Genomic DNA, 72,089 nt, shown 5'->3' on the forward strand with positions numbered 1-72,089 from the left:
AAGCACCATATACGAATGCTGGCCGAAGTGAAAAGAACTATCTGTGTTACAGAAGTCCCCAAGTCTTAAAACAAGAGACTGAATCCTGATACATCAAGTTTCAAGAAGTAGTGAACTAAATGAAAGGTTCAGAAGCTAGAGAGGGCTCTTTTGTTTTCCTAAAACCACAACACACAGGCGGCATCCCCAACACACACACACCCACACACACACACGACAGTATTCCAGACACTGATTTTCGAGCTCAGATTTCGGATTTTAACCTAGCTGTATTTTTTTTTTTTATCAAAACTTCAGTTTCCACAGAGATATTCAGTATATATATTTTTTATTTTGAATGTAACAAACCAATTAAAGAATATTTCACAGTAGGTCCCTTTTGGGCTCCCAACCAAAGACCGCCTATGATCTCAGAGACCTTTTAGTTTCTGTTATAGATACAACTTGTAACCATGAGGTGACCTAATTTTAAATTTTTCTCTGCCACCAGAACCTGAAACGTATCTTCTCCAGCAGGTAAACTCAGTCAACTCATACAATCTAACACGTTTTAGAATACTCTGCTCTACGGGTAAGGGGATAATGGATGAGGGAAATGCCTTCAAATAATAAAAAGCTCATGACTCCCAGACACTTTATTGTCAGATGTCTGGACACAGGGGGGAGACAGCAACTGTTGGGGTCTCTGGTGCCATGATTGTAGATTTCAGGGACACTTGGGAAACATGTCATCGTCCTCAGAGGCAGGTTACACTCTGCTGCAAGACTACAAGATTTGGGCAGTTTATTGGGGATTTAGCCCTACTCAGTGGATGAGACTTGTCTCCTGAAATGAAGTTGATGTGAATGTCAAAGTCATAGTGGAGGCACCTCAATGACCTTGTTCTCCTAATATCTAAATACTAACGTGTGGAAAACAAGAGACTGATCATTTGGAAGCGGAGAGCCCTTACTCAAAGAAATAATAATGAGAAAGATGGAAGGGGCAACAAAGATTGAGGACACATTTTAAGGCTCACTGTTATTAGAAATATGCCTTTTCTCAAATATTAAAAATAAATCTTTAATTCCCCTCATGCCATCCAGCGTCTTTTCCACAAACATCTGGATAAAGGGATCACATCAAATCCACGGCGTTTTGAGACATTCCTGGGGCATAGATGTTCTTGAGATTATGTTTTTGGATTACTTGACTAGAAATAATAAATACTTTCAGTACTTAAAGCCGTAATGCTTTGGGTTGGATTTGGATTTTTGTTTCATTTTAGTAAAAGGTGGAGATTCAAAGTCAGCTCCTTAACCGGAATGATATATGGGATGTGAATATAGTTTATTGCTTTCTGACCTACATTTCCCCCTTTTTTCATCAGTTGAAAAGTTACTTGACAAGTTGAACGCCTGCAGCTCAGCATTTCCAAACATCTGCCTTGAAGGAAGCACTTTGCTTCAGATTTTCACACGATGATCAAAAGTGGGTTTAACTTGCTCAGGTTAAATGGGAACAAGGGGGAGGGCCTGACGAGGATAGAAATATATTTGAGAGCAACATGAAAGGGGGAAAAAAACACTTGGAGCTGGCAGAAGCTTAACCCTAGAGTCAGCGTGGACTCATGAAGACAGATTTCAGCTGAGAGATGAGTCATCTGTGGTCTGGCGCTGGCGCTGGCCCAGTTTGTCCATCTGTACGATGGGGACTTCAGAGTCTACCCTTTGGAAGAATGTAAAGTCGGTGGATGGCAAACATGTGACCTAATGTCTGGACGCCGCTGTAAGCCAGCTGTGTGACAACGGGATGACTTGCTATCCTCTGAATGTCCTTTTCCTATAAAAAAGGTCCCTGACCCCCGCTAGCATTCTATAATTCAGAATTTGAAAAAGGAAAACTCAAACAGGCAGATGAGGGCTTAATACCAGCCTAAGGAAACCGGAAGTTAGAATAAATTAAAATTCACATTTTTAATTCAGGCCATGGAATAGTACATACTGAACTCCTGGTAAGAGCCAGGAAGAGGGCTACAACCATAAGCAAAATGAGACGGGGTCCCTGCCTTGTCTGAGTCATAGGAAGACCCACATCAATCAAATAATCATACAAACAAATATAAAATAATGTCAAGATAATGGCTGAAGAGCCTAAGAAAGAAGAGAATACAAAGGATAAAAAGTTAAAATGTCGGGGCGCCTGGGTGGCTCAGTCGGTTAAGCGTCCAACTTCGGCTCGGGTAATGATCTCACAGTTTGTGGGTTCAAGCCCTGTGTTCGGCTCTGTGCTGACACCTCAGAGCCTGAAATCTGCTTCGGATCCTGAGTCTCCAGTCCTCTCTGCTCCTTCCCTGCTCATGCACTGTCTCTGTCTCTCTCTCGAAAATAAATAAAAACATCAAACAAAATATTTTAATGTTAAAATGTCAACAGGTGGCTTTATAACTTACTCTGAAATTGGATCAATAAGGACCTGAAAGCAAGTACAGAAAATTAAGAGTGCCAATATTTTGAAATTATCATCTGTTCTGGGACTCCACAGTGCATCGCATGGAATGGATTCCATGATGTATCATATGACCAGCCACCATCTTCCAGGGGTCTCGCTGGTTCAATCCCACTTCTGTGTGTTCACTCAGTCAACACATTTTTACCATGAAAGCGCGATGTACCAGGCATCTCACCAGGCATGAGGCATGCGACATGAACAAGAAAGTTCTTGCCAAGTTAGCCTTTGCTGTGCGACAGAACTTCTCAAAACTTAGTGGCTGAGCACAGCCATGATTCATTAATTTTCATGACACTGTGGGCTGGCTGGCTGGTTCCCCTGCTGCCCGTGCCTGGCTCGGTCGTGTGCTTGCATTCAGCTGGAACTTGGCTGGGCCGCAAGGTCCGAGATGGCCTCCCTCTAGTGACAGGTCCGGCTGTGGGTGCAGGCTGTTGGCTGGAGTGTCTCTGTTTTCCTCCAGCTTCCTTAAGCAGTAGTCTCAGGGCAGCATTCTGAGAGATAGAGGGACAGAGAGAAAAGGGGGGAGAGGGAGAAGGAGGGAGAGCAGAGGCTGCCAAGTCAAGCCCTAGCCTTGGGAGTCATATAGCATCACTTTTATGGCATTTTGCTGGTCAAAGCAAATCACCTGAGTGTCCCAGGGTCAAGAGGTGGAGAAATAGAATCCACCTGTAAGGAGTGTACAGACCAAGATGGGAGGAATCTGTGGCCATCATCACGATTAAGAACATGGATTCATGGGCACCCAGGTGGCTCCGTTGGTTAAGCATCAAACTCTTCATTTCAGCTCATGTCATAATCTCACAGTGAGGTCATGGGATCAAGACCCTTGTGGGGGTTGTGGGGTTTGGTGTTGGCATGGAACCTGCTTAAGATTCTCTCTCTGTCTCTGTCTTTCTCTCCCCCCACCCCTGCCCCTTCCCTGCTTGTGTGCATGTATACAGGCTCTCTATCTAAAAACGAAAGAGAGAAAGCATGGATTCTGGAACCAAAGAATTCCTGAGTTCATATCCTGCTCTGTCTCACTCACGCACTAGCGAAGTAGCATTGGGCAAGCTCCTTTATGTCTGTATGTCTCATTTATCTGTAAAATGGGAACACTAACCTTACTACTTCACAGAGTTCTTGAGAGGATTAAATTAGTTAACATATGTAAAGCCCTTAAGATAGTGCCAGGCTTGTATTAAGCACGGAATAAGGGTTAGGTATTAGTATTAGTATTAATCCAGTCTATGTGGGAGACAGAGATTCATCAACAAGTTGCATGTGGAGATTAGTATCGGTGCAAGTGCTCTGAAGGAAGGGCTAGAAAATAACAAGAACAAATGGTGCAGGGCGAGCCGGAGAGCTGCCCTGGGAAGTGGCTGTCGGCTGAGGCCTGAATGGTATACACAGGAGTCCAGATGAAGGCAAGAAGGGATCCTCAATAGGCAGGAGCCCTGTCTACAGAAGTTAAGGTGGGAAGGAGCCCAGGACACAGGGATTCAAAATCCACTCTATTCCCTCAGCACTTAAAGGAGTTGAAGGGGTGCCTGCGTGGCTCTGTCAGTTTAGCATCCAACTTGAGGTCAGATCATGATCTCACAGTTCGTGAGTTCGAGCCCCGTGCTGACAGCTCAGAGCCTGAAGCCTGCTTCAGATTCTGTTTCTCCCTCTCTCTCTCTCTGCCCCTCTCCCACTTGTGCTCTGTCTCTCTGACTCTCTCAGAAATAAATAAACATTAAAACATTTTTTTATTTTAAAAAAAGGAGTTGAATATTTACTAATTCCATGTTTTGCTGACCCTCTCTTTAAAGTCAGAAAAGCCATGGTTTGTGAGTGTAATTCATTCCAGAAACATGCTCGTAATCCAAAGCACTTGTATATCGAAGTGCATTGTAAGAACCATCAGCTCTGTTGTGATCATATGACATTCAGCATCATGTACTACTCACATTGGAAGACATAGCTCGTTTATCAAGTTAAAATGTATTAGAAATGTTTGCTCGTCTTGTGGAACCCTCACAGAAGAAGTTACTCGCAATCCAAGGTTTGACTGTATTCTTAAAACAATTATTGAAGCAGTGGAAATGAGCCGAAAATGATTTGCCTTCAGAATCAGACAGGCCTAGTTCCCAGTTCTGCCCTTACCATTTACCAGCTGTGCAAACTTGAAGATGTTGCTTAACCTCTCTGAATCTCAGGTTCCTCGTTTATGAATGAAAACCAAAGTACTTTACTTGTAGGATTGTCGTGAGTAGACTATGAGATGCAAAATATTGAGCAGTCAGAACAGATGCCAGTGGGCACGTGTACCAGTGCTTACCATCACGTAGGCCTCGGCGTGAGAATGAATTGATGGGTACTGGGGAGCCTTCGAAGGTGCTTATAACTTAGCAACCAGTAAACAGTTGCTCTTATTATTATGATGGTCTGTGTTCCCTTTGTGCCCCAGCTCCCCCGTGGGGCTCTCTAAGCACCATATCCCCTCCCTTATTCCAAGCCCGCTCAGTGGGACCAGCCCAGCTGCTGACTCCCCGACTGGGTTTGCATGCAGGAGCCTAACCAGCCCCAGTGCCCTGGAGATGGCTAAAGACGAATCACACAGCCCAGTCCTGCAAGGAGAGGGAGGTTTAAACTTGAGAGGTTCTAAAGGGCTGGGACTCTCCATCCTGGGGGCTCCTCCGTGCTCCCTACCCTTCTCCTCACTCTGTGGCCCTCCTTCCCAGAAGCCCCCCCTCCCAGGACAGTTCAAGTTCAAAGATTCAGCCAGCCTTTTTCTTTACACCCTACCACTGTTTTTTTTTTTTTCCTCTCTCTCTCCCTCCCGCCTCCTTTTTTTTAACATGCAAGTTGCCATGAAAAATTTGTTAATGAAATATTTGCTCAGAAGTCTGCTCTGGACTAGACTGATAACCTATCTGTGTTTGAGTTTGGCTTCCCATAGTCTAAATACTCATCTTCTGTCTGTTTAGCTTATTGATTGGTTTGGCAGGAAAAGAAGCCTTGTCATCAGTGACCAAGGTCAAACTAAACAAAAAGGGAAGGGTGGGGAGGAGGACCGGAGCTGATGTGCTGGAGGAGGCAAGACACTTCTTCAAGTTTCCCTGAAGGGCTGGCCCCCTCCCGTCGCTCCGCCCCCAGCCCAGGGTTTCAGTTCTGCCGCTTAGGTGGGCAACTGGGAAGCCTCAGGACTTGGTGCAAACGCTTCAAGGTGGGAGGTCAGCACCCGGTGTCCCTGAAGCAGATTTCGGGGACCGTCCAGGCGGGTGTGTTAGGAGTGACGGAGGGCATGCGTGCCTTGGTGAACAACACTGAAAGGCTTCTCAGGCTGCCCTTGCTGACGGTTCTGGTAAAGTCTAATTTCTCAGTAAGGTGGACCTGTTAACTAAAGTAATGATAGTAGCTAAATTAACAAAACTAAAGCACAAATTCATGGCTTCAAATATTGATAACCCACAAGCCCTTATGACTCCCTTGGGGTCTGAATGGGCTACTTACCGCTTTTGCTTCTGCCCTGCCTTCTTAATATGTCTCTAAAGACTGACGGCTGAGATGGCACTCAACGAGCATACCCTGGCTGGGCCACGGAGGGGTGCCCGGGTGTATGGAAAGGTGAGGGGCTCGGCCGGAATCCCACCTCCACTGCAATCAGCTGTGTGACCAGGGCAAGCTTACTTCTACTCCTTGAGCCTCAGTTTCTCCATCTGTCAAACATAGGTCATACTATCTACCTGAGAGTTGCCATCAGGAAGAATGAGATAGCTTCTAAAAAGTGCCATGCATGCTCAGAGATCTAGAGGAAACTCTTGGGGATCATGTACCTGCTACAGGGACATCACAGGCAGACCCTCCACCCCACCACTGCGGTGTGGGGACGCTTAGTTATGCCGATGCAAACCTCATTCACTGGCTTACTGAACATGGGTCATGGAGATGCACCAGGTATTCTGGGCACTGGGAATGCAGGTACAATTAAGGCACAGTCCTAGCTCTCTGGGAGCTTATGATATTTGCTGGGGGTGGGGGGTGGGGTGGGGAGGAAGCACAGAAACATGGAAAGGAAATGGTCACAGACACTGTGACTCGAAGGACAGCTGAAAACACAACGGAGGAGTGACCATTTCTCCCTGGTGGGCGTAGGAGGGAGGGAGGGTCCAGAAAGACTTCTCAGAGGACGTTTTGAAATAAACGTTGCTTACCAGGTGCACCAGGGAGAAAGTGAGTGTGGGGAACAATGGCATCAAAGAGTGGCCTGCACAGCCTGTTCTGAGAGTGGCATGTGGCTCCTGCGGCTGGAGGGCTGGGTGGGGACAAGTGAAGTGACAGCCTGAGGCTACAGAGGGGAGTGAGGGACCGGGGCTGCCTGCAGGGAGTGCAAGAGTGTGTGAGGGTCAAGAAATAGAGGCAGTGAGTCTGGACTCTTTGCCCAAAATGTGTCTGCCAATGCGAGGAAGACGGTCAGGCGCCAATTACTGAAAGGATGTTGCCAGAGACTTTTTAAAGTATGAGACTTAAAACACACTCATAGGCTATATGGAAGGAACCAGTAAAGAAGGAGAAGTTGAAAGTACAAGAGGGAGAGGAATGACTCGGTGGGAGCCAGATGCAGGTCCAGGGGTCATGGGAAAGGAGGGGATCAAGAGCCCAGAGCAAGGGTGAGCCTCTAGCACGGGGGTGACACCTCTTCCTCCAGCCTGGAGGGACAGAGTGAGAAGGTGCGTGTGCAGGAGGGAGAGACCAGAGCTTTGGTGCTTGCTCTGTGCTAGAAGGTTATCTGCTGAGCAAGAGAGGCTGGGACGAGGGAGGAGAGTGGAGAAACTGGGCAGTGTTTTCCTGGGAGCTGCTGGGGGAGAGGCAGGGGCTTACTTGGCCCAGGAACCTAGGGGCGCAGCTGAGGCCACAGATCACCACCAGCAGTGGCCCCAAGGCATCCATTTGGGGGATTACTTCCTCTGAACTCAGTTGAGAGAAGGCATGAGGCAATGATTAGTTGGACAGAAGCAAGGATGAGCTTCTGCAGGACTGTGAGACACTGAGGGCGCTGGGGAGCAGAAGGCGGAAGTGATAGATCCTAGCACTGGCCAGAGAAGGGGGCCCCCTGGGGAGATGAACAAGAAAAAGTCAGGAGACTGCAGAGTCTCCATGACTTCAAACAGCAAGCAGGCTGGGAGCAGGGACCAGGGCCCAAGCCCAGGGGTGGGTAGGAGGACATCACAGCAGAGTCATATCCTGGGGTTTCAGAGGAAGGGGGTGAGTTCCAAGGGCTGGCAAAGCCCAGCGTGTGCCCCGGGAGCAGTGGCCAAGGTGAAGTAAGGATCAAACTTGCCCATCTCTGGACTATCAGTGCCCAGTGCTGGGCACTGGGAAGATCATCCTCTAGATGATTCATTATTTAACAGGGCAGGATTCAGAGAGAGTGCACTCACGTTTTGAAAAACATCTTGTTCTGTGCTTAGCCCACGGATTCCAAAAATGTCTGCCACAGCGAGGTGCACATGGTTCCATTAAAAATGAGAGGGAGGCCTTATACACGGATGAAGGTCATGGTTCCCAAACTGTGCACATAGGCACCCTGGGGCAATATAGCACACTCACAGAGCCTGGGGCTCTGGGAGATTTCTAATTGTAGAGGAAGCACAGCAACGTCTGCCAGATGCTACACAAACCATTAATTTCAGGTCGTTCAGTTTCATGATACATGGTGCTATACTCCTTTCGATGACATCATGGCCTTGAAAAACTAGGTTTCAGTGGTTGCTGCGATAAAAAGCAAATGCTGAGTAAAAAGCAATGCAGAATAGGAAATGAGTGCCATGGTCCAGTCTGCCTTGAAGATTTGAGAAGTTGGGTGGTAGTCCAAAGTCACAAACACCTACTAGTGAGTGTGGTTATGTAGGCATGAGCACTTTCAATCCATGTCACTTCGATTTATGTGTGTTATTTTTTCAAATGGCTCCTAAGTTATTAGGACATAAATACTTATTGTTTGGACCTAACCATTTAACAGATGGAAACTTGGGGTATTTATTTTGCCCTCTGGACACCATGAACAATATCACTAAGGCGCTAAGGATGCTATGAACCTTCGGGTTGATGGATTACCCAAACTTGGGTTTCCGGTGCAATCTTCATCAATGACCGAAAAGGTTAGAGCTGGAAGGAACCTGAGAGCTGATTTAGAAAAATCTCTCATTTTGCAGAGGACACAGCCAAGCAAGGATAAGTGTTGTCAAAGGTGATCAGTTTCAGGTGTGGGTAGGATAAGACCTTGAACTTGTGCCTCCTCCTTCCCTGCCTGATATGCCCTCTGCTGGAAACAAGTAGCTTACTTCCCTCATATCATTTGTGTTATAATAATCATTCATTCATTTTCTCTCGAAACCTATTAATATAAGTGAAAAATTCCACTGCAGGAAGCTGCAGGTTGTTCCTCGCTGGTGTGAGCTGTTACTGATGCCGGTTCGTATTAACCGGGACACATCTTCACTTACTGACACTCTTTAGGACCCTGTAAGTGAAAGCAACCTCCTTTGATGGAGTGAGACTGAATTCTGGAAATGAAATTAGTGGACTCTGGATTCTAGAGGGCTACTTTCCCAAAACTTTTCTAATCCTCCCAGTTTGGGATATTGTTAAAAATAAAACACTCCCAAGGCCATTGAGAACAGTGAAGTTGCTCGGGACACGGATGTGGGCAGTCAGCTGGGCTCACTCACTAGCTCCTGCATGGCAACTTTGATGGCTCTAGGATTCAAATGGTGATTCAGAAATATTATGAATGTGGGGGGCGCCTGGGTGGCTTAGTCGGTTAAGTGTCCGACTTTCGCTTAGGTCATGATCTCGCGGTTCGTGGGTTCGAGCCCCGCATCGGGCTCTGTNTACCCCAATGTTCATAGCAGCACTCTCAACAATAGCCAAAACATGGAAAGAGCCTAAGTGTCCATCAATGGACGAATGGATCAAGAAGATGTGGTTTATCTATACCATGGAATACTACATGGCAATGTGAAAAAATGAAATCTGGCCAGGGGCGCCTGGGTGGCTTAGTCGGTGGGTCATGATCTCACAGTTCGTGGGTTCGAGCCCCACATCGGGCTCTGTGCTGACTGCCAGCTCAGAGCCTGGAGGCTGTTTCAGTCTGTGACTCCCTCTCTCTCTGACCCTCCCCTGCTCACGCTGTTTCTCTCTCTCTCTTTCTCCTAGAAAAAAAAAATATTATGAATGTGGGGCTCCTGGGTGGCTCAGTTGGTTAAGCATCTGACTTTGGCTCAGGTCATGATCCTATGGTTCCTGGGTTCAACGCCTGCACTGAGCTCTGTGCTGTCAACACAGAGCCCGCTTTGGATTCTCTGTCCCCTTCTCTCTCTGACTCTCCCCTGCTCATGCTCTCTCTTTCAAAAATAAATAAACATTTTTTTTTAATGAAGGGTGCCTGGGTAGCTCAGTCAGTTAAGCATCTGACTCTTGGTTTCGTCTCAGGTCATGATCTCAAGTTCGGGGGTTCAAGCCCTCCGTCGGGCTCTGAACTGCCAGTGTGGAGCCTGCTTGAGATTCTCTTTCCCTATCTCTCTGCCCCTCTCCTTTTCATTCTCTCTCTTCCTCTCTCCCTCCATCTCTCTCTCTCTCAAAAATAAATAAACTTTTAAGAAATTTGAAAAGAAATATTATGAATATGAACATGTTATTCTGAGTCACATTTCATAAGCAGATGAACCAACTTAAGTCCATCTCCCATGAGTTGAGGCAGATTGAGTGCTTTCTCTGGGGTCCCTGATGGTTCCTGGGAGAGTTCAGGGAGGTGCAGGGGGTGGGCTCTGTTTCTGTCCCCTCCCGCCTTCCTCCTGCCCGGGGAAGGTTGTGTGTCCCCTGCACCCTGCCTCCCACAGCGCTTCTCTCTGTGCCAGGGCCTGGTACTCCCACGGGTGGAAGACAACTAACTCTTCTGATTAGCTCTGCAAGCAATGCCTGTATCACACCCAGAAATGATAGTCAGGGGCCGGGGGCACGCACAAAACAAGAGCTGACTGCAATGTGTATGTTTGGAATCACTGTCTGGAAAAGTCACCAGCCGTTCCTCCCCACAAGGCTTTCTCCCTGGTGTCGTCCCCAGCCTCCAGCTTTCTACCTTCCACATCTTCCCCTTGTCTGTAGGCCATTTCTTCTACCTTCTCGTTCCCAGTCCAGTCTCTAACCCCACGCAGAAAATTCCACATTGCTCTCACTTTGATAATTAGAGAATTTGTTCCTTTTGTCAGTGAAGTAGAGCTGGCGCCTGGTTCTCACAATCAAGTAGTTGTATCCAAACAATGTAAGGTACTGACACCCGCCTCGTGGAGCTGCTCTTCTTCTTCTTTTTTTTTATGTTTATTTATTTTTGAGAGGGAGAGCATGAGCAGGGGAGGGGCACAGAGAGAGGAAGACACAGAATCCAAAGCAGGCTCCAGCTCTGAGCTGTCAGCAGAGTCCCACATGGGACTCGAACCACAAGCCTCGAGATCATGACCTGAGCCGAAGTCGGATGCTCCACCGACTGAGCCACCCAGGCACCCCTGGAGCGGCTCTTTAGCATTTACCACAGTCATGAAACAGGTTCCTTTAAAATATCCAAAACTTCCCAGGTTAGAGGATACTGCTTTTTTGCAAGCTAAAAGCAGCTGGATGAGAAGGAAAGGGATTTTGAGAACCCGGGCTTCGGGTGCTGCTGCTTTTGTGTGTCCCTCAAGCTACCGAAGCCCCTGTTTCCAAAGATTGACTGAGATGTCTCTGACAGTCTCAGACTCAGCAATGACGCCCAGAAGCGTGGGCTCATTTCTTTCCAGTTCCAGAGCATGGGAGGCGTGAAGCAGAGGCTGCAGCGCAGGCCAGGCATCGAGAGCTTTATTTCGATAAGTCGGTGCTGCTGTTGACACACGAAGCTTCAGCGGCCCGGCCAAACTGATCAAATATAAACCCAATTTCCGAGTTGCAGGGTTGGGTGGGCTAACAAATTGTATCAGAGGCTTTGCACCGAAGCCTTTAAGAAAACGGAGCTATTGCCACGAACCCATGACTCCCTACCCCTCCCTCTGCCTCTACTACTTCATTGCCGCTATTAATACATAATCTGGGCGAGCAACAACCTTACTCCATGCGAGTGGATGACACAGAGGCGGGGCTGCTACTCCAGGGACAATAGCTAATGACAGTAATGCTGGATACATTTTGAGGATGCTCCCTTTGCTCCAGGCACCTTTATGCACAATGCTCCGTGAATTCTCACAACAGGCCTAAAAGGTAACTACTGTTATTATCCCTGTGTGTCAAGATAATTTTGTGAAATACCATTTACGAGTGGATTTTTCACCCCTAATGGCTTTTGTTTAGCTAGTCACCCTCCACTTGCTTCTAAAGTACACGTTGCCGGGGCGCCTGGGTGGCTCAGTCAGTTAAGCATCCTACTTCAGCTCAGGTTATGATTTCGAGGTTCGTGAATTCAAGCCCTGTGTCGGACTCTGTGCTGACAGCTCAGGGCCTGGAGCCTGCTTCAGATTCCGTGTCTCCCTCTCTCTCTGCCCCTCCCATGCTCATGCTTTCTCTCTCTCTCCCAAAAATAAAATAAGCATTAAAGAAATGCTTTAATACACTTTGCCAAGCAGAGCACTTGGAATAGGATTGCTAGAGCAAAACAAAAACAAAAGAAAAAACAAACAAAAAAATGTTCTTAGCATCTGAACTTTACAACTTATGTCTATTCTGAACATAAGATTTGGAATTGAGATCTAAATTCTTTCCCTTATAGTTGAGAGGAATTCAGGACAGAGGGGTAGAGGTGGGGGGGCCTAAGGGACCAGAAGTGGCCTCACAGCTGGGATATGAAGGATGGAAAATGACAGGTGTAGACTGTCAACCAGAGACCAGTGAAGACTGTGGGTGTCTCTACAGCTACCAGTAGGATGGATGCTAATGTGTTGGGACCATGTATCTTCCTGGTTTACTACTCACCATGTAAAAGTGCAGTTTGTTTTATTTATGCTAAGATTTCCTTCATGAGCAAGCCCCTCTCTACCCTTGCGGCTCAAGGCATGGTCTGGGAATCAGCCTGGGCATCACCTTGTATTTCATTCAAAATGCCAAGTCTGTGGCCCAACCCCAGACCTACAGGATCAGAGTCTGCTATTTAACAGGCTCCTCGGGTAATTTCAAGTGCACATTCAAGTCGATGAGGCACCTCCATAGTTTTCCATTCTCTACCAGAAACAAAACCCGGTGTGCCAGCATCAGCCCCAGAGGCTCTGACTAGCTGGTGGAAGATGGGGCTAGAGAATTCAATGTGCCCTCAGATCTGAAAACCACCTCTCTTTCTCTCTCTCCCCTTAGTAACTTAGTTATAATTCTTGGTTCTATCCTGGGTAAGAGCAGAAACTTGGAATATAAGACTGTTGAGTATGAAGTTTGGCAAAGTGGAATTTCTGATTCTGACACTTTCTCTGCTTCTGGGCTCAGCACCCACCCTCTTCTTCTGGGGAGTTGTTCTTGGCCCCATTCAAACCATTCGGTTTCAGTGGAAGCTGCCAATCACAGTGCCATTCAAAGAAGATATTATTTGTTCCTCCTTGGAACATGGCTATGAGTTGTAAGGCCTGAGCAATTGGCTGCCCTGAGCCCTGCTGAGCGGGTCTGAGAAATGAGGCTGACCCTCCGGAGGAGCAAGGAGGCCTCCAAAGCAGTTTCCACTTGCTCTGGAGGCCGGCTGCCTCTCTGCCTCCCTAACATTTTGTTAGCCTAACTCCTAAACTCCTTGTGATGTTTAAACTAAGTCATTTCAGTTTATACCACTTACAATCATGATAAAGCCCAGTCTGCGACCTTCAGCAGTTAATGAGGTACAAGCCTCGGTTTCCCCATCTGCATAATATGGACACAGAGTATTCTCAAGATTCAGTAAGATATTTACATGAAATACTTTAAACAAAGGAAATACATTATGAGCTGTTACTTTCCTCAATTTTCCTTGAGATGTGTTTCCAATGTAAGTCCTAGGAGTTTACTAAATGGAATAATGGAATAAGATGTGTGTGTGTGTGTGTGTGTGTGTGTGTGCTACCTCTCTAATCGTAGGGCTTGGGCCAAGGGGGTGAGCATTGGCTGCTTTAGTGACAGCACCAAAACCACCTTATTTTTCTTCATTTCAGTGCCTCCATCTATAAAAGGGAGCCATTGGATTAGCTGAGCTCTGTGAGTACTTCCTACTCCAGCTACTTAGTTGGTGTCTGTGGGATCTCTGGTGCTTACTGACGATGCCCTTGCCACACCCAGTAATCATCTTCTCTTTCTGGTTCTGTCATCTTAAGCCTGTGTTCATTGCCATCAGCTTTGCATTTACTATGTTCCAGACAGAAAACAGCAAGAAGTAAAAGGTCTAAAAAAGAAACAAAAAAACAAAACACAAAAGGCAGTATCTAGGTTGAGTCTACACTCACCTCCCTCTTAAACTGCTTTCTTGGAAGCCATACTCAATGACTTTTTTTCACATCTCATTGGCAGAAACATGTCGCATTGTCACCCTTGTCTGTAAGGGATTCTGGAAAATGTAGAAATGTAACTGGTCACAATTCTCTTTGATAAGAATACAAATTAAAATTATAGTAAAGTACCTGTTTTTTTTACCCATCAGATTGCCAAAAATCAAAATGTTTGATAAACAGTGTGGGTAGAAAGGAAACCTCATGAATTCTTGCGGGAATGTAAATTTGTGCAATTTTTATGAAGGTTGATTTAGCAACATTTATCCAAATCATAAGTGTCTTTTGACCCACTTCTAGGAACGTATCCTACAGATATACTCACCTGTGTGTAAAATGATATATGTAAGCATTTACACCTTTGAGAAGTACTTGCAGCTGTCTACCTGGAGTTTACTGATTAAATAAATTATGCTCATTCATATAATAGAGTATCACGTGGGAACAGAAATTCTGATACCAATACTAGACAAAAACACTGCAAGAAAAATTTTATAAGCCAATTTCCTTTATCAATATAGATGCAAAACTTCTAAATAATGTTTGCAAATTAACTCTGTTCAATTCAATTTTTATGTGTGAAAAAGAAATCATCATGACATAGTAGGGTTTAACCTAGGATAGCAAAAATGGTTCCATATTAGAATATAATTAATAGGGGCTCCTGGGTGGCTCAGTTGGTTAAGCATCCGACTTCGGCTCAGTTCATGATCTCACAGTTTGTGGGTTTGAACCCTGCGTCGGGCTTTGTGCTGACAGCCGGCTCAGAGCCCGGAACCTGTTTTGGATTCTGTGTCTACCTCTCTCTCTCTGACCCTCCCCTGATGACGCTGTCTCTCTCTCTCTCTCTCTCTCAGAAATAAATATAATAACATTTTTTAAATGTTTAGAAAATAATTAATAAAGCTTATGCAATCTGAATAAATGCTGAACAATCATTTGATAAAATTCAATGTCGATTTGTAATTAAAAAAAGATTTTTAAAATATTTTTTATTATTTCTAGGAGAGGGAGAGAGAGAGAGAGAGACAGCGTGAGCAGGGGAGGGTCAGAGAGAGAGGGAGATACAGACTCCGAAATAGGCTCTGGGCTCTGAGCTGGCAGTCAGCACAGAGCCCGACGCGGGGCTCGAACCCACGAACCGCGAGATCATGACCTAAGCGAACGTCGGATGCTTAACCGACTAAGCCGCCCAGGCGCCCCTATAATTAAAAAAAAGATTTATTACCTAGGGCTCCTGGGTGGCTCAGTTGGTTGAGTATACAAATTCAGCTCAGGTCATGATCTCGCAGTTTGTGAGTTTGAGCCCCAAAATGGGCTCTGTGCTGAGAGCTCAGAGCCTAGAGCCTGCTTTGGACTCTGTGTCTCCTTCTGTCTCTGCCCTCCCCTGCTCACGCTGTCTCTCTCTCTCTCAAAAATAAATAAACATTAAAAGAGTTTTTAAAATTATCACCCAACAGGGGCGCCTGGGTGGCTTAGTAGGTTAAGCGTCCGACTTTCGCTTAAGTCATGATCTCGTGGTTCGTGGGTTCGGGCCCCGCGTCGGGGTCTGTGCTGACTGCCAGCTCAGAGCCTGGAACCTGTTTCAGTCTGTGACTCCCTCTCTCTTTGACCCTCCCCTGCTCACGCTGTCTCTCTCTCTTAGAAATAAATAAAAAAACATAAAAAAATTTTAAAATTATCACCCAACATAAATAAAAACACCTTCCCGAACCTGATGAATACTATCTACTAGAAATTTACACCACGTATTACACTTAATGGTGAAACATTAGAAGAATTCTTAATAGAAGTGGAATAAAACAAAGATTGTTTCTCTCTTCTCTACATTTAACATTATACTGGGACTCATAGTTAACACAAAACACACACACGCACTCACGCACATGTGCGCACGCGCATTAAGAGAAGGAAAAGAATAAAAGAAATAAAAACAGTCATTATTTATGGAAAATATGATCATGTATACAAAAAAATCTAAAAGATTTAACTGACAAACTGCTGGAACTAGTAAGTACATTTAGTAAAACCCTGGATACAAGATAAGCATAAAAAATCAATAATATTCTCATATATCTACAATAACCAAACAAAATAAAAATAGAGGGGTGCCTGGATGGCTCAGTCAGTTAAGCATTGGACTTATTTCAGCTCAGGTCATGATCCGGTAGTTCATGGGATTGAGCCCCACATCCTGCCTAGGATTCTCTCCCTCCATCTCTTTCTGCCCCTCTGCAGATAATTCTCTCTTTCTCTCTTTCTCTCTCTCTTTCTCAAAGTAAATAAATAAGCTTAAAAATTTTAAAATATTGGAAACAATACCCTTCAAAATATAAAAAAAAATTATACAGTATCTGGGAATATATTTCATAAAGTGCACATAAGTCTCCATGGAGGAAAAACTATAAAGCTTTCAGGAGAGCATAAAAAGAGACTTAAATAAATGAAGGCATACACCATGTTCATGAATAAGAAGACTCAAATACAGTATATATAACAATTCTCTCCCAATTAACCTATAAATTATTGTACTTCTAATCAAAATCCCCCAAATTGGTTAATTCTAAAATTCATATGAAAGCATATAAATGCCAGGAAGAGTAAGGGCAATTTTGAGAAAGAAAAATGGTTAGGAAAGTCACTAACCTATTTTATTAAAGCATATTATAAAACCACATTTATTAAAATAATATAAATGAATAGGTCAGTGTAATTGAATATAATTCTAAAACAAAACATTTTGGGGGTGGCTGTATGGCTCAGTTGGTTAAGTGTCGATTTTGGCTTAGGTTATGATCTCCCAGTCAGTTTGTGAGTTTGAGCTCCACATCAGACTCCGTGCTGACAGCTCAGAGCCTGTGTCTCCTTCTCTCTCTGCCTCTCCCCTGCTTGTGTTCTGACTCTCTCAAAAATAAACATTAATTTTTTTAAAAAAAAAGCACTGTGTATATGGGAACTTAGTATTTGATAAAATCAGCAGATAAAATAATGTATAATAAATGCCATTGGGGAAAATGGCAACATATTTAGGAAAAAGTGCTAAGCTACATCCCTAACACATATCATTCACAAAAAATAATTCTAGTGAATAAAAGATATAAATATAAGATAACAAACATATGAGTATTAGAAGTAATAGGCGAATATGATACTGACCTTGGAGTTAAAAAGGCCATTCTAAAAAAATATATATATATATTTTTTTACCAAAAGCAGAAGTCAAAGGAAAAGGTTAAAACACTCGACTAATTTATCAAACTTATATTATTGATTACATTTAAGAACATTAAGCTATGAAAAATTAAAACCAAAAGCAGGACAAACTCAATGGTAAATCATATTTGTCATATAGAAAATAATCAAAGCCTTACTATTCAGGATAAAAACACTCCTACAATTAATAAGGAAACAAAAACCTAGGAATTAAAATTGTCATAAGACATGACTATTATTCACAGAAGAAAATATGTGATAGGAATTAATAATAATGGGAAAAGACACTCAATCTCATAATAACCAGAGAAATGTATATTCAAACAATAGTGAGGAAACCACTTCCATATAAGATGAAGTGAACACACACCATACTTTCACTCCCATTGAACGCAATTATAAAATCTAGACAGAGGTGCCTGGGTGGCTCAGTTGGTTAAGCGTCCGACTTTGGCTCAGGTCATGATCTCACAGTCCATGGGTTCAAACCCACATGGGGCTCTGTGCTGACAGCTCAGAGCCTGAAGCTGCTTCAGGTTCTGTGCCTCCCTCTCTCTCTGCCCCTCCCCTGCTCCCTCTCTTTCTCTGTCTCTCAAAATAAAATAAAAGACATATAAAATTTAAAAAAATTTTTTTTAATTTTTTCCCTCCTGTGTCCTTTTGCCTAAGCTCATTGGAAAAGGAAGTTCTAAAGCTCAGAGAGACTGGGGGAAATTATTCAGCTTTCCCTCTCCTTTTCCCTCATTCTATTGCTCCCTGGCAATTCTGTGACTGTGGCAGTGGACAGCAGCAATAACAGTAGCATTGGTAGCCTTCAGGAGCCAAAATTCCAAGGGAGGAGAACTTTCATCACCATTCAGTTTTGAAGGAGGGCTTCCATGAACGTCAGGCCAAATCTCATTGCTTTTTTTTTTTTTTTTTTTTTAATTTCTTTCTGTCCTCCTACCACTTGGCCACAGACAAACTGCAATTATAAGGAAGACCAAATTTAAAAAAAAGTGAGCCCTAGAGAACTGAGAGTTACTGGGGAGATCACAGAGATGGCAGAGTTGAGGATGGTGACCCAGTAAACTTCTGGGCTCACCCCAACCTGCATATGTGTATACATGTGTACATCTAATCTGAATAAGCATATCAAAGACAGTAAGAACTATACTAACAAATAGATGTCCACCCAGGTCCTGGAATGCCAACTTGGTGGTGCACTCTTGCCACAGATCTGGATAGTATTGCAAAGACTGAAGGCAGAACTGACATTATAACCTCAGCCTATAGAAGGCAGGTAGAAACTTGAGGTCTAAATAAAATCATCAATTGCCCATTGAAACAAAAATATCACCAGTATTCATATGACTCAAGCAAGACCCAAAGCCTCATAACCTAATAATCAAAATGTCAAGAATACAATCCAAAATTACTTACTATGAAGAATCATAGAATTCTCAACTCAAGTGGAAAAAGACAGGTAATAGACATCAACTAGGAAATGATGGAGATACTGCAATTACCTGACAAAGATTAAAAAAAAAAGTGCTTGAAAGGGCAACACAAATGCTCTCAACATAAATGCTAAAGAGAAAGAATCAGCAAAGAAATAAAGATAAGAAGAAGACCTAAATGGAGATTTTGGAACTGAAAAGTACCATAACTGAAATTTAAAAACTAACTGAATGGACTTATTAGCAGATCAGAGATGACAGAGGAGTCTGTGAACTTGAAAATAGATCAATAGAAATATTCCAGTGTGAACAACAGAAAGAAAAAAGATGGAAAACAACAACAGAGCCTCATTGATCTGTGGGACAGCAACAAAAGATCTACTATTTGTGTCATCACACTTCTAGAAAGGGGAAGGAAAGAAGGAAGTTTTGAAAAAATACTTTAAGGGGCACCTGGGTGGCTGAGAAGAAAAACTAAGTGATCTTATCAGGAGATACAAAAAAGCATTTGACAAAATATAACATCCATTCATGATAAACACTCATAGCAAGTTAAGAAGAGAGGGGAGTTTTTTCACAAAACCTTCAGCTAACATTATAATTAATGGTAAAAGAGTTCTCTCTAAGATGTTCTCACCCTAGGATCAGAAAGAGGGCTAGGATATCCATTCTCAATACTCTTAATTTTAAAAGAAGAAATAAAACTGTCCTTATTCACACATGACATGACCATCTATATAGAAGATTCCACAGCTCTACCAAAAACCTTCTAGAACAAAGTGTGGCTAGTAAAGTTGCAGGATCCAACGTTGACACACACAAATTTATCGTATCTCAATATATTAGTGATAGGCCATTGGTAACTGAAATTACAAAAACCATTCCTTTTATAACAACTTAAAAAATGAAATACATAAATCTTCTAAAACATGGACATAATCTGTATGCTGAAAGCTATAAAATGATGATTAAAGAAATCAGAAGACCTAAATAAATGGGGACGCATCATATTCATGGAATGGAAGACTCAGCATAATTAAGCTGTCAATTCTCCCTGAATCTATGTATAGCTATAGTTCAATACAAACCCAAATCCCAGTAGGCCTTTTTGCATATGTTAATGAGAATATTTCAAGTTCATACAGAAATGCAAAGGACTCTCAATGTCCAGAGCAAATTTGAAAAGAATAGGTTAGAAGAATCTAACTACATGATGTTAAAACTTACTATAAGTTACAGGACTCAAAATGGTATGGTATTGGTGAAGAGGTAGACAAACAGATAAAGGGGAACATAATCGACTCCAAAAATAGATGCACAAAAATGTGCATTTAATCTTTGATGGCCATGCAAAAGCCATTCAGTGAAGAAAAGAGAGTTTTTTTAACAAATGATTTTGAAACAACTGGTCATCCGTATGCAAAACAATAAACTCTGCCTTATACCTCAAACCTTATACAAAAATTAACTGAAAATAAATCATAGATCTAAGTGTAAAATGTAAAACTTTTAGAAAAAAAACTATAAGAGAAAATATAATGACCTGGATTATGCAAAGAGTTCTTAGACATGACCCCAAAAGCAAGTTCTGTTAAAAAATACATAGATTGAAAATTACCAAATTTAAAAATAAAACTAAATTTTATTTTATCAAAAATTAAAAACTTTTGCTCTGAAAATGAAAAGACTACAACCTGAGAGAAAATATTTGCAAATATTGTGATTGCAAATCACAATTCCAACCATGGACCTGTTCCCATAATATCTAAAGATTTCTCAAAACTCAACAATAAAAAGGCAAACAACCCAGTTAAGAAGTGAGAAACCTATTTAGATAGATCACCAAAGAGAATACATAAGGATGGCAAATAAAAGATGCCCAACATCATGTGCTATTAGGAAAATGCAAATTAAAACCACAATGAGATATCCCTACACACTTATCAGAACAGCTAAAGTAAAGAAACACTGACAATATCCAGTGCTGGCTGATGAGGGGGTAGAGCAGCTGGAAGTCTCTCTCACACGCTGCTGGTGGGAGTGCAAATGGCTACGGCTTCTCTGGAAAACAGTTTGATCGTTTTTTAGAGTTAAACATACACTTATCATTTGACCCAGACATCCTGTTCTGAGTATTTACTCTAGAGAAATGAAAATATATATCGACATAATGACTTGTGCACAAATGTCTAGAGTAGCTGTAATTTCTAGTTTTCTAATTTCCCAAAACTAGAAACACGCCACACGTCCTTCATTCAGTGAATGAATAAACCACACAGTAGAACATTACTTAGCAATAATAAAGACAAAATTATCAATATTATGCAACAATTCTCATGAATCTCAAAAGCATTTCACTAAGTAAGAGACCAAACTTCAAAGACTAAAAATTCTGAAATTCCATTTATATGATATTCTCAAAAAGATGACGTTATAAAAAGAAAATGGATCAGTGTTTGATGGGCGTTAGAGATGGGAAGAGAGGGTCTCAATTGTGCAGGTGTTAAAATTCATAAAACTGTACACCAAAAGGAAAAAAGTCAATTTCACTGTCTGGTAATTTTAAATATAGAATTTCACATGGCAAAAATCTCTGTTTTCAGGTATAATATTATTTGTTAAAAGAAAAGCAACATAGTGAGATCTCATTTTTATATCCATCAGAGTAGTAAAACTTAACACATTCGATAATAGCCTTTATTCAGGCAAGAGATTGGGAGAGATTGACTACCAGTGAGCGACTAAACTGGTAGATCATTTCAAAAGATAATTTATCTATTTGAATATTACATATTTATTCCTTACGACACAATAATTATAATATTGTATAGAAAAACACTCATATACATACCCAAGGACGTTTGTACAGGGCTCTTCATTCTGGCATTATTTGTTTTGTTTTGTTTTTGTTTTTAATGTTTATTTATTTATTTTAAGAGAGAGAGAGCATGGCAGGGGAGAGGCAGAAAGAGAGAGAGAGAGAGAGAGAGAGAGAATCCCAAGCAGGCTCCATGTTGTCAGCACAGAGCCCAATGGGAGGGCTCGATCCCATGACCCTGAATCATGACCTTAGCTAAAATCAATATTCGGTTGCTTAACCGACTGAGCCACCCGGGTGCCCCGATTCTGGTATTATTTGTAATCACAAAAAATTGAGAACAACTTAACCATCCCTTGGTAGCGGGGTGGTGAAGAATGCATACCTGTGCTCTAGAAAACAGCACACCGCTTAAAAGAATGAAGCAAAGCTCTCTGCAGTGGCATGGAAAGAGCTCCAGACATATTTTCAAGTGAAAAAAAAAAAAAAGCAAATTGCACATCAATGCACATAACCTTAACCATTTATATACATTTACATATCTATTTCATAAATGAATACAAACATAATAGCATAGTAAGGACTCTATAAGATATATAACAAATTAGCAGCAGTACTTCTAAGAATTAAATGGGATAAGGAACAAGTAAAGACATTTTAGGGATTTTTAAAAAAAAATTTTTTTAATTTATTTTTGAGATAGAGCAAGCAGGGGAGGGGCAGAGAGAGAGAGGGAGACCCAGAATCTGAAGCAGGCTCCAGGCTCCGAGATGTCAGCACAGAGCCTGACATGCAGCTTGAACCCACGAAATAAGAAATCATGACCTGAGCCGAAGCCAGATGCTTAACCAACTGAGCCACCCAGGTGCCCCAGTGTTTTTCTTTTTTTAAATGTTTATTTATTTATTTATTTTGAGAGAGAGAGCACACACAAGCAGGGGGATGGGCAGACAGAGAGGGAAAGAGAGAGAATCCCTCTCTCTATGCTGATAGCACAGAGCCTGATGTGGGGTTCCAACTCACAAACCATGAGATTATGACCTGAGCCAAAATCAAGAGTCCGATGCTCAACTGACTGAGGCACCAGTTGTCCCCTCTTTTCTTTACGTAGATATGTATTAATGAATTTCTTGTGTGTTAAAATATATATTTTCTACATAAAATATACATTTTAAATATAAGTATGTGTGTGTGTGTATATATTTGTTGTTTTGTTTTATTTTGTTTTTAAACAGGGAAAACAACTGTAAAGCAGAGAAAGAAGGCAGCAGACAAGTGAGAGGTCTACCCGGAAAGTTCAGTTACTGTAGATCTGAGAAGTCAGGCCTCGCCTGGGGACGTCTTGGCAGAATAGGACCTGCCCCGTGGCTGCAGTAAGTAGGGGAGCCCTGACTTTTCTCCCAGCCCCAGAAACCTTAGTGGGAAGCTCTGAAAGGGCTTCACAGAAACCGGGCAGGAACGGGTAGGGAAACGGAGCAGTCTCCCTGGCCTTGCCTTATTCTGGTCTTTGCAGCTTCCCCACACCCTGCTCCCTGGCTGACCCTCACCTTTAGGACAGCGTTCAAATCCTCTAAGGCCATCAGGAGCCCCCAGCGACGACCTGCCCAGCATCGGCCTGTGGCCTCTCTGGGTGTCTCCAGCCTTACAAATGACAGTGCACAGAGCAGACAGCCCCCAAGTCTCCCTTTGCTTTTGCTGCCATGTTTTCTCCACCCAGAATTCTCTCTCAGGAATCAGGACAAGTGGTGCTTTCTTGGGGAAGCCCTTCCTGATTCTCTATCCACTCTAGCCCCTTCGTGTGTCCCTCTGGCATCCCACAGGGACCTCCGTCAAAGCCCTTGCCGGTTTACTTTGCCATCGATTGGTGTGCTCTTTTTCCCTGCCACCACATCACGCTCATCTTCAGCTCCCTGGCGCCAGCACAACCCCCACAAGGTAGGGAATGAAAAGTGCCTGTTTTTGGAAATGAACTCTTGGACTGTTTGTTGAAATTTTAGATAAAAATAAAATCTGAATTAGATCCAGACTGAAAATTCTCCTCCCGGAAGTGGTGATTTATTTCTCTCCTTCCCCTCTCCTTTCCCAGGGGAAAACGGGTCAGGGGCAAAGCGTTGCTGATACGTCAGAAATCCAGGGGGAAAGACATTCCCCGATAAGAAGCGTTTGCTGATGTCTGTGGTGTAAACAGTGTCATTCGGGTCAATTTCAAGCTACCTGCATGATGTCACGTGGAAGCAAGTTGAGAAGAGATACACAAAATCGACTCTCCCAGCCTGTGTGAGCCCACTCCAGAGCACACTGGCTCAGAACACACGTGTACCAAGGACAACAGGTGACTGGGCTAATAGTAGCCTGTTGAGGCACAGGTCCCCTGCCTGACCATATCGGACCGGCCAGCCTCTCTCTCTTTTTTTTTTTTTTTCTTCAGCAAACCAATGTTTTATTTCTAAAGCTCTGCTGTATATTTCTAGTGGTGCTGATGGGCACCTGCCACACGCACACCAGGTTGTCTGTGAAGCCATCAGGAGACCAGGTCAGAGAGGTACACTGGGGTGACTCTGCCTTGCTGCTGATACTGATAACTTCCTGCTTCAGTTCATCTACAATGACCTTGCCTTCCATGTCCCAGATCTTGATGCTGTGGCCCGTGGCAGCACTGAGCCAGTATCGGTTAGGACTAAAGCACAGGGCATTGATGCTGTCCCACCATCTAGTGTCCTCGTTGCAGTCCCACAGCATGGCCCGGCCATCCTTCCCTCCAGAGTGACGGTCACCATGTTCAGGTAGCCCATGTGGCCGACGTGATCCGTCTTCAGCGTGCAGGCTCCCAGGTTCCACACCTGACCAGCTTGTCCCGGCCGCAGGAGACAACGATGGGATTGCTGCCATTGGGTAAAAGCGGACACAGGACACCCACTCCGAATGGCTCTCGCCCTGGACAGTATATTTGCATACACCCAGAGGATTCCACAGCTTGCTGGTTTTATCTCAGGAGCCAGAGACAATCTGGTGGTTGCCGGAGAAGAAAGCCACACTCAGCACATCCTCGGTATGCCCTACAAATCCACCTGTGGTGGTGCCGGTTGTGAGATCCCAGAGACGAAGGGCTCCATCCCAGGGGCAAACTGGCCGTCTGAGGAGATGACCACCACGTTCCTAACAAAGTGGGAGGGAGCCCTGAGAGCGCGCTGTGGGATGCCAGGCTTGGCCTCATCCCTGGTCGGCTTCCACATGATGAGGGTTTTATCTCGAGGGCCAAAGACTATCATGTCCCAGAACTGGGGAGTGGTGGCGACCTGAGTCACCCAGACGTTGTGGCCCTTGAGGGTGCCACCGAGCATCATCTGCTCGGTCCTGGAGTGCAGGTGTCACCACGGCCACAAGGATGGAGTTGGATGGACTAGCACCCCGGCCACAAGGATGGAGTTGGATGGACTAGCACCCCGGCCGCGGCCCTGTGGAGGGGAGTCTGACTGGCCACTCTTGGGAGTCTTGTCCGAAACTGCCCTCCTGGGCACGCTTCCTGGGACTGCCTAGCGCAACCAGGCACCCCTTCGGTATCGATGAGGTGAGTCTGGACTGCAGTTAACCTCTTCCCGTTGCCACCACTCATTCACACTTTACATGTACACCCTCGCAATTGTTCTCGTTTCACAGCCCGCTTGTTTCTTTGCCGTTTTTCCTCCTTTCCTCAACTGGATTATAAGCTCTGTCAGGACAAACGCCATCTCATCGATTTCTCTTGGATCTTTCTCTCATCTGGCACAAGGCTGTGCATACAACAAGTGCTTAATACAGAATTAGTGCTGGGCTGGAATGCCCATCTGGAGGTCGAGTCACAGAGACTCAGTGAGCACCTCTGGGGTGTCTATATGTGGTCACCTCATCTGCTTGCCCCGTCTCTGGCCCCTGGCCCAGGCTTTGGGTTCTACCCCTGCCTCCTTCCCCATCCGCCACCAAACATCAGGCTTCCATTCCGCTGCCCCGCCACCTCCCCCCACCCCCCGTGATCCTGCTTCCAACTTTGCAAATACTGTCTTGCCCCTGCTCACGGCTTCTGCAATGTCAACCGCCCCTCCCGGTTTGCCCCTCACTGACAGTGTGACATCATGCATGGATGACTAGATGGAAAGGATGATGATGGAGGAAGAAGCAGAACAGATCGCTGGCCCCCAGACTCGCCAGACAGGCTGCTCGTGGTAATAGCCACCCACCATGTCTGCGCCTTGCTGTTGCTTCTGACTGTGAATTCTTAAACCAGCCTTCCGGGGGCCTATACCCACGCCCACCTTATTCAGCGGTTCCCAACAGATACCTGTTGACTACCTAACGTGTCTAGTAATGAGTTCCTAATCATAGACTGCATTTTGTAATCTTTCCAACTGCACGTGACAGGTCCCTTGGCTGAATCTCGGGCACACCTCCGGTCAGCGTCTCTCGTTGCCTTGATCACAGTTCCCCTGGCTGAATCTATTTGTGTCTTTGCCTTTGCCACTACCTCGGTGAGGTGGGAGCCTCTCGCGAGTGACTTTTTATACATTACTACCTCTGTATTTCCGGCATCCCTCGAAGGCAGGGTTCGTGGTTAGTAAAGCTCAGTGGGTATTTCTGATTTGGTTTGATTCACGAAATGGAATTAAATGGCTAGATAAAGATGGATGAATGAGCTATTAATACATTGGTTCTGCAAATTTCCCCGCAGTGCCTGGTCCCTACTTCTTCACAGAATAGACCTTCAGTGGATGCTGTTGACATGCCTTTTGATGTGTTTGAAAACGCAGAGTGAAGATTCCTGGTGAGTGAGAGGTTTTCATTTGCTCGATGTGTTTTGGCTTCAAACCCTAATACAGTCCTAGCCCCCGAGGTTTCAAAACCAGAACTGAAACCATCTGCCTTCTAGAGCCAGGTTGCCACAGAGAAGGGCCTAGAGAATAAAGTGCTTCTGAATGGCTCCATCTGAGGCGTATCTGAAGACAGAAAATTCCAAAGGCTTTCCCGGACGGCCTCTAGGATGGGCTCTATTATTAACCTCCTGCGCGAGGCCGAGCTTCTCTCTGGCCTTGTGTGGCTGAAATGAGCTTCTCCTGGGCTCATGCCGTGGTTTTGTGGGCCACAACCACTTCCTAGAAGCCAAGTTCATCTGAGAAATGAGGGAGGCCCTGGTGGTTTGTGGTTACAGAAGGCGTTTCCTTTGACACTCAGCTCTGGGAGGGACAAGCACTCCACAGCAGGACCAAGAGAAAGGGAGCAAAGCCTGGCTTGGGATGTCCAGTGGGCGTCCAACCCTTCTAGCAAGAAGACCCCCGCCCCTAGATCAAGTGCTTATGGTGGGGGGCTAGGGGAGCAAATGCCGTGAGACACGTGCAGCCACCTGGGGGTGTCCCTGGTATTCAGAGAAAGGACAATACAGGCCTGCTGGGAAGTGAGCCCTGTCTTCTGGAAGAGCTGAGTGGGCACGGGGGGCTGGGGGGTGGGGGGGAGGGATGAGAGACAGACAACAGGTGTACAACCAAAGTGCAATGCAGCCTGTAGACATTCCCCGCGGACAGTGTCCAAGCACGTCCTGCTGTCCAGACTAGAGACAGGGGAGAAGGGTCCATCCAGTTCCCTTCATGAACGACAAGGCTAACGCTTGCACCTTGAATGCTCCCGATAGCAGAGAGCCACAGGTCGTCGCGACTGCCAGAGCGAGTGGATGCCTCTCACAGTGTGATCTCAAGGGCTCTGGGCAAACCTCCCAGCTTAAAAAAAATTTAATTTTCCCATGAATCAGATAATACCTGAAATTCCATCATTGCTTTGCCTGAGGCTTAAACGTCTGGAAAACTGCAAACAAGTAGGGGGAACACTCCAAATAGTATCAGTCATTCACACCTCAATGTCTGGAATCCTTCTGGATCCTTTTCTGCAGGCAGGTTTCCTGGGGGGTGGGGATGGAGCAGGGGAGAAGCCAGAGAGTGATGGGTGGCTGAGGTAGGGGGAGGCCTGGAGGGGCAGAAGAAGGGACACAGGGTGGAACTCAGCTCCTAAACAAACTGGCCTGGCACAGTTTTGCCTGGGGCCACCCCACAAGTCACTGTCAGATTCACTCACTGCTGCTCCGCTGTAGAAAAACTGGATACTGGCTTCTCCCAGCAGGGCCGGCTTCATAAGCACAGACCTGCATCGTGGCTCAGGACCCCGGCACTCATAAGGGCCCCAAGCTTGTGTGGTTTAATGCTCTGTTGTTACCATCTTAAAGATTTTATTAAATATTTTTTTATTATTTACTTCTGAGAGAGAGAGAGAGAGAGAGAGAGAGAGAGAGAGAGTACACAAGCAGGAGAGGGGCAGAGAGACAGCGGATTCCAAGCAGGTTGTGCACCGACAGCAGACAGCCCGATATGAGACTTGAACTCACGCATCACGAGATGGTGACCTGAACCTAAGTCGGTCGCTCCACCGACCGAGCCACCCAGGTGCCCCTTAAAAAGTTTTAAACAAGGGGCCCCACATTTGCATGTTACACAGCGCCCCACACATTACGTAGCCAGTTCTGCTTAGCAAATCACAAAAGCCCTCTGAAGGGAGGTCGGCCTAACCTCGCCATTCTCTCATCACACATGTTATTTCCTTGGGTCTATTTTTACACATCAGGGAATATTTGAAGAAATGTCCTTAATTCCGAGCACATTAATTCACCTCCACCAACTAAGCCTCTTTCGAGGTGACTTAGGTGTCATATGATCCACCCTATTATTAGTCCGTGCCCAGCCATGCCCAGCCCCCAAACTCCTCTTTCTTTCCCTTGCCCTGATATCTCTCTCTCTCTCCTAGCAGAAAAGTGGCACATGACCTCGTAGCCTCAAGAATACTTGGCACAGGTCCCTGTTTCTCAGCCGTATCTATTGTCCTCGTCCAGAATGACACTGGCTTCTAAGAGTCTCGCTGACATTTCTGACTTTTAGTGGGGAATGCCATTAATCAATCGGCTGCATCTGTTTTGGAAAAATTAAATAGCTCAAGTCAAGGCAAACACAGTAAATAATCCGTCAACAATCCAGGGGAGTAGTGGGGGCAGCGGAGGCAGGGTTTGGTCTTCTCATTATTTGAAATGCATTTAATCTGCTGCCGGGTCCTCCACACCCAGGCTAGGGTTACTGGCCACAGAAAGAAGAGATCAAAAGCGTTTGAAAAATGTGGGGCCCAAACCAGGGCATTACAAGCATAAGTGGACTATTCAACACGTGTGTCATGGAGAATGAATTCACCAAGAGGGCCATGAAACCGTTCTTCAGAGAAAAGCAGCTCTAACCTTCCCTGCGGCTTAAAAATGTAGAAACATACTCTCTAATTTGTGGTAAGTGTGGCCTTCCTTAGGGGAAGCAGTAATGGTACGGTGGTTAAGTATGGTTGCCAGAGCCAGACTGAGTTCCAATCTTGACACTTTCCCTTACTAAGCACTGACCTTGGGCAAGTTACTTAAGCACGTTGTGCCTCCATTTCCTTATCGGTAAACTAATAATAACTACCTCAGGGTTATTGGGGAAATAATGAATTCGTGTCTGGTAGGTTAAAGATTGCCCGTAAATTCTTTGGCATCCTTCCCATTACAAAGTGGGATCTTATTCCCTTTCCCCTTGATTCTGGAATGGTCTATTTTGACTTTAGCTAAGAGCATAGGGCAGAAGTGAAATTTGCCAGTTCCGGGCCTAACTTCTGCAAGAACTGGTAGTTTCCACCTTTATCTCTAGCCGATTCCCTCATTGGAGAAGCCACGAGAAGAGGCAGCAGTAGGACTACCCAGGAGAGGAAGAGGGGTATGGGCAAGCCGAGCCTTCTAGCCACTCCACCAAGCCACCAAGCATGAGAGTCCATCCATCCTGGACCCTGAAGACCAGCCCAACCCACAGCTGACTATAGGGATACAATGCGAAGCCAAACGCTCGCCCAGCAGAACCCTGCTGGAATTTCTGACCTGTAAAATGGTGAGAAACAATAAAGCGATTGTTGTTTCAGTTTTCTAAGCTTTAGGATAGTTTGTTGAGCAGCCATACAAAAATGGCACAGTCTATGCACTGTATAGGACAACCGATCTAGAAAAACAGGACAGTACCAGCAATGGAGCCTGTAAGCTCTTACAAATTCTCCGGGGATATCCTTGTATTGGTAATATTGATGATATGGGGTAGATCAAATTTTCTGAATATTTTCAAATACTGGAAGCTATCTCCAAAAATGCAGAGCCCTGAGTTCATGGCAGTTAACCGAATGGACACTTTTCCTCTGCTACCCATGTTCACAAGGTTACCTCTCCGATTTCCGGGTCCCATTCCATTTTCATACATTTTTACTCTGCCACCTCCTGTTCATGCTTCATATTGGGCTTCTCAAACCTCAGTGTGTATACTCTTCCCCTGGGCATTTCTTAAAAAGGCAGATGCTGATTCAGTAGATCTGGGACAGACCTGAAATTCTGCATTTCTAACAAGCCCCAGGCGATGCCCATGCTGCTTGGCCATAGTCCCCACTTGGAGTAGTAAAACTTTAGTCTCAGCGTAGGGATCACCTCCTCCAGAAAGCCCCCCTGATTCCTACTTTCTCACCCTAAGGCTGTTAGATGCTGTTGAGGACTCTTTTGGCTGCCTAGCTCAAGACTGATTAACTTTTCTTTAGTGCTGCCTAAGCCTGTTTTATTTCAGTGATTCTTCCCTCCCCTTCCTCTCCTGACTTGGGTAAATTTTGACAGATCTAACTGTCATTTTGACACTGCCCCCCTTCTCTTCATTGTGATTTTTCACAGGTGTCTGTCTACATGACTTGATTAGGCAAAGTTAGGAGAAGTCTGCTGTGGTGAAGTAGGAATTTTTCAGAAAGTTTTCTTCATTCTTTTTTTTCCTTTTTTAAATGTTTCTATTTATTTCTGAGAGAGAGAGAGAGCATGAGCTGGGGAGAGGCAGTGAGAGAGGGAGACACAGAATCTGAAGCAGGCTCCAGGCTCTGAGCTGTCAGCACAGAGCCCGATGAGAGGCTCAGACTTGTGAACTGCGAGATCATGACCTGAACCGGGGTTGGATGCCCAACCAATGGAGCCACCCAGGCACCCCACGTTTTCTTCAGTCTTAAAAGAAAATGCATGTGGGGATGCCTGGATGGCTCAGTCATTTAAAAGTCCGACTCTTGATTTCAGCTCGGGTCGTGATCTCACATTCATGAGATCAAGCCCCTCGACGGGCTCTGAGCTAAGCACAGAGCCTGCTTGCGATTCTCTCCCTCTCCCTCTCTCTCTCTGCCCCTCCCCAGCTCATACTCACTCTCTCTCTCTTTCTCTCTCTCACAAAGTAAATAAATAAACTTTTTTGTTTGTTTGTTTGTTTTTAAAAGAGAGCGATGCATGTGGAAGAAACCATCCCACATCGGTCCACGGGTGTTAGTCTGTTGATACACGGTGCTTGTGGCTACGGCAGCCATCTTGTGATCAGGAGGGGATCCGCACAGCAGGCTGAGTGACAATGGCCGTGGATCTGCATCCAGTCACTAAATGAACCAATTCGGGCTCTCCCTCATTAGGACTTCTTTTTATGGAACATAACACATCTCTTTATTGTTTAAGCTATTTGTAGTCAAGCTTTCTGTCACTCGCAGCCAAGAGCATCCTATTGTGGATTCCTACGGCCCCCTCTACTCGCTTGTAAGCTGCATATGTCATCTAGTTATCACTGCACTTCTCGCGCTATCCTGTGAGTACACATCTGCCTCCTCTGGTCAGGCGCCTGTTGAGGCTTATTTTTCGCGTTTCCGGGACCTGGTATGGAGTAAATGGTATGAACTTTTATGAACTAAAGTGAACCCACCTAAAGGTTTTCAATTAGAGAGAAAGCAAGGGTTTGCCACTCCAGGTATTTCCCCCTGTCAGGGTTTAACCTTGAAGAGCTGCCTCTTGATGCCCTGAACTCCTTGGCCTTACCTCCCACTAACATGGGTAGTCCCGGAGCACAATCTCATTTTGATATTAACCCAAATGAAATATCATTAAGAAGGTTGCAGAGAGGCTACATGACTCATTCTAAGGCTGAAAATAATAGAAAGAATCATTATAATGATTATAGTAACGCTTCGCTTTTGCATAATAATAATGGTTACCATTAGCTGTGTCCGCCATATCCCAAACACTCCTCCATGCACGTAACCTCCAACTGACAGGGATAAATAACTTGCTAAAGGTCACAGGGCCAGTAAATAATGAACTCAGGATCTGGACCCAGGTGTCTGACCCCTGAATCTGGGCTCTTCCCTTTCAGCTCCCAGAAAATGCCTTTCTGAGCACGGCACACTCATCAGTGCTCTCATGCACATGATCTCATCCAGTGTTCTCGAAGGAGCCGTGGGTACAACTCATCGCATTGTTTTGATATTATTCATACTGCTAACTAAATATAAGTTATAGTGGGATACTTATTGAGCTCCCCCAGCCCCATTCTCTAGCGTACTGTTTTAAAAATCCATTTCAAATAAAGAACCACTTTTTAGAACAGAAAGTAACCTAATGTGAACCAAATTGGGGGAAATTTTGTCAGTGCTAAAGGAAAAAAAAATTAAGTTGTCCCAGTTTTTCATAGTGGCATGTTGATGAAATGCCATGAATGAATTGTGGGATGAATGAATGAAATATTTCAAAGTGGAGAAATAAATCATGAGGAAGAACCAATTCCCTAAAGAAACAAGGCTGTAGATAGCAATTCCCTAATTTCCAGCTCCTCTACATTTTTCATTCTCAGGAGACCCCTCTGTCAAAACCTCTTCAATGGAGACATGGAGCTGGAGCAGAGAGAGAAATCTCATTCTGTAGAGCACCTCTTTGCATCCACCCCAGGCCTTAGGGCGGTGGAATGTCTTTGTTCCAGAGAACCAAGCAGTCAGCACTCATCATCGGCTGGCCACTCAACAGGTCCCTTGGAAGTGAAGACAGAGCAGGCATCGCCCAGTGCTTTTGGGTAAGGCGCTCACTGGGACGTGGTTTTAGCTCTCACGAGAGCACGTGATTCTTCCCACTCAACATTCCCTTAAAAATAAAACCCTCCTTTCACGGGTTACCTGAAGTATCATATTAATGCCGTCTTCACTCATAACTTCCAATATGTCGTCACTGGAATCAATTTTTGAGTGGCTCTTTCCCCAGTACAGTTGCACACAGTGGTAGCACAGTGCTAAGCCCAGAGAAGGTGCTTGGTGTGTCTTTTTAACTAAAGAGAATGGGATCAGACTGATGTCTCCACATCCAGGCCAATGCCTTGCCCTGCCCCCTCTAATACTCTGGTATCAGTTGCATACATGTGGTTGGCACAGACTGTTCATTTTAGTGGGGTCCATGGGTGGTGCCTGGCCATGACCCCCAGCAAATTACAGCTGTCATTCTCATTAGACGTGCTGGTTCCCCGCCCCCATCACAGAAGGGGAATGGTGCCAGGTAGCCACAATATGGGCAGCTCCCGTGACACATGCCTGGGTGACCCCTGGATATAGAGTGAACTTTGCAGTAGCCTGTCAGTTTGCATTAAGAGCCTAGAGAAACAGAAATGGAATAATAATAATAACTATCTTTATTGAGGGTTGTCTCAGTCCATTAGGTTGCTAAAACAAAATGCCACACACAGTGGCTTGTAAACAGAATTTTACTTCTCATGGTTCTGGAGACTGAAGTCCAGGATCAAGCTGCCAGCATGGCCTGGGTCTGGTGAGAGCCCTCTTCTGGATTGCAGATAGACTGACTACTTTCCCCCCCACCTTCTTTATTTCCTTATTGTTATACTTCATGTTTATTTATTTTGAGAGAGAGAGTGTAAGCAGGGGAGGAGCAGAGAGAGGGAGAATCCCAAGCAGGTTCTGTGCTGTCCCTACGTGGGGTCCCATCTCACAAACTGTGAAATCACGACCAGAGGCAAATGTAAGAGTGGGACCCTGAACTAACTGAGCCACCCAGTCACCCCTCTGTTTATTAGGATTCATGAATATTATTTTGGGATTTCCTCTGCAATACCTAGTAATGCTTTCCTGGGTATTCTTCCTCTTGGGGTGAAGTGCTACTATGTCATAGTGGTTGCTTGAGGCTTTAAAACTTGAGTCATTAATTAATATGTCACCCTCTGCCGTCAAGTAATATTTCCTCAAATATATAATTTACATAACTGTATGAACACTAGACAAACAACAAACGATTGAGTTCCATTTTCCCTTTCTGACATTTGTGCCAGTCGTGTCCTATATTGTTCTTGATACTTGCTTTAGACTTAACAGTTTAATGCTTTTATGAGTTCTTTATAGATTTTGGATAGTAGCCCTTTATCTGATATGTCATTTGCAACTATCTTTTCCCATTCCGTCGGTTGCCTATTAGTTTTATGGATTGTTTCCTTTGCCGTGCAGAAGCTTTTTATCTTGATGAGGTCCCAGTGGTTCATTTTTGCTCTTGGTTCCCTTGCCTTTGGAGATGTGTTGAGTAAGAAATTGCTTTGGCTGAGGTCTAGGAAGTTGTTTCCTACTTTCTCCTCTAGGGTTTTGATGGTTTCCTATCTCACATTCAGGTCCTTTATCCATTTTGAGTTTATTTTTGTGTATGGTGTGAGAAAATGATCTAGTTTCATTCTTCTGCATGTTGCTGTCCAGTTCTCCCAGCACCATCTGTTAANTTTCCCATTCCGTCGGTTGCCTATTAGTTTTATGGATTGTTTCCTTTGCCGTGCAGAAGCTTTTTATCTTGATGAGGTCCCAATAGTTCATTTTTGCTCCTGATTCCCTTGCCTTTGGGGATGTGTCAAGTAAGAAATTACTGCGGTTGAGGTCAAGGGGGTTATTTCCTGCTTTCTCCTCTAGGGCAGATAGACTGACTTCTTACTGTGTCCTCACATGGTGGAAGGAGCAAGGGGCTCTGGGGGGAGGGTCTCCTTTAGAAGGGCATGAATCCCATTCATGAGGGCCCCATCCTCATGACCTAACCACCTCCCAAAGGCCCCACCTTCAAATGCCATCACACTAGGATTTCCACATATGAAGCTGGGGGGAGGGTGGACATAACCAAAGCACTCATTGAATATTTGCGCCCCCCTCCAAATTCATACACGGTGGGCTCACAAGTGTGCCAGACTCATGACATCGATGTTGATGGGTGACGCCATGGACTACTGTGCTGTCTCCCTTATTACCAATAAGGACACTGAGGCCCACGGAGGTTACCACCGTCTCGTGGCGTGAAGTTGGCAGAGCAAGGGTATGAGCGTAGGCCTGTCTGCTTCCAGAACCATGCCTGCTCACCAAGCCCTGCCACCACTTACGGATCTGTCCTCCTGGGGTCGGGGACTCTCAGTGGCCTCAGCCTCTGGTAGCTTAGCCCTGTCCCAGCAGGTGTCCTAAGCAGCCGCCTTGCCCCATTTACCCACTTCCTGGCCTGGCATCCACCTCGTGGTATGTGTACCTGCTGCATGGATCGATTTTGCCACCAAATGATTAAGGATCTAGATCAGGACATTTATTAGCCAAACATCCAGGTCTGCGGTAACTGCCTCACCCTCCAACCTGACCCCTCTATCCTCCTCTCCAGACACCTACACAGAGCCCATCACTCTGGTCTCCCCTCTTCCCACCTCCAGGCCTCTCCCCTGCTGCCTCACTCTTTGGGCTGTCTCCTTCCCTCCTCCTTCCCACTCAGGTCTGTATGACAGCCTCCTGGCAGCCCAGCCCCCACGCACCTCTCCTTCCCCAAACCCCTGCAGCCTGTACGTGCTGCCCCACTCAGCATTTGCTGACGTTCTCTCATGTACTGTGCATTGATAGCTTTCTGTTTTTAATATTCTTTTTCTGATTGGATTGTAAGCTCCTTAGTAGCCAGGCGCAGGCTCCTACTTTGCTTATGCTGCTCTTCCAATCCCGTCCTTACCAAACTCTCCCCACCTCGTGCAGCGGGGGGTGGAGAGGACATGCAATGTAACAGGATTCCTTCAAGCACCGACCCAAGAGGCACTTTGCTCACTTTGGGTGCCGAACTAGAGTCCCGTATCATGTGACCTCCCCCCATCCCAGAACAGTCTCTGAGGCGGCATTACACCCCCACCTCCAAGTTGTCCCTTGTAGAGAGAGGCTCCCTCTCTCCACAGTCCCCATGGAGACTGGCAGAGCCATGCTCAAAGGGAGGCAGGCTGGATGCCTCCCCTGGACTCAGTGTACATTCTCGCAGGGACACATTCTGTCTCAGCAGCAGCTCAGCCGCCTCCCAGAGCCCCAGCCATCTCCTGCATCAAGGCCCCCAGATGGCATGTTCTGCAGAGCAGGCGGTGATGGAGGGAGCCACCAGCTAGGGAGGAGAGCAGCCTGGGGGCTCAGTGCCACCAAATCATTTGTCCCTTCGTCCTAGCCCTTCCACAAGAGATGTCTTGCTCTTAACAGGCATTCTGGTGGTGAGAGAAAGCCTTTGCCACATCTAGCCTGTGAGCGCTGGAGGCATTTTGGGCAGAGGAGGCTGCTTTCTTCTTTCTCATCAAGCCTGCCTTCCTTCCTCTCTCAGGCTGAGTTGGAAAGCTCTTGAAAGGTAGCAGATTGCAGGCACTGAAAGCTCGTGTCTTCTGTTTATCCACAGAACGAGGACATTGGCCAATGCAAGAGCCCCAGTCCTGTTCCTTCCATGTGCTCCTGGCTCCAGAGCCACTCAGAAGAGCCCGCCTGGGCTGCATAAGGCTCCAGGTCCCCTACCCCCAGCTTCCCACCCCTCTCAATGCTGTTTCAGAGGGAGCTGTGTTCTCAGAGGTGGTGCTTTTCATAGTGTGGAGTCGCGACCCATCAATGGAACACAGCTTCAATTTACCAGGTCACAAGTAGCAATTGTTTTTTGGGTTTTTTTTGGTTTTTTTTAAATTTTTAATGTTTTATTTATGTCTAGGAGAGAGAGAGAGAGACAGCGTGAGCAGGGGAGGGTCAGAGAGAGAGGGAGTCACAAACTCTGAAACAGGCTCCAGGCTCTGAGCTGGCAGTCAGCACAGAGCCCGACGCGGGGCTCGAACCCACAAACCGCGAGATCATGACCTAAGTGAAAGTCAGACGCTTAACTGACTAAGCCACCCAGGCGCCCCAGAGTAGCAATTGTTTTAATGAATTAGAACATATCACGCATCATACATACGACTGGTACTGTTTCACTGGGTTTTTGTCAAACACACACGAACACACACATGCCTGATATAAAACGCACCTCCTCCTGTGAGCCACAGTCCCAAAGGTTTGTAAGCCCTTGTTCCACAGGCTGGGTAATCCAGGTCTTGCCCCTGATCCTGGCTCTCATATGATGAGTTTTCTGGGAGAGTGTGGGATACTTTCTCCAAGCTGACCAGCCCTCTCCCCTCACCACCAACAGGAAGGAAACATCTACTGACCGAGAAATGATTAAGAAGTGATTTCTGCCCTCCAAGAATATGACTTGGGAATAATTCTGAAATGAAACTGGTGGGGAATAAGATATACAAAACATCTGATAATAGGCTGGAGGGAGAGATTAACTCCCACTGCCGAAGAGACCCTGAGAGTTCTGGCTTGATCAAAAGCAGCAATGGAGCTTCGTGGTAGAGGAGAATTACTGTCTAAGGTGTGGCTCTCAGAATTAGGGATGTGCTGTTAACTTGCCTCTAAACACCTAAATTTCCTTAAGCTGGGTTGTTACTGTATGGTCCACCCTCTAGAAAAGCCAAACTGGTGCACAGGGTTCTCAAAAGATACCCATGCGGGAGTATCTTTCCCCTTCTAGGTATCTACATGTCCATGTAATTCCTAGAAAAATTAGCATGGGGATCAGGAGACCAGACTGATTAGACTGGGACTGACATATTTTGCTCTGTGACTTTGGGTGAGCCATTTCACCTCTCCGGGAGGCAAATCTTCAGCTTCAAGAGTGGAATGTGGACGAAGTTGGCCAGACTCAGTCAATGACCTTGTGACCTGGTGAATTTGGCTGGGGCAGCACAGGTCCAGAAAGAATGAGGGTTAAACAGACCCATACTGGTCTTTGACATAAGATAAGATCTTTCCTCAACTCAACCCCAGCCAAGTCCCTGCTGCCTTGGACATGTGTACCCTGCAGCTGTGAAAAATGCCTTGTTTATCTGGTGAAACACAGAGGATTTTTTTTTAATGTTTTAATTTATTTCTAGGAGAGAGAGAGACAGCGTGAGCAGGGGAGGGTCAGAGAGAGAGGGAGTCACAGACTCTGAAACAGGCTCCAGGCTCTGAGCTGGCAGTCAGCACAGAGCCCGACGCAGGGCTCGAACCCACGAACCGTGAGATCATGACCTAAGCGAAAGTCGGACGCTTAACTGACTAAGCCACCCAGGTGCCCTGAAACACAGAGGATTTTTGAGCACAACTGTCTCGCATAGGAACTGATGTTCACGAGTGAACCAACCGCACTGGCCTTGGGAATGGCTTTGCTGGGTGAGAGCAATCCCACCTGGGAAAGGGGGCTGGTGTCCACTGTCTGGCTTTCTTGTGCTTTGCCCAGAGGTGTGGTTCTAACACAGAGACGCTAAGGCACTGTGGCTCCAAATGTAGGAGGCATGGAGTTATCCCTAATGCCTTTGTTTGCAAGTAGAGCTTCCCCGCCTTTAAGGTCACCATTAGGGAATCTAGACAAAAGCAAGGGGAGGCCAATAGATATATTTTTTACTGCAACACTGGCCTGCTGCCAATTATCATGTCGGTTCTAAAGCCAAAGATGGTCTTTCATGACTAGCTGGCTAGAGTCTAGAGCTCGCTACTTTCCATTTCTGGACATTGTCCCCATATTTTTGTCCCAGTTCACTTAACTAAAGCCTGCACCCCAATCCAGGACTCTTCACCCTGACCCTTCCTGTCATTCTAAGCCCAAAGTCCAGCCCCTGGAAGAGGTAGGTCAGGACTGTGCTAAGTTTTCACAGGGGACAGTAGGAGTGACAAAGGTGAGCCTGCAGAATGAGGGGTCTGGTGCCGGAGAGCCCAGCACAGTGATGCTGCGTGCTGCCATCTGGGACAGAGAGAATCATCTCGAGAGTTCTTCTGCTCAGGGCCACCAAGGCCACTTTGCTAATTCTGCCGTTCATAATGACAACTAGCTGAGTGGAAATGTGCTGACATCCTGATGAAGCCTACCCAACAAAGGCCTTCTTGGTGGTTGGGGACAGTGAGCTGGGAGAGAATGAGTTATAACTGCCGAGGACATGGGCAATCTATGCAAATGGCGGAAAATACAGAAGTGATGACAGTCACCATCCCCAGGGAAAGGTGTGTTGATTTCCTCAACCCTCAGGCAGAGGGCTGAGTTTAGAAAATTACATTAAAAAGTGGAAATTGCCTTTTTTTGTCATTGTTCTTTAAAGGAGAAGCTAAGATGATATCACGAATGATTTGCTAAAAATCCTAGATGCCTCCCCTCGCCAAAGCAACCAGACTCCGTGATGTCATGTTGGAAGGAAAGGACCTCCCAACATTATCCCTAAACCCCAAGTGGTTATTTGAGGGCGAAATCTCAGTGTAAAGGCAATGCCTAAATCCAAAACAACCTTGGATTTGAACTGAGACTGTAATTACTGCCAAAACGGAATTCAAAGACTGTTGACTCACTATGGCTCTTTATACACGTGAAACACCTTAACTTTTGTGTAGCAGCCTTAGTTGCATGTTTCAATTACTGTGTATACAGTACTGTGGGCTGCGCAGGGCGCAGGGTGCTCTTAGCCCCTCAACTTACCCAGGAGGAAAACAAAATGAATTTCTGGAGGCTCCTCAGCACTGAGGCTTCTAGCTGGATCTTCTTCCTCAGCCCTTCCCACTAGGCCATGTAGTTTCCCCGATTTGTGAGGGCTTTTTTTCATTCACACAATTCATCTGGAAACTGGTAGTGAGCAGGGCAACTGATTATAGAAATGTCTGCTGCTGAGGCTCTTCATGAGAATGCAGACGTGGGTATTACATAAGGTAATAAGTTCTAAAACTTGAGCATGTATCAGTTCCCCTGGGGGCTTGTTAAACCTCATCACATGTCCCAGTCCTGGAGTTTTTGATTCAGTAGGTCTGGAGTGGGCCCGGGAATCTGCATTTCCTACATGCTCCCAGGGAACACCAGTGCTTCCAGCCCAGCGCCCACACCCAGACACCCATGGACATAGGGATTTTCTCTCTCAGCTGAAAACACCTTAGAAGAAGAGGCAAGTCTTCCCTCCTCCTCTGCATCTGTCTATGCTCTGGTCTATCCCTCTGGCCTCCACAGAAATTCCTCACAGGATTGCAGCCTCATCTCCTAGCACCTCTGCTGCTGAGGTTTCTCCAGGAAGGAGCCTATACTGTGAATGCCATGCACCTCCTTCCCTCCCCACATTTTAAATCACTGATGACTTTTCCCCATTATAGTGAGATTCCAGCTTGATGGTTACGATTCTAGATCCTTCCCTTTCACTGTGGGTTCTGGGAGACATCCAAGACTTTAAGACAGAAATGAGGAACTCGAGCTTTAGCCATGGGAGCAACTTCATTCCAGGCCTAACTACTATCCCATACCACACAGCCCCCCGGCATTCCCATAAGATCCAGGACATGCATTAGTCCTGAGAAGTCCTGAGGGATGTAAACCAGTTTAACCTTGTTTAATGGGGCTCTTCCTTATTTTACATGACTACAGAGCCCTTTACTTTCCCTGATAACGCTTACTGTCATTTCATGGAGCAAAAGTTTCTGACAAATACTCATTAGGAAATATTCCGTTAAGGCATGAGTTGCAGGCCCTAGGGAGCTGGCTGGAAAATTCCCCAGTTTCAAGGCTAGTCCTCAAGCACCTGTCTCCCAGTGGGCACACATAGGGGGCCTATCATGTGAAACCCAAAATGTGGAGGGCAGAGCAAGGCCTGTGCTTCCTGTGGGCAGCTGGACCCTAAGAAAGAGGAAGGAATTTCTCTCAAGTTGACCAGGCAGATGGGCCATTTCCTCTTTTCTGGAAAAGAGCAAGTGAGGAGGCAGAGAGGGGCCAGGACTATTACACAAATGGGATCTGTATGGAATGAAAGAAAACAAGGCCAGGAAGAAACATCTCCTCCGGCCTGTCCAGCAACAGAGATGAGTAAGAATCAAAGAGATAGAGACCCACCCCTAAGGAGCCTTCAGTATTATCAGAGAAGTTTCCTGAATAAAGCAATGCAAGATATTATAATACAAGCATTTACGGTGTCACCACCTACAGGCAACCCAAGAAGAGTGTCATCATTCATGGGACATGCTTCAGACATTGGGATTCACTCCTGACAGTGCAGCCGGCAGATGGGCCCCACACAGGAAAGGGGCGAAGTTGCTTCTGGTGGCCAGTGCAGGTGACCGACTGACTGACTGATTTGATCTGTTGAGTTCTTGCACAAACAAATCTGTCCCACGGAAGCAAATTAACCCTCAGGGAATGACGTCTTCCTACCTGAACTGTCCGCATGTGTTAGCCAGCTGACAAATGTCATGTGTTGTTTTTCCTGGAATCCAGGATGAGGGGAGCACTTAATTCCTGTCCTGGGGATCATGTTTCGGACCCTAATCATCTTCCACGATCAGAACACACTTCAAGGTCACAAGCCAAATTATATTTTCCTGCGGGAGAAGGACTGAATCATTCTATAGGAAGCCCTAAGATGGCGAGGGGTCAGGAAATGAGTCCACAGCATTTCCTCTGTGGAGGCAGATCTCGTATCTCTGACAGTGGATGTTTCCACCTCATATCCTCCTGGCTCCTGCACAGACACCCGGTTCCTCTGGTGCCCCTCTGGGGACTCCTCCGTGCCTCAGTGCTCTGGGGAAAAGCAGGAGCTGGTGCCCAGTGTGGGGATGGGGCACCCTCAGCTCTTCGCCCGTCACCAGCCCACCCCCATCTCTCCCGTCTTCAGGCCTCCGAAAGCACTGTGGTAACATCTTCAGGAAACAGGCCAGCGACATGAAGGGACGATGCACCAAAGAGAAAACAAGCTGGCTCAGGACTGCATGGAGACACGGCAGCCTCACTAGGAATCAACAGTAAATGTCATCTTTTGCTCATCACATCAACAATTAAACAAACATTAAAATGCTCCCTCTGAGCAGGGTGTGGTTTGGGAACAAGCTACCAACGGGGAGAACATAAAACCTTACTGGCAGACACGTCACAAAATCCTAACGAAAGTGTCCATGCCTGTATGTTTACTCATTTGGAAGTATACTTACAACACTTCTGGTTTTTTAAAGACGATCAGAAAATAGCTTGTACAGAATAATTGTATTTGTGGGTGTGTGTGGGTGTGATTATGGGTGTAGAAAAGTGTCTAAAAGGATAAATTCCCAACTTCTTTTTCAGATTTTCTTGAGATCTATACCACCCATAAGCCTGGGCCCCCCTAGGGCCCCATCATCTGGAGTGTCTTGCTCTGGCCCTTCTCTGACCTGCTTTTCTCCCATGGGGCAAGGACTCTCAAGGCCAAAGTGATGAACTCCCCCGAAGGCCTGACTCATCCTCCTTCTAGTACACAGTCCAGGACCCAAGACATTGGAATTCCCGTTTCTAGGACCCCACAGGCTTCTTCCTGGTTCCCTCTCCCTGAGGGTAGATGGTATGGCTGATGTGCATGCCCAGGGCCCAAGGAGGTGGCCAGAAGAAAGCTGTTTGCAGGGGTGTGGATGGCATTTGCACCTGGGACCAGATGGTCCACATGTGCACACAAGGGACCCTCAAGATGAAGGGTCCTCATGAAAGGAGGTGGCCAGGGCCTGAGGTCAGCTTGCCCCATGCTACCACGCTCTGGCCCGGAACTTCAGGGAGTCCCAGAATTCTCAATTTGGGCTTGGACTTTCAGATTGTCACAAAAGGAAGGACAGAACATATTTCATGTAGTAGTCAGCAGGACTTACTACTTCTAAATACTTAGATATAGAAGGGTGGGCCTTTGCTTATACTCTTGCTGAAGACCATAAAAATGCTAGGGATGGACCCACTTTGGATAGAATTAAGGATCATTTTAGTTCTCTTTCTCTCTCTCCCTCTCCCCCCTTTCTTCTTTTCTCTCCCTCTTCCTCTTTCTTCTCTCCTTCTCTCTCTTCTAATCCTTCCCCATGTTCTTATTTTCTTTGCCATATGCTAACAAACTGATGTTCTTTGTTTTAATAGTTCCAGGCCTATGAATCTAATCTTAAAAAAAAAAAAAAAAAGATAAGAAGTGTTGACAAATATCTGTACACTTAGAAACGAAAATAACCTAAATGCTAAACAATGGGGAGTCAGTCAAATGAATTATGATATATCCATACCATATGGATAAATATTTTTAAATTGTATTAGTGAAATAATTTTACATTAATAGAAAATTTAATGAAAAAATGTTCAATACAATATTAATTGAGAAGCAAGGTACAAAATTATATAATATAGAATACAGACAAATTTAAAAATATAAATATATGAGATTTTACACACACACACGTAAAGTAGGAAACCATGAAGATTATTAACTGTGGGGGGAGATGAAATTTTTAAAAGATTTTTGACTTTTTTCTACAACAATTAGGGATTACATTTCTAATCAGGAAAAACACATTTAAAAATCTAAACACGTGCCTTTGTCCAGGTTTGTGTTTCCATGAGGAAGCCATACCCCGGTGGCCTTTGACGTAATCCACAAACAGACCCTCCCTCCCATCGCCACTGTGGAGCCCTGACTTCCAGCTGCTATTTCCCCTTGGTACCTTCTGACAGTTGGGTCCCTAGAGCAACTCTGGAGGCCTCGTGCTAACCGGGAGGCTGCCTCCCCCTCCCGGTGGCCCCTACAGGGAAGCAGCATGGATGCTCTCACAAAAGCCAAGGAGACCCACCTGCCTTGTCTCTGGGGCGCCCTGGCCTCTGGGCTGTGAGGTCCTCACTGCATTCACCCTAGGTCCCCACACACCGTGACCACCATCCCCCCCAAGCCATGCTCCATGCTTCAGGGACTTTCATTATGTCTCGCTTCCTGTGAAAAGATCCGCTCAGTTACATCACACAAACACTTATCCTTTTAAAGGTCTTCCCTTTTAACAGGGAGATGACAAACTTAGCCCGGGGAGGAATTCCCAAAGATACCACGTCTGGCACATGTCTTCCAAACATAGAAGACATTTGGGGAGAGCAGCAGGAAGCAAGCTTTCTGGTATCCTGGAACTCAAACCTTGTCCATTACCTCCTTTCAGCAAAGTCCACCAAGACCAGAGGATGGAAGGACCGAGAAAACCTCCCAGAAGGAAGTATTAGAAAATGCAAACCAGAAGTAAAGCCAGAGGAGCCCAGATATCTCCTGCTCAAGCCAGACATAAAGCGTACAGATTAAGATGAGAAACTTCTGTGAGCTGCCAACCCTCCACATGGACCCAACGTTTCTACAAGTTGAGAGAAGAAAGCTATTTTTATTATTACTGCAATTGCATTGTTCTCAAAACTCTTCCAAGTCACTGACTGCCACTTTATATGCTTTCTGCTGGTGAGGGCTCCCTTCTGCCTGGTGTCCCTCAAATCGCACACAGAGCCTTGGCTGAGGGTAGTGGGAGAGGACTTCATTGGTCCCGCGTTCCCCAGTGCTAGGGAGGCGGGCAGGGAGGCAATAATTAGCTTGGAAGTTCATTATAAATGCTGGAATACAGGCCACTAGAGACAGGAGTCTACCAAAAAACCTATATAACAACCATATGGCCCTTAATCTAAAAAAAACAAAACAAACAAACAAAGGAGGATCATACTAAATTTCCAAATCCTTTATTCCTCTAAGACTATGTAGTTCTATGTAAATTTATGTCCATTTATTTTTATAAATTCGAATCAATTTTTCCAATTTGTAATATTACCACACCCCCAAACTTTGCTGAAATTGTACTTATTTCCAACTTGGCTTTCAGAGCACAGCCCATCTTCCTCTTTTTCACATGGCCTCTTCGATGCTGATAACATTGCTCAGCACATCGTTCGGGGTCAGGAAGAGTAATAGGACCGACTAGATGGTCTCAGCGTCACTTCCCGGTGAAAACCTAGGCTTTGAAAACAAGCTGGCCCCAAAGTGAGTCCTAGTCTGTTTCCTCATCTATAAACAGAGATAATTGCAGCCCCCCCGTGCTGTTGTTTAGTGAGCTTTAAATGAGATTATACACAAAATGTTTATTACAATGCCTAGCGCAGAATAAGGGCTCAGGAACAGCAGCTCTTCTGTTTGATTATCATCGTGAGAATGTCTTCTCTCCTGGAAGTACAGAGTTTAAAAGCCATCGTCCCCTCAATGAGAAAAACAGTTGGTGTCAAATACGCCTCCGACAGCTCCCTTGTCTCTGGGAGGCCTCCCTTCTTGGTTCGGATTTCCACCTCGGCGTGGCAGCCGGGGCTTCTTCAGCGTAAGAACAGCTTGGCTGGTTGCCTTGCAACTTATTGGCACAATAAGAGGGATAATGATTTCCCTGTACGCACTCCCTCAGAGCACTTATTGTTTAAGTATTTCACTTATTCCTCCTTTGCCGGAAAACAATACCGTATAGAAATCAGCTGAGGAAGACGCTATTTTTGCAACTTCAAAAGTGCAGCCTTCTCCCTGCCTTGACTTGGCGAGGAAGCCTGTTTGGAGCCATTTACCTCCAGACCCAGGAACAGAATGTGACAAAATGAGTCCCGAGGGACTGATGTGGGCACCAAACACTTGGCAGCGTTGGGGCCAGTGAGGCCAGTGATAAGAGATTGGTTTCCTCAATTGATGTCCCATTTGGACCATTTGCTAGCCCCAGGAGGTCACAGCCATGCTATGAAAATAAGGGTTTTTTTCTCTTTTCCACTCACCCTCCATGTCTTCTACGATATTTCTTCTCCGTCCCTTGGGAAATTTGTGTCTTTGCGGGATCTGTCCTCTGCCCTGCTTTTGTGAGCATACCAAGGCAAAGATCCATTTAATTTTCAGAAACTGTGTCTGTCAATAAATTGCTTTTGCTCTATATTGAAGGGGGTGCTGCCACCGTCTTCCCGGAGCGGACATTCCTTATGCACGGGAAACATTTCTCATTATCTGTCTTGACCCCTGTGCAATCTTCTTTTCATCCTCTCCTTGAGCTTTTCTTATCGTGGCTCACACTCCCTCCACCTCACTCTGCAATCGGCAGCATCCTTCTTAGCGCCTGGCAGCGTATCCCTTGCATACGTCCTCTGCTATAACCTTGATTATTCCCCCTCAGCATCCGGCCGAGCCTCTCGAATTGGGAGCGCCGTCCTTGATCTCTCCAAACCTGGCGCTCCAGCTCCTTTGCTCCTGAATCCTCCAGACCTGCCTCGGGAAGGAGATCGGTGTGAGAAATTGGAGGGCTCTGTTTCTCCTCTCCATGAACGTTGACTCACGCAGCGCCTCCTATGTGCCAAGCACTGTTGTCTGTGAACAAGATGGACATGTTACCATACGCCTTGGGCTCACAATGAAATGAACAAGGAAAGAGACAAGTCAACAGACACTGCCGGGTGGGGAACCCCAGGAGTCCAGACCACCACAACAAACTCATGGGGCTTGGGTGGGGCTTGGGTCACACGGCAATACTCAGCATCCGTCAGATACTACTGGCTTGGGCATATGTCCACGTTAGATCACAGCGCATTCCTTTCCACGATGTATCCGCAAAGCTGGACTTTCTGCAGTTGGCATGATAGTTAAAAGTACTGTGTAAAAGCCAGTGCAATGTCTTATCTGCTTGTCAAGTTTAGGAAGGTGGACAGTGCATGCATCCCAACAGCTCCATGCATCCCAAGAGTAGGTAATCATGGTATTTGAGAATCAATTTTAGAGGCGCCTGGGTGGCCCAGTCGATTAAGCATCTGTCTCTTGATTTCAGCTCAGGTCATGACCTCACAGTGGGTGAGATTGAGCCCCGGGTTGGGGTCTGCACTGACAGCATGGAGCCTGCTTGGGATTCTCTCTCTCTCCTCTTTCTCTTTCTCTCCCTGTCCCTTTCCTGCTTGTACTCTCTCTTGCTCTCAAAATAAAGAAATACAACTTTTTTTTTAAAAAAAAGAGAATGAATTTTAAATACTATATTTCCTTCAATTTGTGAGTTATTGTTAAAATGGCTACTGAGTTCTTCTGGGTGGCTCAGTCGGTTAAGTGTCTGACTTCGGCCAGGTCATGAACTCTTGATCTCATGATTCATGAGTTTGAGCCCCATGGCAGGCTCTATGCTGACAGCTCAGAGCCTGGAACCTGCTTCAGATTCTGTGTCTCCCTCTCTCTCTGCCCCTCCCCCACTTGTTCTCTCTCTCTCTCTCTCTCTCTCTCTCTCTCTGTCTCTCTCTCTCTCTCTCAAAAAATGAATAAACATTAAAAAAAACTTTTTTAATGGCTACTGAGTTCTTAGGACATAAATACTACATTGTTCAGACCTAACTACTTAATCAAGTAACTGTTTGGGGCTTCTCTGGGACTTGAAGCTCCATGAAAAATTAGAGACACTAAGAACACTATGTGAGAGAAAATTTGGAAATCTCTGATCTAAGCTGAGATCCGCAGGGTGAGGGTTTGTTAACTGGGTTGAAGGAAACGGAAAGAAACCTCCAGGCCAAGTAACTCTATATCCAAGTCCCAGACATGAGAAAGAACAAACGAGTTGAGGAACTGTAAATTGTCTCATAAGTGTCTTGCTTCCCCCGAGGTGAGTCACCTGATCTGCCCAGCCACTGCTGCACACACTCACACCCTTGCACACCCCTCCCCTTCCCCAAGCCCCTGCCCACTATCTTCCCTTCTATTCTCAAGCCTCCAAGGCCTGGGATCATGCCAGAGCAGGGAAAACAAAGACCTAAAGATTTGACAAGCCTCCTGGGGTGGGACCAGGCAGACGGTGGCCCCAGCACGTCCCAGACCCTCATAGCAGGTCTGGCAGCAGGTGACAGAGACTCAGCCAGGGAGAGACTGGATTTCAGAGACAGGACTCTAGTCCCTGGAAGGAACCGAGGCCCTGAGCAGGAAACCATGCAGGGACACGGTTCCCAGAAATGGGGCACAGGGTGGAAGTTCAATGACAAAGAACAAAGTAGGAGCCTAGTTACAAAACCAGCCACCAGTGCTGAGAGGGACCAGCCGAGAGGAAGTTGTCTATTTATAACAGGGGAAACTCACAAACAGCTTTCATGTCCGAAGTAGGGGACTATTAAATAAATTATGGTAAAATTATGCTGTGGAATACTGTGTGATATGAAAACAAAACCACACACATTCTATAAGACCATGGACAATAGGAGAAAAATCAGGTATATGAAGTTGGGACATTAGGTGACCACCTACTTTGTAAAACAAAATGTCCATGTGGTGTATGCCATTAGAGACAGTAAGAGAGGAAAGAAGGAATGGATAAAAGGCTGGAAGGAGATGTAACCAAATGCTATCTCAAGGGGTAGAATGCAGCTGATTTCAATTTTTTTCCTACTTCTCTGTAATTTCCAAATTTTCTAAAGTGGGAAAGCAAAAACGATCATCTCTATTTCTTTAATGAAAAAGAAACAAAAGCAAAAGGTATTTGGAGTAATAATGTTTCCTGGTGCGGACCAAAACCACTGGAGAAATCCATGTCCCCAAATGGGTCAGTTCTCCATACAAACATGGAAAGTCAATAATTAGAAGGTACAAGGTGGAGCTACCAGGTGTTCGATATAACACCGAGGCCAACTTGGCATCGGGAAGGATGAAAAGTAAAAACCCAACAAACTGGAAATCTCACTACTGCTACTTCTTTCTAGAGTTTCCTTTCCTTCACTTCTTTTTTATTTTTATTTAAATTCAAGTTAACATCTGGTGTAGCTTAGCTTCAGTAGTAGAACCCAGTGATACGTCTCTTAGGGATGACACCCAGTGCTCATTCCAAAAAGTCCCCTCCTCAATGCTCATCCCCCCACCCACAGGCCCTCCAACACCCCTCGGTTTATTCTCTGTATTAAGAGTCTCTTATGGGTTGTCTTCTTCTCTGTTTTTATATTATTTTTGCTTCCCTTCCCTTATGGTCATCTGTTTTGTATCTTAAATTCCATATATGAGTGAAATCATAGATACCTGTCTTTCTCTGATTGACTTATTTCACATGGCATAATACACTCTAGTTCCATCTATGTTGTTGCAAATGGCAAGATTTCATTCTTTTTCACTGCTGAATAGTATTCCATTGTATATATACACCACATCTTCTTACTCCATTCATCAACTGATGGACATCTGGGCTCTTTCCATAATTTGGCTAGTATTGATGATGATGCTATAAACATTGGGTGCATGTGCCCCTTTGAATCAGCATTTTTTTTAATCCTTTGGATAAAACAGTATGGTATTGGCACAAAAACAGACACAGATCAATAGAACAGAATAGAGAACCCAGAAATGGATCTATAAATATATGGCCAACTAATCTTCAACAAAGCAGGAAAAAGTAGCCAATGGAAAAAAGACAGTCTCTTTAGCAAATGGTGCTGGGAGAACTGGACAGCAACATGCAGAAGAATGAAGCTGGACCCTTTCCTTCACTTCTGCTCATGACCAGCTGTGATTTCTGTCCCCAGTGGCAGCTGCTGCTCTAACTACTTCCAAAACCCTGAGCATCTGATGAGAGGAACCCAGGAGATGAGGTCAAAAATTACAGTGGGAGCATCAGGACAGCACTGTCTGGGCAAGTGACATAGGATGGCACCCGGGGAAGCAGCCTTGGCTCTGAACCTGACCATGTCTTAAGCTCACTGTATGACTTTGGACACCCATGTCTGAGTCCACTGCCTCATCTATCAAATACGGAGAAGTAATAATATTGGCCCTACTGGAGTATTGAGGCTTAAATGAGAATAATCTGCCTGGCTGTGCTTTGAGAACTACAAAGTATCATGCATGTGTCAAGTTTACTATCACTAACTGCTGGGTGGAGGTCTACTCACATGGCAAGGCACATTTCTGGAAAGCGTCAGAGACCTCACAAACTCCATAAAACACAAACTCCATAAAACATATCATCTGTATATATTGCAGTTAAGCCTTGGTACTTATAAGAAATCTCACCCAGACAGACCTGTGGCTCTGATCTTCACGGGGAAAATGCAAATGAGAATTCTTCTATCTCCATTAGGGAAACTCCATAAAATAAAAGCCCCTAGCCTAGAAGGCTACAAGGGAGCTAGAGAAAAGCTAACGAGAACAATCTTTGTCATTTTTGCTTGGCATCTAACGTTTCTAGCAAAGACAACATGTCTTCTGCTCTCCAGTGACCCTAACCTTAATCTGAGACTCAGGTCATGACCTACGAAATATAGAGCCTCAGAATATTAATTAAAAAATCAAGCCTGACATAACCTCTTCTCTCAGAGATCCTAAGAAACCCTGAAAAAGGTCATAAAACACCATTCTCTCATTGAATTCAGAGATTTTTACATTGAAAGATGGATGAATGGATGAATAAATGATAAGCGAGTAAAGACTCAAAGTTTTATTAGGAGGAATGAGAATTATTCTCTAGCTCCTGAGGAAAAATATAGCTTTAAACGATATGGCCAGGGGTGCCTGGGCGGCTTAGTCAGTTAAGCGCCCGACTTCAGCTGGGGTCATGTCACGTGGTTGGTGAGTTTGACCTTACGGAGGGCTCTGTGCTGACAGCTCAGAGCTTGGAGCCTGCTTCAGATTCTGTGTCTCCCCATCTCTCTGCCCCTTCCCTGCTCATGCTCTATCTCTTTCTCTCTCAAAAATAAATAAACATTTAAATTTTTTTTTTTTAAAAAAAAGGATATGGCCATTTTAACAACCAAAGAACCATAGAGAAAGTGCAGAATCCAAAATGGAGGGGTGGAGTTGTAAGAATACTTTCAGAGTACCCACTCTGTTCTGAGACACCATTAAGTGTCCCATCCAAGGAAGCCCCATCCTCAGTCACAGACCCTATAGACCAGAATCCCTGTCCCCTCCCCCGCACCCCCATCCCTGACTTTCCTTCCCAGAAGACCCCCCAATATCCGTCCCTTTCCTCAAACTGCAACCTGTCAGATTTGGGCTGTCTTCTAAGCCAGCCTCCTACCCACCCTCCGCTTGTTCCCACTTCCGCTGCACACAGCGCTGCTGCCTGACCGGGGTACCCTGTGCTGCCAGCCCGGAACCCCGCCCTGATACCCCAACTCCAGGCCGGGCACAGGAGCAGCACAGTGCCAGAAGCTCCTGCCCCGGGAAGAAGACCTGTCTCGTTTTCAATCCTGACTCCCAAGTTTTGAGGAGTCAGGGTCCTTGGACCAGGCACTATCTTCTTAGTCCTTGACTATGTGACCCCTTTTCAAGTGTGTTAAGGACTTTTTTTTCCTCACAAACATATTCAAGTCAAATAAAGAGAAATACGAACTGCTGCCTTGAATTTAATTCATTTGGACTGAACCCGACTTTTGTTCTGAAAAAGGAAAATCAATTCATTTTGTGGAATTTTTCACCTGTTTCTGAAAACCGTGAATCTGGCCGCATGCCAGGATGTGAGGGGTCAGGATATACCCGCCTTCTCTGTTCCTTTGTCCTTGCCTCCTGGTTTCCTTCTTGCTCGCAAAACGCTCCTTCACCTGGGGTGCTTCGTGGGCAAGTCCCAATGCCTCCTCCACCCTCCAGCCTGAGAGGCTGGATCTTTCTCCTGCTTCATCCCAAATCAGCCAGTATCTGGGGCCACATAATGCCCTCCCACATATTCATTCATTCACTTAACAAATATTACTGAGTAAGTAGTAGGTACCAGCGATTCTATGTGAGATGATCTCATCAAGTAATTTTGTCAAAAAGGTACCCTTGATGATGGTTTATTTTTTCCTTCTTTTATTTATATTTTGTATTTAAGTTCAAGTTAGTTAACATACACTGTAGTCTCGGCTTCAGGAGTTAGAACCGAGTGATGCGCCATCTCTATGATCGCTTTTTTATTTTTTTAATGTTTATTTATTATTGAGAAACAGAGACAGAAAGAGCATGAGCAAGGGAGGGGCATGGAGACGGGGAGACACAGAATCCGAAGCAGGCTCCAGGCTCCGAGCTGTCAGCACAGAGCCCGATGCGGGGTTCGAACTCACAAACTGTGAGAACATGACCTGAGCCGAAGCCTGCTGCTTAAACGACTGGGCTATCCAGGTGCCCCTATTGCTTATTTTTAATGCATAAACATTTCAAGTCAAAATGTGGGTGAGTCCCTTGTTAACAGGGAGACATGGAGGTGGTGGGGAGTGAGGGCTGGCCGCCAGCGATCTGGAGGTGCGGATGGATAGGGAAAGCTCTTGCCTCGACGTCTCTCCAAACAGACATCTCCCTCATCGTTTTGGGCTTTGTAGGAAAGGAGAGGCAAAGAGGTGACTCCAGAGCTCTGTGGACGAGGGTTAAGAGAAGGAACTCAAGTGCACTCACCCTTTCCCATGGGCCTGAATAGAAAAACAAAGCTGTTTTCCCAGAGGAGAATCGCCAAAATGATAACCACACCTCATGCTTTACTGCTGTTTCAAAAGTGATGATCACGAAGGCAAAGGGGGTGGAGAGGGGCCTGTTAGGTGCTCCTGCGGGGGCTCCTGTCCTGAGCCTTTGGCCCCAAACTGACAGGGGCGTTTGAGGTGTGTCTGAGCACCTTGCACAACCACCCCCCAAATCCTGAGCACCCATGCCAATCCCCCCAGGCTTCCCCGGACTCTGCTGCAGAGAGGAGGCAACGAGGGGACAAGAAGCTGAAGGTTCTGATCTGTGTCATGAGTCACAGTCTCTTTCTTTATCAGGCCATTCAGATCCACGTTGGAGTCAAGAAATGCCACAATCGGCACAAACAACAGATTTGAGGGGGAAAGTAATCATGCAAAACCGCCAGCTAGAACAGATTTCCCTGCATTTGAAGATGGCAATAATAAGACAAAAGACAGATTTTTGCCTTCAAGAAACTATCTCTTCGTTGCAGCCAAAGCAACACAAAATTCAAGGCAAACATTCCATTATTTTCCCCCCACTGTTTGGAAATATGGAAAAAGAAAATCTTGCCATGATTTTTTTCCCCTTAGTTCTACCAGAAGTGACACTTTAGGGGGTTTTTTGTTTTGTTTTGTTGTGTGTGTGTGTGTGTGTGTGTGTGTGTGTGTGTGTGTGTGTTTCTCTCCAGCATTAACAAATGACTGGGGATGGTTCTTCTGGTGCTTGGAACGGAGGACGGACCCGGTAAAGAACAGAGCCTGGATGGGAGACAGTCTGCAGGAAATTGTCAAGCCGCTAAGAAAACAGAGGCCCCCTCGACAGGCTGTCTTCACAACATTCCTCTTTTTGAATCTGATGAAAATATTATCTGCCTTATTGATCACCAGCTCCCTAAATAGAACAGAGTTGTTTGTAACAAATGCAACCAGCAATCAGAAATGTGCAAAACAGTAACATGTTACCCTCCTGTCTTAGCTTCAGACTCACTGCCAAGTGAGTGAAACTCCCGTGCAGGTTGTTCACATGCAGTTTGGGGAATCACAAGAGTCTAAAAATGTCACAAGATTAGTTACATGTAAGATATAGTCTGCTTTGAAGGACTGAACTACTGAATCTCAAAATTAGTTTTTCCAGTAGAGTTTGGGTTTTTCCTCATCTTCTAACTTGCCACATAGTGGATTGCTAAAGTAGAATAGGGAATAATTGGCTATCATTTCGGTGAACCCACCCATTCTACGGCTGGGAAAACTGAGGTCCCCAAAGAGAGGAAGTAATTCCCCAAGGTCACAGAGATAGCCAGTAGCAGAGCTGGGATTAGAATGTGGATATACCTTGGGGCGCCTAGGTGGCTCAGTCGGTTGAGCATCCGACTTCGGCTCAGGTCATGGTCTCACGGTTCTGGGTTTGAGCCCCGTGTCAGGCTCTGTGCTAAAAGCTCAGAGCCTGGAGCCTGTCTTGGGAGTCTGTGTTTTTGTCTTTCTCTGACCCTCCCCTGCTCACGCTGTCTCTCTCTCCCTCTCTCAAAAATAAATAAATAAATAAATAAAAAAGAATTTGGATATACCTCCAGAAGACTCAATCCCCTGGTTAGGTGAGTTCAAAGCTGATTCCATTTTTGGATGGCAGAGTAGCTCTGCACAGAAAGAGTTCTCTCTGAGTCTTGAATGCTGACAAAAACTGAGGACTGATGGATGTGGGGGGGAGGGGGGATGGGCATGGAGGAGGGCACTTGTGGGGATGAGCACTGAGTGTTATGTGGAAACTAATTTGACAATAAACTATTTGAAAAAAAAAAAAAGGAAAAAAAAAAAAAAGAAAGAGTTCTCTCTGTTAACGTGAGATTGTGTGCTCTGTTAAGCCAGCTGGTGACTTCCCACAATTGTGCTGTCGGATTGTGTGACTTCCTCAGCACTTTCTCGCGTCTTCCCATCCATGTCTAGGGCAGATGGGTCATAACAATATCTGCAGTTCTGAAGGCAAAGATACCCTTCCTCTAACAGATATTCTCCTGGCTCTGGCACCATTGAATGTTCATAGATTGTGCTTCTAGAAGTTCTGTTTTGTTTTGTTATGCATCTTGGGACAAGTTATGACTCTATGCTACTTTTTTTTTTTTTAACAGCCCTGAGATTGATAGATGACTTCTTAAAGCCTGACTTCCTTTTAGAATTGGGCTTATAGCCATTACATTTCGGTCCAACTATGTACTTAGCAGGGTAGGCTTTACAGAGATGAAAGTGCTCTTTCAACGCACCCTAGTTTCTCCTGACCCTTGTCCCAGCTCTGTCCTTTCTTTAGTCGTTACATTGTTTATTTCCTCCATTGTTCTATTAGTGTCTTTCCTCATTAACAACAAAGTAACTGGGTCCTTCAGTCAGAGCAGCCCTGGCCCTGGGATCCTCAGTATTTAGAAGGTACTGGAGAATCAGGCCAGTGGGCACCTAAAGCCTTTAGAAAAAACATCAGAGCTGCCCCAGTCACCCACTGCCAGTCCCAGACAGCAGCTGACCCTCTGAGCAACTCACTCCCGGAGCCTCTCTGAGTTTTGGTTTCCCCTTCCTACATCATTGCACGTGGACGACCCTGCAAAATTTGGCATGGATAGGGGCTCCTGGGTGGCTCAGTTGGTTGGGCATCTGACTTCGGCTCAGGTCATGATCTTGCGGTCTTTGAGTTCGAGCCCCATATTGGGCTCTGTGCTGACACCGCAGAGCCCAGAGCCTGCTTCAGATTCTGTGTCTCCCTCCCTCCCTCTGTCCCTCCCCCACTCACACTCTGTCCCTCACTCTCTCAAAAATAAATAAACATTAAAAAAATTTAATAAATAAAAAAACAAACGTGACATGGGTCTTTATCCCTCTTCTGTTGAACCTCTCCTTGGGGTTTCCAGGAGCTCTCCCCTTGGATTTTCCTGCCCGGCCTGCCTCCGTTTTCTTGTTTGAGCCATCTTCCTTTTGATGCCTTGAACGACCCCATCTCCCAGACGTGTGGTCTTGGCCCTGGTTCATTCACTCCTCCACTGGCTGATGAGGCCCCGGCCTGAGAATCTGCATTTGCTTTGCATCTGAGCCCCAACTTGTGTCTCTCCTTGTCTCCAGAAGGGTATCACCTGGATACATTCCAATATCAGGTTAACCTTTTCTTAACTAGTAGGAAACATAGGTGAATTTTCTACTTATATGGGTGGGAAATAACTTTCTCAAACTAAAACAGTAGAATAAATCACAAAGGGAAATAGATTTATAAAAAAATATTGAAACATCCATATGTTAAAGGAAAAACGTACTCAACATGCTTCCTTTCCCTTGTGGAAATAAGCCATCCGCCCTGGCTCTGAGTCTGTGCAGCCTCTCACCAGTACCTTGGTTTTGAACTGACTATCTTGACGCTGGCTTTGGCTCCCCTGTGAGCAGTGGCCCTGCCCAGCTCCCATCACTGTGGTCCATCCACGGGGTCCTCTAGCTGACAAGGACAGTGTGTCAAACACAAGTGTTGAACACTTAAAGTAATCGTCTCCCTCGACAATTCTCTCATTGTTTTACTCAATATGTATGTCAATATTTGACTTCACAGGGGTAAAAACTGTATCTTCTGCTGTGGGTATTATGCTAGATTTGAGAAAGATTTGTTAACTAATTGACAGAACAAGAAAATAGAAAACTTAAGCCCAAGTGAGAGGAAGTTACTTTAAGGATTTGAATTCTTCAGAAGTAAGGTTTTAAGATCAGCTGTCAATTTTCAACACTAAGCAATGATTAGCCAAAATAATTTAAAAGATGGACTTCCCACCCAAAGGTCCCTTTCCTGACAAAGGGGACCCATGTTGATACTCTGTGCACAGTGAAAAGCTGGCCCTTTGTTCCATCATAGCCAAGCCCATATGAACCAGTTCCTGCAGTTGGGGGGTGGGGGCTCCTCATTTACAAGGCTTTCGGGAAAAGCCCTCTAAAGACAGGAAGACAACCACCTCTCACTGGACTACTGGAACGAGACACCTGTGCAGCCACGGAACCACCAGGCAGAAAAGCCATGTGCACACTGAGCCCATCGGTGCACGGGACAGCCCCTACGGTATAATCCCAGAGCATGACCAAAGAGGAACTGAGAATTCCTCCTTCCTTTTTACTAAGTTGCCCTAAACTTCTTCGTTTCCTCTTCATAGCTTATCTGAATTGGCAAGCCTTTCCAATTTTCTTTGTGATATTGTCTTCATCCTTCTGATCAAGCCAGCCTTTGCCAATTCCTACCATTTTTGTAACTCAGTCTTGAACTACCTGGCATTCAAAATTAACTTACCTCCTTCAGTTATTTTGCCATGTCCCTTTCTCTCTATACTTCTACCTTTATTTCCGATATCTTAAACACAATAAGACAAAACAAAAACCTTCAATATAACAAAATCCTTGGGGGAACTGGGCATTTTGCCATTCAAGCATCGCTGGAAAATGTGGAGGTTCCCACTAAGCTAAGGCACACACAGTTTCAGGCATTATTAGGTTAAAAAAATCTATGAAATTACCATTTGGAAGATCAAAAATGGTTTAGTATCAAGACTGTCTCATGGTTCAACATCATACAATAAATGCTCCATTCAATTTTGGCTTCACTATGACTTTCCAGGTAAAGGTTTTAGGGACACTCAGCAAAAAGTGAGCAAAGTGCTGCATGGTGTCCTGAGCAAGCCTCACACTGAGGGGCTAGCAGGATAAAGCCAGCGGCTTCTGAGAGCAGCTGAGAAGGGAGTGGGGGGCTGATGGTCGATGTCTTGGACATTCATGGTCAGGAAGGGGACACCTGTGTACTCATCTGCTCCCTTCTCCTGCCTGCCTCTTGCAGAGGAAATGCATGCATAATGTCCTCACTACAACAAAGAGGAGAAATGGACAAGAGGCTGCTTCGTCACCTTTTCCTCTGCCCTGATGCCCCACGGGGGGCTGGAGAGCAAGTATCAACTCTGCTTTGGAGGTTGCAAGAGGAAGTCACTGTCATTAACCCAAAACAGGTCATTCCATCTGGGGGACAATGGTTGGAGGTGGAAATTCTAGCAGGAAAGCAAAAGAAATTCTTTGACCCACATGCTGTGCCTGGGTCCGTGTGTGAGGCCACATGCCACGTTCAAGTCATCGTATATGACACAGATCGCAGTGGAGCTTCACCCTGAAAGTGAAGACAAAGAAGAGGAAGGGTCTGGGCACTGGGGTTGGCGGTGTCATTGCAGCCCCAGAATGCGGTCCAATTGTGTTTTCATAAACAGGAAACTTCTCTTTTCACAGCTTAAGATGGGAAATAAAGAAGTATTGTTCTGGAATGGTGCTCTTCCTTCTTCTATTTGATGTTTCTAATGTATTACTCTACCTCCCCCCGTCCTCAAGGCCAAGAGAGAGAAAAAAAATTTTTTTAGCAAAATCTAGCATCAGTCCACTTTTCCAAGAGGAATAGGTTTCACTTTGATATCTTCTCCACCCTCCACTCACTTCACATTAGCCTTTCTTCGCCTTCCAGCACCTTGCCCCCGACCCTGGGTGTGTGGCCTCTCCCACCAGGAGTCAGTCATCCTATTTGGCCAACTACACCAAAGCATCCATGTTGCATATGTGGATGTATGCATATATATTGCATGAGGATTAAATGTACATGTATCTCCATATATAGATATGGAGAATACTTGGAACGGCACTACGTAAGTAGGCATTATATAAATGCTAACTAATAGTGTGGTAGGAGGTCATTAATTAACAGGTTGTTATTATTATAAAGACAAGGGTAGTATAAGCAATCACTACTTGAAGACCCTGATTAAAAGTCAACTCTAGGGACACCTGGGTGACTCAGTCAGTTAAACATCTGACTCTTGATTTCGTCTCAGGTCGTATCTAACAGGTTTGTAAGTTAGAGTCACTCTCTCTCTGCCCCTCCCCCTCCTCCCTCCCCCACTCACTTAAACACTCTCTCTCTCAAAATAAATAAACTTTAAAAAAATCAACTCTAAGTTTTCGGATGAGAAATTATGGAAGCTCTTCACCTTGTCTCTCTAAAGCAGCGCTGTCAAATAGAATACAATGAGAGTCCTGTGCAATGTTACATTTTCTAGTAATCACATTTTAAGCAACAAAAGAAAACAATGAAATTAATGTTAACTTATTTTATTTTACCCACAAATCAAAAACATTATCATTTCAGCATGTAATCAATATAAACTTATTAATGAGATATTCTACTTTTTTGTGTGCTATTTCAAAGACACACAAAAAACTTGAGTCTGTAGTTGACACACACAGCACATCTCAGTTTGGATGCTCATTTTTCAATGGTTGAAGTCAAATGGAATCCAAAACGGTGGAGTTGTGTTACATGGAGAAAAATAATATGCATTGCTTCAGTTTTTAGATTTAAACTTAAATTTAAATGAACTTAAACTTAAAATTCCATTCCTCGGGCGCACTGGCCACATCTCAAGTGCTCAATAGACACAGATGGGCAGTGGCCACCATATTGGACTATGTAGGTTTAAGCTGCCCACTGACTTCCTCCACTGACTTCATGCCTCCCACCTGGCCTACAGCACACCCTGGACCAGCCACGCTCTCTTCACTGCCTTGCACTAGCTCCTTCCTACACTAGACCTATGCTCACACCTTTTCCTTTATCTGGAATGCCTCCCTTTCCTCTTTCAGGGCTCTTGCCCCCTTTAACTTCCAGCTGACCTCCTCCATGACAGCCTTTCCCAACAGCTGTCCCTTTAGGACTTATTAGCATCCCTTCTAACCTGGTATGGTCAAGGCTCTGTGTATGCAATCTGAACTATTATGTCTGTGTGTTTCCTCTGTGTAGGGGTGTGTGTGTGTGTGTGTGTGTGTGTGCATCCTACTTTCCTGACCCAATTATAAAACCTTCCAGGGAACTACCCCTGACTTTATGAACCATTTTCCACTTGCCTGGACCATTGAAGTAGCCTCCTGCTTGGTCTCACTGCTTCCTCCCTTGGTTCCCCCAAAAAGTCCACACAGCAGCTAGCATTAACTTATTGAAAATACAAACTAGATTATCTATCTTCCCAGCCAAAAGCCTCCTAGTGTCTTACCATTTTTCTTAATACGAAATGTACATTTCTCATCCAGGCCTTCACAGCTCTCCTGGCCAGGCCCTGCCTGCCTCCTGATTCTATCACCAGCCACCACCCCCTCACTGTGTCCAGCCACACCGGCCTACCTCCTGCTTCCTGCGGCTTAAGCACCTTGAGTCCATGCCCAGCTCAGGGTCAGTCCCCTTGTTGGACCCTCTGTCGCTGCTTCTTGGGTTTTCTCTTGTCACATGTGAGGCCTTGCCTGACTCCACTATTCACTCCTGGACTCGCTCTCTTTCACAGCCGTCTGATTTTCCTCATCTGTTCTTACAACTTCGTTGATTTTTTTATTCATCTTTTCTTGCAACTGTTGGAAACCACTGTTCATCAGTTGATTGGCTCATTTGATGTCTGCCTACACAATAGAACGTAAGCAGGCAGCTTGCCCCTTTCATTCACCACTGTGCCCCAAGGCCTAGACGCCCAGCTAAATGGAAATCCTTCACTAATACTTCCAATTTATGAATCAATTGAAAAAACTCATGTAACTCCTGCAATTGGTAAAACCCAATGATACATTCAAAGAAAGCTAAATTGATATCACAATTCACAAAGCGGCAAAAATGGTGGTTGCAAACACAAATCCTGACAGACACTTGGCAGCTGTACATGAGGAAGGACAGTAAGGAGGGGTGTGGACTGCGGCCACTGGAGAGGACCTGCTTCTTTCAGCAGAGGCAAAAATCACTTAGCTCAAATCATTGCTGCCTCACAAGATATTGGCCGAATGTTACCTGAAACTCTGATTTTTCAAGAAAAGCTATACATGCAAATTTTTAATAAACTGTTCTAATTAATAAAACCATTCAACAAAATAAGACTGCTTGATACATTTGGCTATCAGTTTGAAAGTTTGGATGTGAGTGCTTTTGGCTGAATTTTTATTATTCAATTTCAACTGAACCTTTGATAAAAAAAAAATAAAAACCACCATAATTTTCTCTTTTTGCTTTTTCACATTCCTCTTCTAGTGCTCCCTTCCATCCAATAACTCAAAAGTCACTGAGGTTTGAGGATGAAACCCAATGGCTTTTTATCATGATCTTCAATGTCTTTAATCATTTCATACCTTGGGAATCAGTCATGACCTGGGTATTAAAATGTACCACCCAGGACCCCCTTCAAGAATGCTGGGAGTGTTACCTGTGGACAAATCTTAGCTTTCAGTCACTTTGGGGACAGCCTAAGCTGAAGAGAGCTGCCACGCACAAGGTTATACCCCCTTCTTGGGGTGGCCTACATCCACTGATTGACTTACACAGGGTATAAAAGTCCTGTCTCACTGCTCCAACTCAGGAAATCTCTGCAGGGGCACACCCATTTTGGAGTACCCCATAGGGTCCATTGAGGCCTTAGATTAAATGCAAGTATAGCCCCACTTACCCCTTCTGCCTAAACTTGTTTCATTAACCTCCCTTTCAGAGACATTACTCCCAAGAGCGTCCCCTAATAAACTTCCTACACATGATCTTCATCTCTACTCCCCGGGGACCCCAAGTCTAACTGGTGATATAAGAAGTGAGAGTTTTGACTGGACCTCCTACAAGCTGGCTGGTGACAAGGAACCCCATCCCTGGTGGTGGGCCAAGCACGGGTCATCCTCACAAAGTTGCAGGGTCACTGTCACAACTTTATCACCTGGTGAAATGGGATGATGTGCTGGTGGAGGGGGATGTGCCAGCTGGGACAATTTGTCAGGTATTTGAGAAACTTGGCAGGAGACATATTTCTAAGAAAAGTAGAATCTGGTGGTTCTTGGGAAGTTCAACTGAAGCTTTGAAAAGATAACAAAAGCCTGAGCATAAATAACTGGCACGTAGTGGTCTTGTATGCAAGGACAAGCCATCAAGAAGAGAAGTCACCATCTTGGCAAGGAGAATGGACACTGACCTTCAGGAGGAGGGAGGGCTGCTGTTACAGAATGGGAATAGAGAATGTGTTCAGCAACCAGGTGATGCTCTGGGGCATCTCTTGGTTCTCTTTTGTGGGATTGACAGTAAATGGACAAATATAGCAACCCTGATCTGAAAAGGGCGTAGGATCCAATGGCTCAAACTCTCAAGAATAGGAGCTTTGGTTATGGTACCTGCTAAGCCAACAAGGCCAGCAAAAGTACTAGCTTATAGTGATGGGAATCTAGAATAGAAGGACAGAGGACAGGACGGATTTCAATTATGTCTCTGAGACCAATCACAGTGGTGAGGGCTCTAGCTTGTCCCACTAATCCCCCTCTTCCATGTTTTCCTCAGGAAGAGATTCAATTCCCATTGAATCCTGGAGAAGCTGTTCCCAGGGCATATATGAAGTGGCTCTGAAAGACACAAGGGGTGGACTCCAAGGCACGCTGTAATGCACTACGCTGATTCCCCTTCAGGAATGACTAACCACCACCCCCACCATCACACAGCTGCCAGGATTGTGGCCAGCACTCCTGGGGCATCAATCACCTTTGGGAATAGCCTCAGGTGATAAGAGCCTTCTTGCCCAAGTCCTATCTCCTGTCGCGAGCAGCCCACTTGCTATGTCTAATCAGCATGGGTCTACAAAGTCCCATCATGTCAACTGAGGACTCCATTAAAGTGTGTCATCTCCATTTCAGACCTCCCAAATGTCATCTGAGGCCTCAGCTGAGATTGCATCATGGCTCAATGTCTCCCTCTGCTCAGCCCTGCTTCCTTCCCTTCTCTTCTATTGGGGTTGGTTCCAGAAACACTCCCTAAAAACCAATTGGACATTAATCTTTTTCTTAGGATTTTTATCCCTAAAAATTCAAATTCTGACATACTGACTCTTCCTTCTTTAAGTGCCCCTCAATTCTCATATGCTGCATGTCTCCTATCTCTCTGACAGCTTTCACCTCCATCTCTGGATGCCCCTCTTCTTCCTCCCATTCCATAAAGGTGAAAGGGGCTCACTATAGTCACCTTTCCTCAAAAGAGAGGATTTTCTGATGATAGGATGCTACCTACTGGCAGAAGATTTATGCCCACATCTGCATAAATGGGTTTCTATGACATCATTACCTCTCCTACTTTTCACATTTCTTAGGAATGAAGCATCATTTCTCTTGTCTGCCCCTGGGAAATATAACAGAGGGTAACACATAGGGCAAGTGGTCTTCCCAAGTCAGGAGGCTACCTAGAAGTTTCTCTACTCTTCCACCAAAATTACATTATGCAATGTTATCCTCTCTCCATCATTGTTGGTCTACACACACGGAAACACACACACACACACACACACACACACACACACCCCTCTTACTACAGAAACTAGACAAAAACATACCCACAAAATACACATGAGTTCCATCCTACTGCCCATCTTTTAGCCCATTGCTTCATAAGCTCCAGCCTCTGGGCAGCACAGCCAATTCATTTTTTAAGTTCACAAAGATTCTTCTGATCCCTTATGACCAGCAGAATCTTGGAAGACTAATAGGTAGTATAATGGAATAGGAAACTCAATGATCTGAGAGCAAAGAGACCTGAGTTTTAGGCCACTTACCAGCTGTTCTTAAGCAAGGTTTTCCCACTTTAGAAAGTAAGGACAACCAACCTCTTGACCCACCATCCCTCTTCCTTGGACCATCAAGAAGCTAAACTAGGGATGCCTGAGTGGCTCAGTTGGTTTAGCATCCCACTCTTGTTTTCAGCTCAGGTCATGATCCTGGTGTCATGGGATTGAGTCCCATGTCATGCTCTGCACTGAGCATGGAACCTGCTTGGGAATCTCTCTCTCTCTCTCTCTCTCTCTCTCTCCCCCCCTCTCCCTACTTGTGCATGTGCATGTGCTCTCTCTCTCTAAAAATAATTTTTTAAAAAAAGAAGCTAAATTAAAAGTTTACATGTGAAAGTTCATAAGAAATTGAGACATATCCATAAAGGCAAATTTAAATTCAAAATCTCTTTGAGTTTTCTCTTCCGATGTATATGCTGCCTAAAGGAAACATTGAGATTTAAGCAAATGCAGGTAAGTACGGTTCAGTGGTCCCAGGCCTCCTAGAAGCCCCCAAATGACTCAGGACTGAATTCTTCACTCAACACTTCTGATCCACTGCGGAAGGAGAACTCTGCAGGCAGGAAGCTTCTGACGAGACTTCCCACTACCTCCCACCTGTACTGTAAGAGGCCAAACTAGGGCCACTCTTCCAGGAGCTGCTTCCCAGTGCTGCTTATAGATTTATTTTTGAAAAGTTGCCTGCCTCCAAGTCTCCTTCCCTTTCTGTTTACTTCTGGGAGCCTACTCCGGGAAGCTCATTCTTTACAAGCCTCATCTGTGTCCCCCAACCTAGGAGCTCATGTCAATGACCACCTATCATGCTCATCCTTACACCAAGCTGGTCTATGTGTATCTCCTGCAGAGGCACCTGCCCTTTCCCAGTTTCCACTGAGGGGAAGAGAACCATAGAGCACCAATGACTAGGGCCAGGGAGATATTTAGGGCACAAGACATGAGAGACACAGCCACCTACTTAGAAGAGAATTTCCCACCCTATAGTCTGGCTGAGTTGAAGGTAGAAAGGAGCACCCAATGGCACTTCCAACAATTAACTTGCTCAGACTTTTGTTTTCTTGAGGCAGGGAATCCAAACTCAGACAAACAGGCACTTAATATTTTCAGGATGACCTTTGGAGATATGGTTTTCTCAGGATCCAATGCTGAACGTTTCAAAGAGCAGGAATTTCTACCGTATAGCCAGTCAGAGTCTAGACTGCTTTATCCTTAACCCATTTTATGCACTTATTCTTTTATCTATCCAATATTCCAATGCCTACAACGGCCAGCCGAGCATTTGCTTAGCCATTTCTTTCGCAGTTATCAGCAGTCATGGATGACTATAAATCCTTGTCTCCCTCCTGAAAACCCATCATCTTCTTGAAGGCATCTCTGTGCCTCTCGTCCCGCTCCATCTCTGGCCTTTCAAATCTTCCCAATGTCTTGGAAGACCAGCAAGAGGCCGTGGCAAGCTGGGTGCTCCCCTTGCCATTTAGAGCAGGAAACCAGGGCTGCCCACCTTCCTCCCTACCCCCACCCTGCTGTGGAACATGGACCTGTGAGTCACTGGCACTCGGTAAATAGCCGATATAAATAAAAACATCCCTGTTCCTCACGCAACTTCTGTCCCTGCTCGGGGCACTGTTAATCCCTGGGAAGGTCCCAGGAGACATAAAGGCAAACGGTGATCTTTAACATCAAACATTGTAGACAATAAATGGGAGAAAGGCGTGGGATGTGCGAATTATTATGAAAGGTTTCCAAGGATACAGAGGAGGGCCCAAGAATTCAGCTTGGAAGTGAGTCACCCCAAAAGGGCTGGGGGGAATGAGGGTGCACGTCGAGACAGAGGAGAACAAGGAGCACAGGGCACACACCTTCCTCCCTCCACAGTCTGAAACTGTGGGAATGTGGACTGGGTCCGCAAGGCCAGGCTGGGAACCCCCCACCCCCACCCCCCACTGCGAGCTGAGAACCGGGCCATGTGACCTCTCAAGGCCATCACCAGGACACTCTCCCACTGTCACTTAGCACCCAAGTCCCTGAGATCTGTATCTGCTTCCTTGTTTTGAGGCCCAAGGAGGTGGGAGTGAGGAGGAAAGAGTCACAAAGCCGGGAGAGTGAGCCCAGGGCCTTAGAAGGATGATGGCCTTCCCCTCATCTGTGTCACTCTTTTAAGTCCGAGTCTCTTCCTTCACTTTGCTAATAATGTAAAGTATCAGCTAAAAATTGCAATGCATGCATTTCATTTGAGTTTTATTGCCCTAACAGACAGCATTAGATTACAAAAGAGGACATTTTTCTTCTCAGTTTTAGCTTATTCTGATGATTTATGATTAGATACAGCAAGAGTTCATAAACTTCCCTGACCTGCTGACAGTTTTTACAGGCTCCCAGATTTATTTCCATCTCAAACTTAACAGCTTTCATGTGACTGATATTCCCAGCGTCGCAGCGTGGCCGAGCCAGGGGCTGAGAGAGCGCCTCTAATCTCCATGTTACTAATTTAAATGAAGTCTTGGTCTGTTGTTTAAAAAAGACATCAGTCATCCCGGGGAGGTTTACAGATCCTCTAGTAATGTAATGTCAGCCCCTTCTGAGATATGAGGTTTATAAAGCCTCACGATGTTGAGTGTTGGCAGACATGCCAAGGTCACTGTGTATGGCAAAGGGAGGGGAGCGGAGGGGAATGCACTTCAGAGCAGGAGCAAAGAATTCCAAAGGAAGATTGTTCTCCTGGAGACGCGGGTTGGGACTAGTGAGAGAGAAACCTGAGGGCTAGTGTCTGGGGGGACGGGAGAGAGGAAAATAGTCTCGTTCTGATGTGAGACCCTTTGCTCTCAGCAAGCCCCGTCCCCACCCAAGGTTGGGCAGCCCTGAGAAATCACAGCCGCTGGCCCCTAATCTGAAGATTGTCCTGGACACACACTCTTTGTTCAAGTGGCACCTTCTGCAATGGGCAAGTTGAGCTGTGCCATGAGTCTGGGCAGAAAGACCTAGAAAAGTGTGCCTCTGCCTCCACCTGCAGACAATCTCCTGGGGCTGGAAATCCTCAGGAGGGGAGACTGGTTCACCCAGCTACGGAGCCTCCCCCAACCCCCAGAGGTGGCCAGAGAAGGGCAGGATTCCAGCCAGGGAGCGAAGCAGAGCTGGGAGAAGACAGATTCCTTGCATCAGCCTGGGCTGTTCTCACACATTCACACGCCTGGGTGTCTGAAGGTCACTTGCAATCAGACCTTCACGGGGCAGGAGCTGCCTTTGTGTTATTTGGAGATCAGATAAGAGGTGACAAGTAGCAATAAACTCTGGCTCCCTGGGGAAATGGGCTGAGGCCCGCAGGGCTCAGGGCTGGGGGGGAGGGGTACTTTTCATTCCCCTGGGAGAAGAGGAAGGTGTGGAATAAATGCTTCGCCCAAGCACTCCCTTATCACAAGGGGAGAAAGGCCAGTGCCATGTGTTTCTGAAGACCCAGTTTCTACAGAGGGAACGTCTGTATGATGAAGACTCACTGTTCACAACCCTGGACCATATGGGCTAGGGGAATGAGAGCGTGTGTACTACTGCTCTTACTCACATTCGCTGAGTGCCAACTGCATATGAGGCTCACATTCACTGAGTGCCAACTGCATGCGAGGCTCCAGAGAGGACCTCGATCAATCTTCCCAGCCACTGAAAATTAAGGAGGGTGAATAGACTCTATCTTATTATTGCTATTTAACATATGAGACAACTGAGGCTTTGGATACTATAGAACTAGCCCAGGATCCACACAGCTAGTAAGTGGTGGAGTTCAAGTTCAAGTTCACATCTGATTCTATTATCAAAATTTTTTAATGTTTATTTTTGAGAGAGAGCACAAACAGGGGAGGGGCAGAGAGAGAGAGAGGGAGAAGGAGACACAGACTCTGAAACAGGCTCCAGGCTCTGAAATATCAGCACAGAGCCCAACACGGGGCTCGAACTCAGGTTCGGCAAGATCATGACCTGAGCTGAAGTTGGACACTTAACTGACTGAGCCACCTAAGCGCCCCACATCTGGTTCTAAAGCCCAGTTTCTTGCCCACCACATCCTAACCCAACTAAGAAGACTACAAATATATATATATAGCCAGCTCCTGTCTGTTTGTCTATAATCCTTTGGAACACAGATATTGAACCATCTTTTCTTGCCCTGGAGAGATACTAAAAAACAGGTTTATTTCAGCGTTTCCCAAAGTGAGGTTCGTGGCCCACCACCATCATCAGCTATAACTGGGATGTTAACCAAATGCCGTTTCCTGGTGGGAGCCCTTTCAAAATCAGCATACTAACACATGCCCTAGGAGATTTGGATGCATAGAACATTTGAGAGCCTCGCATCTTTTCAAAGCCTATAACTGCTGTCCTGCAGGACTTGAGCAGCGTGGGGAATTAGTCAGTTTCCCAGCAATTCCTGACTGTCCTCCTCCAAGGGAAGCCTGTTTATTTGTTTGACACGAATTCCTACAGCACACTATTAGAAAAAATAAGTATAAACATACATTTCAAAGTCACTTCCGAAAGATTTGGAAATTATCCACCACTCAGTGTCATTTATCTCTTTATCTAGAGCATCCATAGATAATGGTGATATAGAAACAGCTGGGCCAGCCAGATGTTGGCATTTGTTAACTGCAGCCATTTCCCTGTTAGAATACCAGATGGCCCTGTTCGGGGGGATTTTCTCGGAAATATCCAGTGAACCACCCAGCATGGTTTCTCAAGTAGTGCTCTATGGACCATCAGCACCTGAAACTTCTGGGGTGCTGGTTAAAAATGCAAATTCCCAAGCTCGAGTGCAGGTGACTCAATTAGATACTCTGGGGATTGGGGTCCTGGAATCTGTATTAAAAAAAAACAAAAAACCTCCCTGGTCATTCATACGTACACTTGGATTTGGAAACAGACATGGTACACAGGAGAGGGAAGATCTGAGCTTCACAATCAGATGGGCCTTAACTCAGAGCTCACACACGCTGTTGCCTGGAATGCAAATGGTCCAACCACTTGGAAAAGCAGTTGGATGGTTTCTTATAAAATTAAACATATGCTCACTATACAACCTAGCAATTCCACTCTGGGGTATTTACTCAAGATAAATGAAAATGTGTTCACACAAATGTTCAGAGCAGCTTTATTCACAGTAGCCCCAAATTTGGAAATAGCCCACAACCCATCACCAGGTGAATGTTATGAACAAATGTAGAACGCGCACAATGGAATACTACCCAGCAATAAAAACCAACAGATTAGTGATACAACAGAGGTGAATCCCAAAAAACAATATGCCAAGTGAAAAAAATCCAGACATACGGTATAATGCCTCTTAAATAAAATTCTAGGAAAAAAAAACTAATCTATAGTGACAGAAAGCAGACCGCTAGATGTCTAGGCTAGGGACAGCGGAATTGGCTACAAAGGGGGCTTGAGGGAACTTTTGGAGATGATGAAAATGTTCCGCATTTTGATTTTGGAGGTATTACAAGGCGAGTGTATTTGTTAAAGTTCATCAGACTCGACACTCATCGTCAGGGAAATGCACCGAGATATCGCTTCACGCCTGTCAGAAGGGCTAAAATCCACAACACAGGAAACAACAAGTGTTGGCAAGGATGTGGAGAAAAACAGTTCATGCACTGTTGGTGGGAATGCAAACTAGTGCAGCCACTCATGGTTCATGAGTTCAAGCTCCATGGGCTCGGTTGGGCTCTGTGCTGACAGTGTGAAGCCTGCTTGGATTCTCTCTCTCTCTCTCTCTGTCTCTCTCCCTCTCCCTCTGACCCTCCTTGCTTCTATGTGTGTGTGTGTGTGTGTGTGTGTCTCTCTTAAAATAAATAAATAAACTTTAAAAATATTTTTAAAAAGAAGATGTGATATATATACACACACGCGCGCAGACACATGTACATACATACACAATGGAATATTACTCAGCCATAAAAAAGAATGAAATCATGCCATTTTCAACAACACAGATGGAGCTAGCAAGTATAATTCAAAGCAAAGTAAGTCAGAGAAAGATAAATATCATATGATTTCCTTCATATATGACATTTAAGAAACAAAATAAACAAGGAGAGGGGGAAGAGAAACCATTCTTTCACTATAGAGAATAAACTGATGGTTAGCGGGGTGGGGGCGTGGTTAAGGTAACATATCTTGAGCACTGAGTAATGTATACAATTGTTGAATCACTATATCATACACCTGAAACCAATATATGTATGTTAACTGTACTGGATTAAAAAAAAAAATAACCTTAAGAAAATGAAGGAGTGTTCAACAATACGCCAAAAAACACACAACTAACATATTTTCAAATACTTAAAATAATACTCTTAGTGCTATAAATGATCATAAATTTACATTGTATATTGATGTTTAAAGTAGTACCCATTTACTAAATTGCACAGGGAGCTTACAAACAATATAACTGTACTGAATTTTCAAATATTCTCATCACACACTACACTTCAAGTGGGTACATTTTATTGTATGTAAATTAGAACTCGATAAAATTGTTACATATTTTTAAAATATCAAATAATTCTTATCATTTATTAGCTGTGTGACCTTGGCCAAATTACTTAACTTCCCTGTTTCCTTCTTTTCATGCCAATCCAAAGTCGTTTTCCATATTCCACTGTGCCTCTCACCCCGAAACCATTCTTCACACTTTAAAAATCTAGACGCCCCATTGATTATATAAAACTGCCTTTTAAAATAAATAGGAAAGAGTCACAGTTCAAATGTTTATATTCATTTTTAAGTGTTCTGCTGTTTTAAGGACATGTGTCCCATCAATCATGTGATCCCGGCTGATGGAGGTTAGCACCAATGTCACATGCAGTCAGGAAGGATTTTAGGTTCTTTTGGGGAATAGTAGGCAGAGGCCATCGTTGCTAGGGTTTCGTTTTTGCTTAGCAGGAGGATGGTAAGCCGCTGGAGAACAGGGCTTAGCTGGAGGTGTCCTGGGACTCACATATTTACAGATAGTGCATCAACCACCCAAAATCACCCATGCAGGTAGCACTCTACGCAAGAAATAGGGGCCAATTGTACCTTCCTTCCTGAATTCAGTATAGCAACATTTCACACACATTTAGAATATGTGCCAGGCACAGGGGACAGCCACTGGGCATTCAAAAATGAATTTTAAAAATACATACATTTTCCTGGGGCACCTGGTGGCTCAGTCAGTTAAGCATCCGACTTCAGCTCAGGTCATGATCCTCAGTTCATGGGTTCGAGCCCTGCATTGGGCTCTGTGCTGACAGCTCAGAGCCTGGAGCCTGCTTGGGATTCTGTGTCTCCCTCTCTCTCTGCCCCTCCCCCACTTGTGTTTTCTCTCTCTCAAAATTAAACATTAAAAATTTTTTTTTCTCATTTATTTATTATTGAGACAGAGCATGAGCAGGGGAGGGGCAGAGAGAGAGGGAGACACAGAATCTGAAGCAGGCTCCAGGCTCTGAGCTGTCAGCACAGAGCCCAATACGGGCTCGAACCCATGAACCGTGAGATCATGACCTGAGCTGAAGTCCCACGCTTAACCAACTGAGCCACCCAGGTGCCCCCCCCCCAAAATTTTTTTAAATACATACATTTCCCATCCTCCAAGAGCTCAAAGTGTATTTGAATTTCTTTCAATTATTTATTTCTGAGAGAGAGAGAGAAAGAGAGAGAGAGAGAGAGAATGAGCAGGGGAGGGTCAGAGAGAGAGGGTGACACAGAATGTGACATGCGCTCCAGGCTCTAAGCTGCCAGCACAGAGCCCGATGCGGGGCTCGAACCCACGAACCGCGAGATCATGACCTGAGCCGAAGTCATTCTCTCAACCGACTGAATCAAGCAGGCGCCCCAAAGTGTATTTGAAACACAGATACACAAGAAAAAAAATTAAAGCAACACTTTGTCATGCTGTGATATAGGCAGAAGTCAAATGCTGTGTGGTCCAGAGGCGGTCAGCATCAGCTCTTGCCTGGGAGAAGGAAGGACGGCTCCACGGAGGACCTCCACGTTACCTGCATCGGAAATGATGTCGGCGAGTGCAGCAGACAGCACAGGGGGATCGGGGCCCCGGAGCACAGGGAGTAAGAGCATGGAGAACGGCGCGGAGCCTGAAAGGGTCTGGTAAGGCAGGGGATGCAGACAGTTGATGCTGGGAATGAAGACCAAAGCGGGCCACAGGTGGCAAGAGCCTCGTGTGCGGGTGGTGGACGTGCACACTGGGAGCTCCTTCCTCTCCCACTTGCAGCAGATACTGCCTTTGAGGGCCTCACATCTGCACTCCTGGCTGGAGGTTGCCCTTGGCTGATTGGAGCCGCCTCACCTGGAGAAGCCCCCAGGAGATCCTGGCCAACAGCAGACTGACCTGCATCCGTAGAGCCCATCGCCCTTGACTTTGGGCAGGACCACCGCCTCCTGGTACCGTCCGTGCTCCAGGGCGCCCCCTGGGATCGGACAGGGGCAGTGCAGCCCGTGAGGTGTCTGCCGGCTTCTTCATCTGCCCTGGCCTGCTTCCCTCCCCTCCTTGCCGGCCTCTCCTGGGGGCCCTCCCGCCCCAAATCACTTGCGTGCTGCTTCAGGGAAACCCAACCCAAGAATCCAAGCCAGGAAGCCGGAGCTTCAGTCTCCAGGCATAACAGCACAGCCCTTGGGAGCTGCCGTCCCCTCAACGGTTGCCTTCCAGCCTGGGGCTGCCCGTAATTACGGTGTTTGCGGCTTTCTTTCATTTTTTCCTCTCACGTGTGCACCCTGAACACTCACCCATGGGGAGAAAACAAGAACTTCCATGAAATGAGACTCTTGCATTTTAGAACATGGCTTTCTGGCCACCATCTCTCTGTGGACACGCTACTTCTCGAGCTGCAGAGGACTCTTGACACCATCCCTCTCTCCTTCTTTCCTCTGCCTCCTAACCGCTCAGCTCCCGGCCCTCCCCAGGTTCATTTCAGCTGAAGGGGCCCCCCACCCCCACCCCCTGCTTCCATTGCTGTGTCCCTCAGCCTGCCAACCGTTCAGGACTTGTGAATAGCCGGCCATTCACTTGCACCCCGTTCCTCTGCTTTCCGGTAACTGTCTCTCCACTGCCCTTTCTAAAGCAAATGTCTGGCCACATCCCTGATCTACCCAAGAACCTCTGCTGGCTCCCTATTTCCATCAGAGTAAAGTGTCTTGGTCTCTCAAGTCTCTTCCTAATCCCGCCACAGAGTGTCTTTCCAGACCCAACACCCACATTTCCCCGATACAAATCGTTGAGTGCAGGTAAAACGGTGAGGGACACTGGGGGCAGGGGTAGCTGAGTTGCCTCAGCCAAGACACTGAGACTTTCTGTAACTCAGTACACTTACCTAAGAAATGGAGACAAAATTTTTCTATCTTAAGTGGTTTCTAAGGATGAAGAGGAATAGACGTAAAAGGCCAGCTTAGTTTAAAGAACCTGGTCAGTTACATTCCAGCCAGACAGTACTACTTGTTATTCAGCAAATACCATCCACACCTGCCACATGCATGTTTTCCTCAAGCTACTCTCCCCATCGAGGACCACGGTG

The 72,089-nt window shown here is 45.5% G+C and overlaps 1 pseudogene; it reads right to left on the reverse strand.

Moving 5' to 3' along the window:
- Positions 1-23,270: 23,270 nt before the first annotated feature.
- On the reverse strand, positions 23,271-25,169 carry LOC120224850 (annotated as a pseudogene).
- Positions 25,170-72,089: the final 46,920 nt, after the last annotated feature.

This window comes from Hyaena hyaena, unplaced genomic scaffold, assembly GCF_003009895.1.
Source record: "Hyaena hyaena isolate Hyena2069 unplaced genomic scaffold, ASM300989v1 scaffold_1271, whole genome shotgun sequence".
Classification (NCBI taxonomy): Eukaryota; Metazoa; Chordata; class Mammalia; order Carnivora; family Hyaenidae; genus Hyaena; species Hyaena hyaena.